The sequence below is a fragment of the Gracilinanus agilis genome, chromosome 1 (assembly GCF_016433145.1).
Source record: "Gracilinanus agilis isolate LMUSP501 chromosome 1, AgileGrace, whole genome shotgun sequence".
Lineage (NCBI taxonomy): Eukaryota > Metazoa > Chordata > Mammalia > Didelphimorphia > Didelphidae > Gracilinanus > Gracilinanus agilis.
In genome coordinates, this window is record NC_058130.1 from 335,331,435 (window position 1) to 335,403,523 (window position 72,089).

Sequence of the window (72,089 nt, forward strand, 5' to 3'; positions counted from 1 at the left end):
ACTGGAGAGTGGAGAAGGGATTAAAAAGAGGGAAATAATTTGGAACCAAAATTAAAAATGAGGTGTTTTTTTTTTAAAGAAAGATTGTGGAAAATAAGAGAAAGGTACGGTACTAAAGGACTGGAGTAGGACAAATGTGCTCATTTTTTAAAGGGAATAGCCTCACCTGTAAGCTATAAACCATTGAACATGCTTTCTATACTTGACAAAATACTAGAACAAAAATGCAAAGAAATGTAATTGTAAAATTAAAGGGATGGTTGGCAAACAGTTAGATAGTGAAGTAGTAATCACCAAAAGCCAGTGCCACACTAACCTGATCTCCCTTTTTGACAAAGGAATAAGACTGGCAGATGAAGGAAATGTTGATATACTGTGTTTCTACTTCAGCAAAGAACTTTAATGAAGTCTCTCATGTTTTGCTTGACAACAAAGTGGAGAACTCTCTGTTTTCCCTTATATCTCCCAACCAGCAACCATTAAGGTTCTTGGTTTTGCCTTAGGGCAGAAACAAATAGGAGCTTCATTTGTTCGCCTATAGTTTTCTTGTCTGCTTGGCCCAGAAGGAGAATTCTTGAGAGAAAGACTTTCACAGACTATTTTAGTAAAATCTTTTCTAGTGAGGGTTATTGCACTCCCTGTATTTTAGCCCCGTGTTTAGCACAGTGTCTGGCATATATTATATGCTTAATAAATATTTGTTGATTGACTGATTGGTTGATCAAAAATGGCAGTAACCAGGGAAATGATGGAGCAGGTTTTATTACAGAGGGATATATAGGAAAAAAGTTACCTCACATCCATCATAGTAACAAAGATGAAAAAAGATGAAAATAGCAAATGGAGGAGTTTTTTTTGGGAAATCAGACATTTTTTAGAGCTTTGAATTAGTCCAGTTTCTATGGAAATTTGTGCTGCATTAGAAAAATCCCTAAACTGCACATATTCTTAGACCAAGTAGATACTGTTTCGAGGCTTATAACCCAAGGAGGTCAAAGGCCCTCAATAAAATGGAGGTCAAATATACAAAAACATTTATAGTAACACTTTTCTGTGCTAGCAAAAAACTGTAAACAAGCACATTGAAAACAAGCTCAGCAAAGAGAGGTCAAATATACAAGAATATTTATAGCAGCACTTTTGTGGTAGCAACAAATTAGAAACAAAGAGCATGTCCATCAGTTGGAAAATGGATAAAACAAGTTGTGGTTTCTTAAAGTAATGAAATATTTTTGGGCCATAAGACATGATAAATATGAAGAATTTGGGGATATTATATTATTAGGATTTATATGAACTACTACAGAGCAACAATTAAGAGAATAATTTATATGATGATCACAATAATATGAAAGATGACAGATAATATTGGAAGCTATAAGAACTTTGATTAATTCAGTGACTAATTGTGACTTTCATGAACTAGCTTTGATGAAACATGGCTCCCTCCCCAGTAGAGTGATGGTGGACTAGAGAGTGGAAATGATGCATATGATGCCAGACCTACTCAATATGACTATTGGTTTTCCTTTGTTGAATTTTATTGTGACAGAAGTGTCTGTTGTAGGTGTGTGTGTGTGTGGTAGGGGAAGGCATTAGGAACTGATAATCCTGTGAAAGCACATCAATGAAGCATTTGAATTTGTGATGAGTTTTTCTTAAAACATATATGTTTTTTGTCCATGTGGCCTGTGGTAGGGAGAGTCCATAGAGAATGTCTGAACTTTAGCCTTCTCTGTGGAAGAAGTGGAATTAAAATTTTTCTTGTCAATGTGTCTTCAAAACTTGATCTTCTACCAAGATATGGGAAATTTGGGGAACAGCACCAAGCATGGGTATTGCCTAAAAAGTAACCCCAAGTTTGGAAGTTTGGGTATCTTATTTGCTAGAAGCAGCTAGTAGGGACCAGTTTCAGAAACAGCTGAGTTTATGTCTGGTCTCAGACACTTACTAATTGTGATTCTGGTCAAGTCATTTAACCTCTTGGATCTGCTTCAGTTTCCTCAGTTGTGAAATGGGGATAATAATAATATTTATCTTCCTAATGGTAAAGCACTTAACCATAGTACCTGGCATATAGTATAACTTTAAAAATCCCTTCTTGCTTCCTTCTAGGGTGATAAGTAGAATTCTTGAGCAGCATTATCTTTTGGAGAGAGAAGAGAATTGTCTATAGTAGTAGTGTCAAAATCCAACAGGAAAATCCTCAAAGGCCACATATTAACTTAGAAAACTACAAAATAACATTATCTGTGTTATATTGTATTTTTATTTATTTGGTTTAATATTTCCCAATTAAGTGTGACACCTCTGATCCACAGGAACCATCAAGTTAGAAGAAAGATAATAGATTATGACATAGAGGTACAGAATGTCTATATTTTGCTCTATACTATTGATTGGAATGATTCAGATAGTGCAGGTCCAAAAGGAACCAGAAACCTCTAAATGTGTTTTCCTTCTAGAGAAATCTCAAACCATAAGGCATGGGTGAGGGATGTTTGAAAGAGGGGCATAACATTTGGGAGGGTCTATACAGGATCCTGGGTTGACTTAGGAATTTGTAGTCCTGGAAAGGTACTGTTTTATTAGCAGATTTAATTTTAGTACCTTTCTGAGGGAAGTCCAAGGACTCTAAGATCTTGGTAGAAAACTGAGACCCAATGGAGGAGAATCCTATTGATTGACTAGAGAAAAGAATCCTATTAATTATTCATGGGCTATTCTGAGTGTTTTCTGTATCTATTTATGGTCTCCTTTGAGTACTTTGAACCATCTGAATTGTCTATATGGAAAAATAATAGCTATAATGGTAGCATATTTTAAATGTAAGGTAAATGTATTGGATTTGAGAATCTTGTCACCCAGATTAGGTGACAAGAAATTTAGGTATGAGTTGTACATAAACTATATTTGGAGATTTCCCAGTGTAAACTCTCAAAAAGGGGCAAAATAAGCTAAAAAAGATTTAAGTCTTTTGGACCATTCCTAAGTTAAGACCCAATTCATGTGAGCCAAGAGTCTTGGAGGCTGGGGAGAATAACTGGACCAAAGTTTCCACATAGAGAGCATGCGTTTCAAGATTACAGGTGACAAAATGCTTGAAAGGATTACTAACTCATTCCCTTCCATTTAAAAGAGGTAAAACAAAGCCGAAAGTTATATGCAGCTATTACTACATATCAGAGGAAACATGAGGCATATGGGGATGTTCACAGGAGTGGAGAGTTAGAAGGAAAAAGAACTGAGACATGGACTAAGGTTGCAATAACATTCAATGGAGCTCATGTTAATGGGCATCTTGTTCCCCAGGCAAGGAAAAATATTTCATTCCAGTGTTTCAGAAGTATAATTGATTCAGTTGCACATTTCCATTAACAGTCATCTTTAAAACGTTCAACAAACATTTATCAAACACTAATTATATACAAAATATTGTGCCAGTTCTGGAGAAGAAACAAAGACAAATGATACCCACATTAAAAATAGTCTCAATAAAGAAGAGGCTATACATACATGGTATGTACTCAATAAATGTCATTAGCTGATTTAAAAAATTAATCATAAAAAGGATAGCTAAAATATTAGATAACAAGTGTGAATCCAAAAAAGACCTTGACAGGCTAGAATAAAGGGCCAAATATTCATCTGAAATCTAATAGGCACAAATGTAAATTTCTACACTTTGGTTCAAAAAATCAACTTTGCAAGTTCAGGATGGGCAAGACTTGATCAGAAAATATTTACTTACTGTGAAAAAGATATGGCTGAGGAGGGGACAGGAAGGTTAAGTAGATTATATTTTTAATTAGAATCAACACTGTGCCACACATCCCTAAAAGATGATGTTATCTTATTTTCATTAAGAGAAGCATAAATAGTGCCATTCTACCCTGCCTTACTTAGACTTTATATGAAGTAACTTGTTCAATTATTCATTTTGGTCTCATAGGTAAACTCCAACACATCCAGAAGAAGATAGCCAGGATTATGGGCCAATTTATTATGAGAACATACCATCCGAAGACAGTTTGAAGGAAGTAGAGATAAAAGAAAACAGGGTGGATGAGAGAGTTGACTTTAAGCATTTGAAGAAATGCCAGAAGGAATAAAAATTAGAATTATTTAGTTTGACCCTGGAAAGCAGAACTATGTGGAAGTAACGGTCTTGGATTTAGACTTGATAGATAGGAAAACTTTCTTGTTAGAGCCTGTCCCTAAGAAGAATGAGTTGCCTTGATAGGTTCTGCTGGGTTTTGCCTCATTGACAGTCTTGAAGTGAAAGCTGGATGTCTCTTCTTGAGAGTGCTAGATATTCTCAATCAGGTGGAAGTTAGACCAGATGGCCTCTGAGGTTCCTTCTGACTCTGAGAAAATAAAAGCGCTTGGGAGTAGTTTTCCCTTTTTACTCAGAAGCTAAGTTTATGACAATGAGTATTTCAGAGTTCTGTTTCCTACTTCCAGCTCTGAACAGCTAGTCCATGAAGTGTTTTATTACTTTTTATTTGATTCACTCACTAAAGAAATATTTATGGAGTACCTGTAATGTTCATAGCTATTATTATTTTTTTAATGTAGTGGGGTGGAAACTGAGACCAATAGATTTTGTGTAAACTGAGATTATGGGGTAACTAGGTGGCACAGTAGACTAATCTTCCTGAATTCAAATCTGGCCACAGACACTTACTAGTTTGTGCTCCCCAGGCAAGTCACCTCACCCTGTCTGCCTTCAACTGTAAAATGAGTTAGAGAAGGAAATGGCAAATCAATCCAGTATATTCACCAAGATAACCCCAAATGGGGTCACAAAGAGTTAGATACAACTAAATCAATAAAACAGCAACAACAAAGATATATAAAAATCATTGATTTTTTTAAACCCTTACCTTCCTACTTGTAGTCAATACTGTGTATTGAGGTTAAGTGACTTGCCCAGGGTCACACAGCTAGGGAGTGGCTGAGGTCAGACTTGAACCTAGGACTTCCTGTCTTGGATGAGTTGTGAACTGGTCTAACCATTCTGGAAAACAATTTATAACTATGCCCAAAGGACTATAAAACTGTGCATACTTATTTGAACCATCAATACCACTACTAATTCCAAAGAAGTAAAAGAAAAAGATCTATTTGTTAAAAAACATAGCACTTCCTTTTGTGGTGGCAAAGAATTGGAAATTGAGGGGATGCTCATCATTTGGAGAATGGATAAACAAGCTGTGGCACATGATTATGATAGAATAAAATTATGATATAAAAACTGTTGGGGGATGGTTCAGAAAAACATGGCAAGACCTATATGAATTGATGCAAAGTGAAATGAGAAGAAGCAGGAAATGATGATGCACAATAACAGCAATGCTAGAATGATGATCAACTCTGAAAGACTTGGCTACTCTGATGAATACAAGAATCTAAGACAATTTGAAAAGACTCATGATGAAAAATTCTGATGATCTCTGCATGCAAATTGAAGTATAATTTTCTCACTTTATTTTTCTTGGGTTTTTTTTGGTGACATGGCTAATGTGGAGACATGTTTTGCATGATTTCATGCATATAATGGGTATCACATTGCTTGTCTTAGTGAGTAGGGGAGGGCCAGAAGGGAAAGAGAGAATATAGAACTCAAAAAATTTTTTTAATTTAAAAAATAGATAATGAATTGAAAAAAGGAACCCCTAAACTAAGAGAAAACAACAGGTACTCAGATTCTCAAATACAAAGTATAAGCAACAAAAAAAAAAGTAAGCTTGGAAATGGATGGATCCAGAGGGCAGGAACATACAGGTCTTTTCCTTGCAGAAGTTTTCCTTAAAACAAAAACCAAACTGGTTTTTTTAACAAGTCTTTTTATTCATTTAAGTTAACAAAATACAGGCTGCATGTTATTTTCAGATAAAACTGCTTTAGCAGTGAAGCAGAAAGTTAAGTATCCACAACTTGGGTTGCTGTACACTTGGCTTCTTCCTTTTAAATAACAAACTAGCTGTACATTCACATTTGGTGTGTTTTCCAAATGTGTTCTAAAAGTTAGCTCTGTTATGTCCTATTCCTGCTTAGCAAAGATTGAAATCCTAAACATCGTGTTAATATCTCATTAAATACCTTCTTAGCTTAATAGGGTATGTGCATAGCACCTTCTATAGACAAACACACTTAAATCTCTTACCTCCATGCCCTGTGGAGGATGCAACTGGTGATGTATTTCAACCTCATGTTTTTGGCTGGGGAAGAATACAATTTTAAAGGGGCAGAGTAAGAGAGGGATGAAAGGGCAGAAGTAGAGAGTAGAATGGATAAAAGAGATGAATTACAGCTGTGTAAATCATCTGACTAATATTGGCTCCCACCTATGTAACAGAGATGGAAAATTTATACCTACCTTTGGAATGTTATTAAATAACAATATGTTGGCATATTCCTGGAGCCTATACTGGAAACTCTAGAGCAGTAGCATCAAACTCAAGGGCAGCTAGATGGCACAGTGGATAAAGTGATGGTTCTGGGGTCAGGAACGTTTGAGTTCAAATCTAGTCTCAGACTGGAAATATTTAACAAAATGTTTTACTTATTAGTTGTGAGACCCATGGCAAATCATTTACCTCCTGTTTGCCTCGGTTTTCTCATCTGTAAAGTAGGGATGATAATAATAGCACCCATTTCCCAGGATTGTGGTGAGGATCAAATGAGATGACTAAAGCACTCAACAAAATGTAAGCACTATATATTATTATTCTTATTAAATAGAAATGGAGCCACTAAACTATACAAAAGGATCACTTCAGGTAACATTGATTTAGGAAACCACATTTTATTATCTATGTTTTATCATTTTTTCATTCATTTTCTTAAATAGTTCCCTGTTACATTTTAATCTGGTTCTATCTGCCCAGGCTACAATGTTTGACATTTCTGCTCTAGGGCATTATTTATCATCTAAAATGATTGCTCAGAACTGATGTTAAGTTCCCTTAATTGAGAACTGATTAAATTCTTTTAGTACCTAAAAATAGTTTTCCTGATGAACTTTCCTAAATGTTCATCCAGAAGTTGAGTGGCCCATTGGAATGAGATGGCCAACACAAAGGCCAGGAGAAAAGCATATTCCAAGACACTCTGAGGAACCTTTATCATGGACATAAATGTACAGCATGTGGTGGTCCAAAATCTGATCTGACAAGGATTTTTCAAAAGTAACATTTTTAAAAGGAACCACTGAGTTTATTGTCCTACTTCCAACCTCTAAAACTTTTCAGATGAAAGTATGATGGTTGGGAAGGAGGGGTTCATTTGGAAGTGAGATGCTCACTTAAGCTTGATCACTGTTGTAAGATTTTTAGATCTAACTTGATAATTAGTGCCATGGAGACTATAATAGGGATAAGCTTGTGGGTCAAGTTTATGACATTTTCCCATTGAAGGCATTTAAGCCTATGCCCAATGCCTTCACATTTGTAGGTTGGAAATAATGGAAAAGCATTTTTTGCTCTGACACTACTACCAATGATTTTGGTTGATGTGATCAACAAAGTGTGACCTAAAGGAAGGGAAAGGGAGGAAATGAAATATTACATGAACTAGTTAGATCATTTAGAGCTAGGTTCTGCTTCCTGGATCAGGGAGAAATTTGCCCATTTGGGAGTTGGACTTTTGTTATAAAGTGGTTCATCAAAGGAAGAATACCATATCTGGTCAAATAGCTTTTCTCATTCCTTTTTGTGAAGAGTTTTCATAATGATGTGCCATCTCAATGAAGTACTTCTTTTCCTGTGTTTTGGAATCCTTAGGAATACTCAGTGGGATGAGCTGTGGAGCAATGGGAATCCCAAAGAGAATTGTGGAAGACATGGAATGCTGAATATAGTTGACTCTTACCTTAGTATCTGAATATAGAAGGCACTTATTTAGATGTAGAAAATGCCCTGGTATTACAGAACCCTGAACTAATCTCTAGGAAGATCAGCAAAGAAGAGATAAATTTTCAAGTATTTGGCATTAACATATAAAGGTAAGTGCAACAAAGGTGTCTTGAGACCATCATATTGCCTAGTGGCTTCCAGTGGAATTATAGGCATAGTGTCATCCAGTTAGAAATCATCAGCCTCATTAAGGTGGATATTGCATTTTTTCAAAGAAATGAAATGAAAACAGATACCACAAGCATCTTCATACCAAAAAATGTGCACGTATGCACACACCTCTACATGTTTGTCAATATATAGATGTTTTATGTATGTACATATTCTATCAATGATTAAAGCAAAGCAGAGTCGGAAGTTGGAAATCTGTAGTTTTCTTACTGAGAGTGAGCCAAGTCAGTCATGCTGATGACTTGGCTGTTTAGAAGTCAGGGGACAAGTGTTTGTTGTCCTACAGGGAAAAGATTCCAAAGGCAGGTGAATAATGCTATAATAACTCATTTATGTTAGGCTTCCGGTCATTGTTGTAAAATCCCAGAGAGTCAAAGTTAAAATTTTGAGAGAGAATTTCTTTCCCAGCTCCAGGCCTGAGATGACTGAAGAATGAATAAATTAATTCTCCCTTATCAAAATGCATTTTTTCCCTCATTGCTTTTGTTGGCATAAAGCTTAGGTGAGGTGTCAGTCAGATTTCTCAAGATCCTCTGAACACAGGCTAGAAAGGGTCTTAGAGATCATCCAGTCCAACACCCTTCCTTTATGGGAGAGAAAACTAAGTCCCAGAGAAGGAAAAGGAATTGTCTAGGTCACCCAGGTACCAAATGACCAAGACTGGGACTGGAACCTAGGATTGTTGGACTCCACAGCTGGTGCTCTTTCCTGATGTTCATGTTGCAGGTTTGGCTGAAGATCTAGAACACACGGCCTGTTATCAGACGACCATGAAGATTTTGTCTCTAGTCTTTCCCCAACAAAAGTGAGCAAGGACAGAACACTGGTACATGTAGTTAGGAGCTTGTTGTTTTGTTTTTTGTTCTCTAAGTCCAACTTTTCAGGCACTTGATGGCATAGAAACTTATCTTAGATCTCATCTTAGACTTCCAGCAACCTTTTGGGAACATCCAGGTTCCATAGCTACCTCTTGAGTTATTAGAGTCTTTTAGGGTATGTGTGGAAAATTTCTTTTAAAAGAACTATTAAATGCTATCATCATAAATGCACTTCATGATATTTTAGTTTATTTGGGAAAAAATATTTTCTTGAGATCTATCATATCTATTTGTTACTAAATCATCATTAGTGAGTTAATACCTGAAGTATTGTTTCTATTTGGCAACAAGCAAGAAAGGGGACGGATGTGATGCATATGAGTATTATTAGAAAGAGGAAAACAAAATCCCTGTAACCAACTGAGAGTCCATTTGCAATTAAATATCCAAGGTGATATTACATCATTCTAATAGTAAGGACTATAATAACACTGAAGAGAAGATGCCAAACTGTGCTATTGACATTAAAGGGCCAACAGACCACCTGCAAGGCATTTACTTTGCTTTAAATTGTTCTTACTGATTTGGTTCGATCATCTTTAAAGAGCTGCCCAAATGGGCAGTCCCCTGCAAATTATAGCTCCTACTGAAAGCTGCATTTGAGCCGCCGGCTTCTCATTTTCCAAAGGTAATTTTGAAGCTGTCCATTTAGATACCTAAAAGCATCGCTTGTTTTTCCATTTTCCTCTCCAATAATTCTTTTAAACTCTCATTCCTGTGCTTAAAGTAAAGATAATCAGAAAAAGAAGGCTCAAGCCTGCCACTCTGGAAAGCCCTGAAGCTCCGGAGCTCATCTTTGCATGCAAAGTCTCTCTCTTGGCCTCCTTCCACACTGATGCTGTCTTTCCCTTTCTCCTCCAAGGCTTCATTCAGAGTCCCTTCCTTCTCTTCACCATAGGATTCTTGGAGGCTTTTCATCACTTGCTCAGTTTTTCTAGATAGGTCTTGGGGCGGGTACAGGGGCTTGTCCTGCTGGTACACGCCAGGGCTGTACGGCTCAGGCTCAAAGCAATTGTCTTCCTCCTCCTCCTCAAGGCAAGAACTGCCCTTGGCACTCTCTCCATCAGAGTGAAAGGGGGTGCCCTTCTCCCGAGTTTTCTGGGAAAGGTCAAAAGGTTCTTCTTGTTCCAAGCTCCTCAACACCCCTACTGTCTGGGATAGGGCCATCCTTCCTCTTCCAAAACCTAATGAAAACAAGAAAGAATTTAGGTATGATGTAACACGCCCAGCAGAAAGAGCAATTGAAAATTGGATATTTTCCTGAGTGGTTGTAATGACTGAGTTGGGACCCAGAGATGGGACAAATAATTGTGTCTTCCTCCCTTTCTTGGAGAAGTGGGAGGACTATAGGTGTGGAACATTGTACCTACTGACAAGACTTTAGGTTAGTTTTGCTGAATTGAGTTTTTTTTGTTTTGTTTTGTTTTTGCTTTATTACAAGGGATATGGAGGAGGGAAGAAAGATATATTTTTAAATGGAGAGGATTAAAAAGAGAGAAGATAGTAACGAAAAAAATCTTAAAAGAAACTGAGGCATTCTTTCTAAGACTTCAGAGTCACCTAAGGAGGCATGTTATTTGATTAACCCTTGCCAGTCTGTTCTAATGCCCCCAAATAAGTCTTTTGGAGACCTTTGGTTTTTATTTAAGGGTAAGACACTGGCTAGCTAAAATATCATACTATTTAGCAGCAAATAATTCCATCTGATCTGTTAGGAACAATCAGTTCCCTATATTCCTGGTCACATCTTTTCCCTGTCAGAGCTTTGATGAAGGACATTTTCCTTTGAGTTTTAATTTGGACCATTTTGGAAAGAAGAATGGAGAAATGCCATCAACTTTAGCAGACCAGAGCACTGCAATCCCTTTAAAATAAATTGACAAAGCTTGACAAAGCCCAGTTTGTACAAAACTGACATTCCTCACTTCTCTAGACATAATACCAAATTACTTCATTCTGCTTTGTGTTAGAGCATAAACTTTGAGTGAATTTTATAATTAAATTATTTTTTTAGAGAGCAGACAGTTAAGCTTCTCCTAGTTGCCATGGTAGGCTTCATCACGAGTTCACTTTTTGTAGATACCTTTTCAAAATCTTAATGTAGCCTAGAAAATTGTTGCTGGGACTAGACATGCAAACTTTCTAAAAACACTGAAATTATTAAGGAAAACATGATTCTGTAGTTGTCTTTTCATTAACTGTAACACCGGTTTCAAAAGCCTCTCATACTGATGTTACAGTTAACTCTTACTGTAGCTTTAAGAGACAAATGGAAATGTTTAGAATTTGGCAGTAAAACCTAGCAGTTTTTGAGAAATTGAGAAGAGTTAGTGTAGATGATTAGAGAGAAACTATGGAGAAGACAAACAGAAAGAGGATGTGGAAAACTTCTTTGGGAGAATTGTTAACTTATGAAGAAACAAAAAATATTATGAGAAGTGAATCTGGACAAAAAATTATGTTAAGAGTAATAGCTTCAGAGAAGCTGAAAATGCATTTTTCTGTCATGGTTGGAGATAAACTGGAGAAGACATAAAGAAAAAAGATAAATCTTTTTAATAAACTTCTAAAACCTTTATCTTATAAAGAAGATAAAGAAGAATTATATGAAAAAACTGTGACACTGAAGAAACTGAATGGTGTTCGTACTGTATTTTTTAAAGTAAAGTTGTCTGGTGGGCAGCTGGGTAGCTCAGTGAATTGAGAGCCAGGCCTAGAGACGAGAGGTCCTAGGTTCAAATCTGGCCTCAGATACTTCCTAGCTGTGTGACCCTGGGCAAGTCACTTGACTCCCATTGTCTAGCCCTTATCACTCTTCTGCCTTTGAGCCAATACTCAGTATTGACTCCAAGATGGAAGGTAAGGCCCTTAAAATAAATAAATAAAAATACAAATGAATAAATAAATAATGAATAAATAAAGTCAAGTTGTCTGTAATAACAGGGATGGTTTGAGGTGTGGCTGACTATGATCTTTCTCATTGTTAAACTATTATAAATAATAATTTATTTCTTTGTTATTAGTAAATTTATTGTAAATAAATTGTACACTATATTCAGTAACTTTAGTAGGTATTTAATCCCAGGAAACTAGTACTTTTATTACATAGAGAAATATAAGTAATTATATGAGAAAGAATATTTTTCCAGTTTATTAAATTAATACCTGTTGAAATGAGGAGGGGGCTCAGAGCTTAGTTGAATGAGATATATGTTGAACTTTTACTAATTAATAAGGAACATACAAACATATGTTTGCATGGATTATACCAGATCTCAGAATAATGAAATGAAATGTGAGACTAAGTCAAATAAGGGTGATCTAAAGGTGAGGCTAAAGCTCTATGTAGATCATATAAGTAAAGCTGAAATGAAATTAGGATTGGTAGCATGGTAGGGGGTGGGATGAGGAAGGTATCTTACTGGTAAATCTGCTACATTAAAAAAGCTGAAATTTTAGAGGACATTTAAAATATGACGTATTTTTCCCTCTTGAATTTTTCTAATTATTTCACCATGGGCCTTCATATTTATGCCAGAAGTTATTCCTTATATTTCTAAAAGTCTATTTACTGATGAGAGAAATTTTCAGACCTGACTTTCTTTCTGTAGAGAGTAAGGTTTGACATCAACTGATCCTTAATGTATTTTTAACAACTTTGACTTGATAAAGTTCTTTGGTTTAAGTGTGATTTGAATACATAAAAAGTTATATAGCACAAAAAGAAAGTCCTAGGTGAAGTTCCCTTTCTCTAATAGAAAAGGTTTTTGGAGTTTATAGGAAAGTGCTAAAGAAAATATGGAAAGAAAGAAACAGAGAAGTTCCTTGCAGTCTTGAGGCTAAATAGAATCCTGAAAATAAACGTTCCAGAATCATAGTCATGCACCTAGGGATTCATGAGGCAAGAGAGTCAAGAATTTTATATTAGATCTGTTCTTAAATTTTTACCATGGAGGGCAGCTGGGTATCTCAGTGGGTTGAGAGACAGGTCTAGAGATGGGAGGTCCTAGGTTCAAATCTGGCCTCAGATACTTCCTAGCTGTGTGACCCTGGGCAAGTCACCTAACTCCCATTGCTTAGCCCTTACCGCTCTTCTGTCTTGGAACCAATACACAATATTGATTCCAAGATGGAAGGTAAGGTTTTAAAAACAATTAAACATGGAGAAGTGATCATTCTATAAATGGGTAGTATTCCTCTTGCCCAAGAATGGAGACTCTCATTTTTGGATGGGTCTCCTTTTGGCTATGTTTAGGTATAAAATTAGGCCAAGGAGACCCATCCAAAAATGAGAATCAGATGTCTCCTGGTCCACGTTGTAGAGGATGAAAGAAATAACTAAAATTTTTTGTTTTCTTTTCATAAAATTTTATATCTTATTTTTAACATTGGCAGGAGAAAGGACAAAGGTAAAAAAGAACATAACTTTTGCACATTTAGTATTTTTTTCTTTCGTAGACAAAGGCTTTCTGTTTGTTTGTTTAGGTACATGGGGTTGCAAGAGAATGATAGAGGGAGTGAAGGAAGAGCATATGACCAAAAGATTTCCCTGAAGTGCAAGTGATCAAGTCATACTGATTCAGTGGGTAAATGAGGTTATTTTTGATTCAATATTCATTAGTGATATTGACCTATAGTTTTCTTTCTTTCCTGAATTAAGTTTTAGGACTATACTTGTTGCATAAGAGAAGGTTGATAGAATGTTTTGTTTTTCATGAGGGATAATTTGAATCTAATATTTAAAAGGAGTTTATTTTTTATTCCTATGGCCTAGGATGCCCTAAGTCAAAACCGCCCCTCCTCTTTACTCCCTAATATTCTTAAAATGGAGATGTGATAGGAAAAAAAATGTCTCTATCTCTGTTTTGTTCCCTTACTTTACATGAAGAAGGTAATAGAGAAGTGGTAATATATAGTGGGGATCAAATGGAGGTAAAATCTGCCCCAAAATGTGGTTTTGGAATATGTTTAGTCAATGGATCTGGGCTCAAATCCAAGCTCTGCTACTTACCATCTATATGACCTTGTCAAAGTTCTTTTCAACTTTACTTCCTGGGGCTTCATTTCTTCATTGTTAAATGAAGAAGTTAAATTAGAGGATCTCCAACATTTCTAAATCCTATACACTCCAGGCAGTGTCTACCTCATTTTTCCTCCTTCTCTCTTCCATTCCCTTTCCCTCAATACAGTTTAGCTAAAATTAGAATTGTACTGGTATTTGGAAAAAACCCAACTCAAGCACTTTCATAATCAGATTCGATGGACATTTCTTTACTAACCTCCTGAAGTTTGGGTCCCTCCTTGGAAGGAGATTGGAGAATACTACAGTGTTTTACTGACAAATATTGGTAGACTGTCTTTTCAGCTCATTATCAAAAGCCACTGGATTACTTAGAATTGTCTCTTTCCTGGGCTATTAAAGACCTTCTTTTTGTGGGAGTGTGAGACATATTCCTTATTTTCATTTTAGACTTTGTAAGCTTGCTCACTTGGATCTTTCCCCAAAATAACACCCCTCTTTTGACACATATGGCGATTTGGAAAGGACCTTAGAGCTCCCCTAGTTCAATCTCCTCATTTTTCAAAGAGGGAAATCAAATAACCCAAAGAGAAAGAGTAGGTGACTTGTTCAAGGTTACATAGCTAGTAAATGGCAGTTTGGGGAATTTGAATTGAGGTCTGCTGACTCCAGGTTCAATGTTCTTTTCACTGCCTCCCCATGAAGAAAGTCTCCAAAAAGAAATTGTCAGTTGAAAAAATAATAAAGAAGAGCGAGGATCTGTTATCTTTCTTGCTCTCGATTCCAGCTCAGTTATGGGATTCACAAAAGCCTTGAATAAGCAGCGACAGCTCACCTTGGGAGTGAAATCCTCTCTCCATGACTCCATGTTTGACCTTCATGTGGCGAGTCAGATTCCCTTTCAACGTGAATTTGCTGGGACAATAGAGGCACTTGAAGGGTTTGCTGTCTGAGTGCAGGTGCATATGGCCCATGAGATTGTGCATTCGGTTAAACTCCTTCCCACACAGCTGTCGGAAATCAGAAGAGACAAAGGGCACACAAGTTATTCACAAGGGTTCTAGACAAGGAAAGCATCACTGGCTGCATGGATGCAGCATTTGGGGCCCCATAGAAGGTTGTGTTGCAGCCCCTATTGCTGCTGCTGATTTGTTTTGAATCTTTCAACTCTGAACTGCTTCCAAGGAAAACTATATTGTGGAAGTCCAGGGTGGGGTCAGATTCTGCCCACCTTCAGAGATGGAGCAGATAGGGACACTGCGGTCATATGCTCTTGGGGTGTTAGGTTTTGATTTGTTTTATTTTGTTTGGGGATGGGGAGGGGGAGGTAGCCATATGGTAAAAATCAAAGGACACTCAAATGTCTTTCTGAATCAACAACAATCTTTGGAAAAGAAGTCATTCTGACTCAGGGAGCTCTGGCTAGAAGTATGTTTCACTTTCTAAAATCACAGGTGTTAAAGGCCAGCAAAGCCAGTCATCCTGATTTTTCCATTCAGTACTTAATCAAGATCCGTTCTAGATTTGAAATATGGAGAGAGAACCAAGAATGCCTGAAGGTGTTGGTGAATTTTTCTTTGATTACAGACTTCAGAGCTTAGGAATGTTGTCCCAAATATGTCAAATATCCACCCGTGCTACAATCAGGATTTTTGTCTTTTATTGTCTTTGAATACAACTGATCGGTGGACTTGGACCCAGAAGACATGGGATCTAATCCTGCTAACCCTGAAACTTAGGATATATCTGTTAATCTCTCTGGCCATCTATTTCCTCATTTTAAGACTAGATCAATAATGTCAAACTCAAATAAAAATGGGGAGGGGGGGGGCTGGGCAGCTAGGTGGTACAGTGTAGAGAGGGCTTGACCTGAAAAGTCAGGAAGACTTGTCTTAGACCCTGACTAGCTGTATAATCTCAAGCAAGTCACTTAACCCTGCTTGCTTCAGTTTCCTCATCTTCAAAATAAGCTGGAGAAGAAACAACATACACAAACATATATACACATCTCTTTTTCTCTTTTTCTCTTTCTTTGTAAATGGAATAAAAGATAGGGGCCACTGTACCACCTCATATTGATTTAGAAAACCACATAACATCATTTATATGCTCACGGATTTTTTTTTTTGATAAATATTTAACAATTACATTTTAACTTGATTCAGGAATATTCGGTTGAGGGCTGATTGCTTGTTCAACACCTCTGAACCAGATTACCTCTGGTTTAAATCCCAAGATGCTCTAATTGAGTGTTAAGTGGGAAATAATTTGGTGAGACTTCTCGAAGACATTGTTTCCTAGCTGCAGACTTACTGTATCCAAACTTGATCACATGATGGCTGCCCAATAAAAACTTACTGAATTGACTTCTATCAGACCCTATCGTAGAAATAACAAGATTCTCCTTAACTTAGAATTCAATTTTCATTTTTACTTCTGGACCCACATATTCTGAAAGCTAGAAAGGGGTTGGACAATGACATACGAGTTTTCCAGTAACCAATTTTAACTTGGAGAATGGACACATATGCCTCCTGGGGTTAAGAACAATGGAAACACTCATGAATTATCCTCAGTTTCTACTTCAAACAAAAAGTCTTGTTGTTGTTTTTTCTTTAGTTAAAAGGCTGTCCCTTGACTTCAGACTACAATGGTAATTAGTAAATAAAAGTATAATCTTGTTCTTTGTACCAGGAAGTCAAGCTCAGTCAACACTTTCTTATGGAAATGCCTGGGCCCAAGGGATAAAACATTACTGAAATAATGAATGACAGCTTTTGGAGTTAAAATATAAACAAAAAGAAGACATCACAAATTTGCTAGCTGTTGTTTCCACCTTCAAAGTTATTTAGCCTGTCTTGAGAAGCAACATCTGTACTCCAACTATCTTTCCAGGATAATTATACATAATTCCCCGTCATAGTCCAATCAAACCCGCCAACTTGCTATTGTCCATATGGGACATTTCATCTCCCACCTGGGTCTTTGCAGAAACTGCCCACTATGTTTGGAATGCACTTCTGCCTCTCAGAATCCCTTCTTCCTTTCAAGGCTACAGGGGCTCAAGAGCCATTTCTTACATGAATCCTCTTCTGATTCCCCCAGTTGTTAATGCCTTCTCCCCCAAAACATGTATACATTTTGTACTGATTTATCAATCTGTATGTTGTATTACTCCTCGCCATAGCCCTCTGGCTCACGGGAGAGATTTTTGTTTCTGGTCTTTGAATACCCAGTGCCTCACACAACACCTGGCACAGAGTAGGAGATTAATGTTTGTTGAATGAATGGATGTCGCAACCTTGATATTAAATTTGGCCTGTTTGCAGACCAGCATGCCTGTCTTCTTACTAGCACCATCAGCCCTGCCAAAGTGAGGGGAAAGTATTAAAGCTATTCATAACTTGGAGGACAATTCAGTTGTTGTTCAATCACAAAGAATTATCAATTTACAGCTAGACAGGACATCAATAGACAAATAATCAACTTCCTTGGGCTAATCCAACCATCCATCCATCCATTCTTCCTTTTTTTCTTCTTCTATTTTTTAATTAATTAAAATTTAATTAAAAATTTTTTTAAATCAATTGATTCCAAGGCAGTATGGACTATGCAATTGAGGTTAAATGACTTGACCAAGGTCACACAGCTAGGACTTGTCTGAGGCCATATTTGAACCAAGGTCCACCTAAATCTAGGCTTGGAGTTCTATCCACTGAGCCACCTAGCTGTCCCAGGGCTAACACACTTTTAATGATCATGGCAAACTAGAATGGAATTAATCTGATAAAATGAAATTGAATAGGGATATATATAAAATCTTACTCCTGAGTTAAGAAACTCAAATGTATCAGGGAAGAATGGAGGAATATAGCTAGACAATAGTTCACATGACAAAGAAATATAGGGTTCGTTGAACTATAAGTTCAAAATGAGTCCAAACCATGACAGAGGCTATTTTTAAAAAGCTAATTTGATCTTAGGCTACATTAATAGAAATGCAATATATGATGCAAGGGAGAAGAAGACCTTTACTCTACTTTGTCCAGGTCAGACCACAGCAGGAAGATTGTATTCAATTCTGGATGCCACATTTTAGGAAAGACATGGCAAGCATCTAGAGCAGTGGTTCCCAAACTTTTTTGGCCTACCACCCCCTTTCCAGAAAAAATATAACTTTTTTTTTTTTTTATCCTGGGACTCCATTCTAGGAGCATAGGGCCACAACCAGTAGGCAATGGGTCACGCAGTCGCTCAGGGTCACCCAGCTGGGAAGTGTCTGAGCCCGGATTTGAACCTAGGACCTTTCGTCTCTAGGCCTGGCTCTCAATCCACTGCAGTTTCTTTAGCAAATGTAGTTTTTTACAGGGTGGGGTTGCTAGCCCCACGCCCAACCCTCCTCCTTTTTCATCCGGGCTAGGGACCGTCCTTGGCCCAGGAGTGGTAAGGGTGGGCAGTAGGGGTCAAGTGACTTGCCCAAGGTCACACAGCTGGAAGTGTCCGAGGCCGGACTTGAACCTAGGACCTCCAGTCTCTAGGCCTGGCTCTCAATCCACTGAGCCACCCAGCTGCCCAAAAATATTACTTAGCCCCCTGGAAATTAATTTTTTTAAATTTTAATAGCAATTAATTGGAAATATAAATGCACCTGTGGCCATCACCACTCCCCTGGATCACTGCAGCACCCACTTTGGGAATCACTGATCTAGACAATGATGACCACAATGACAAAGGATTATAATTTTATGTTGTACAAGGATTATCTCAATTAGAAGTTATCATTTTTTTTGTATCATGGAGCCCTTGGATAGTCTGATGAAGCTTATACACTCCTCAGAATAATATTTTTAAATATTGAAGGAAATGTTCATTTCTAGTTAAAGACTGTAATAAAAAATAATTATTTAGTTTTTTTACCTTCCAAGTTCATGGATGTCCTGATATTTAACCATGGACTCTAGGTGAAGCATTTCTGACTTAAATATAGGGAGATGAGGAGGGTTAGTCTAGAGAAGATTTATAGGGGGATGGGGCAGGCTGGAATGATAGCTGTCTTATGGAAGAGAAATTACATTTTTACTAGAGGCTGCTGGGTGGTATAGTGAATAGATTACTGGATCAGAAGCCAAGAAGATGAATTCAAATCTAGCTGTGTGATCCTTGAGTAAAACCCTTAACAACTCTCTGCCTCAGTTTTCTCCTCTGTATAATAAATTGGAGAAAGGAAATGACAACCCACTCCAGGATCTTTGCCAAGAAAATCCTAAATGGATTCGCAAAAAGTCAGATACAACTGAAATGGCTGAACAACAACAAATATGGGGATAATAATAGCACCTACCTGCCAGGGTTGTTGTGAGGATAAAAATAAATGCTTTATAAGTGTTGTGCAAACATTAAAGCACTATACAAATTATTTTTATATCTTCTCTTCCCAAAGATTTAGGAATAATTAGAGAGTAGCAGAGGGGAAGAATTACAGAAAGGTACATTTCAGAATAATAAAAGAAAAACAAAAACCTTCCTATCAAGGAGGATTACCAAAAAGGAGAATAGGCTGCCTTAGAATGGATAGAGTTCCCCTACCGGCAGAACTCATCCATCAGGGGCTGGATCATTGCAGAATGCTACTGAGCTCTATGTTAGCCTCAATGGCCTTTGAGAGCCCTTCTAGCTCTGAGATTCTAATTCTGATTGATTTTCCTTCTGACAAGCACTGAAATGTCAATACACTCAGAAAAGGGTAGATTCGTGATCCAAACCTGAAGTTACTGTGTGGGTGGACACAGAAACAGCAAATACAATGAACAAAGGTATTTGTGAGATATTCATTCTCTGAGAACACGATTTTGATGAGCTGGAGATGCTGAGAAAGACTAGAAAACTAGTTTCTATTTGGGAGGAGAAGGATATTCTGATTTTCTGTCATCCAAGTAAAAAATCTTAGTGGTTTTTAAATGTTCATAAATTTTCCTACATATCACATAGCACTTAGCATATTTTCAAACAGACATTTCGATCATATGGAAGTGGAAAAAATGTCCAAATTTCAGTTATGCCAATATAAAAGAATAAAGCAAAGCAATAAACCCAAAATTGCAGGGGGCAGGCAGACAAATAATTTACACAAAGACATTCATTTCAACACTATTTATAATCAGGAAAAAATGAAACATGTCTAATGTCCAACTGTGGGATTAGGACAACTATGTGCTATTGACAATATAGGATACCAGGCAGCTACTAAAATGATAAGAGATCGACACCTGGGAAGGTAGGGTAGTAAATACTGTTAAGTGAAAGAACAAAAAAAGAAAGTATTTATTGCAGTAACTGTAACTTTACAAAAACCATAAGCACCAGGCCATCAGTGATATAAAGAAAGTTGAAATGCTACAAATAGCTGGAACTGAAAGTTCACTAGACCTTCTGGTGGGACTGATACACTAACTCCTCAATCCTATGTCAATTAGGCTAGCTTTTTTCCTTATGAAATCACTGATGCCATATTAAATGCTCTGGCTATTGCCATTGCATCCTGGATATTCCTCGTACAAGTGAAGACTAGGAACTTCCATGTCTTTCCTTGATGCTTGGCTGGTAGTCAACGACAGACAACTCAGAAGCAGGGGTGATTCAATCAACAGAAATCAACCTTTTCATGTTGGGTAGCTTTTCCTTGCTATGGGTAAGTATACCTTATTTTGTTGACTGTTGAATGGCTTCTCATTTTGCTCAGTATCAGACTTAAACTACCCAGGGGACTGGCCTGAGTTAAACAATGGCCCAAAACAGGACTTTTCTTTTCTTTCCTTTTTTTATTTTAAATAATGATGCTTAAAGTGATATTCCTAAAAATGAAGAAGGCATGACTAAACTAGCTAAGCCAATGTACCAATCAAAAATTCTCCTAGAATTTGTGAAATATTGAACACAAAAAATCCAACAAAAGTTATTCTACTGGTGCTGGCAGAGAAGGATAGATATTTTAAGAATTCAACTTGTATCTTCATTTTCTTTCAAGTAGGACTCTTCCCTCCCTCCTTTTATGATAGGAGATGAAATAGCCATGCTAATGTTCCCTCAATCATTTAAGCTTCTCTGTTGGGTCGTGCTAAGTATTGTAATAATGTGTTAGCATCCAGGATGTTCAGGCCCAATTTTAGGTCCTGTGGATAGGCAGATTTTGTAATTTGCTAGGCACTTCTAGTTTTTTCAGTGTTCCTGAAATGAATGTCAAATGACTTGGAATAAATGATTGCTGACCAAAGAGAGCCATTAACCTAGGGAAACCTTTATTATTTCCATGAGTGTTACACTTAGAATAGAGAGTTTAGTGCAATTTGTGGGGATCCTTTTCCACCTGGATTGCTAAACGGAACACTTAGAATATAGGTGTTAGGTCCTTTTGAGGTGAGAAACCTCAAGTGGAAATGGCCAAATAATTTGGAGAAAAAAACTAAGGTACAAATGAATTCCTAAGAGCTACAGCTTCCAAACCTATACACTCAGAAATCTATAGCAAAATTCTGCGAGCAATTGATTTTTGCTAACTCCATTCTTCATATTTTCCATTATGCTCATTCTCCACCCCTCACCCACAAGCATGGTTCTCACATTAATTTTTTTCTTTTTCATGGCATTATGCTATTCTTTACAGTGTAAATCAATCAGTGTGCTCTATCAGAGATTCATGAACCTGCAATTGCTAGCATAAATCACAAACAATTCTTGGTACCCAGTGAAACTTTGAATCTGCCATTTTCATTAGAGCATATGCATCTAGAAGCCAGGAACCAACCTGCATTTTTCTCCTGTTCTTTCTCACAGTGAAAATTTGGTTGATTGGTTGTTTTTCTTCATACTAGAAGAGGATCAAAATGACATCACCGAGGGGCAGCTAAGTGTCTCAGTGGGTCTCAGTCAGACCTAGAGATGGGAGGACCTAGTTTCAAATCTGACCTCAGACACTTCCTAGCTGTGTGACCCTGGGCAAGTCACTTAATCTCCATTGCCTGACCCTTACTGCTCTTCTGACTTGGAACCAATACACCATATTGATTCTAAAATGGAATAAAATAAAATAAAAATTTGAAAAATGGCATCACTGGGTGATGTCTTTTAACTGGAGCATAAATTACATTTAAGTGAGGTAGGGTTGTACAAAGTCTTTGGTCTCACTCTCTTCCAGGTATTCAGTCCAGAAGCAAAACGAAAGTCAGATGTACTAGTGATGACCAGGGATGCAGTGGACAATCTTGGCGTCTTTGATGTCTGACCATGCTCTAAATTCCCCACAGTGTCTGCTTCAGCAGTCTTCATGGCCATTGGAAAAAAGTGTTCTCATCTACCCATTCTGCTAGGGGCAGTCTTCATATGCTTACTCACCAATGGGTTTGAGCCCTATAGGATGATTTCAGCCTGCTTTATCCTGTCTGCAGAGATGGTTTTGCCAACGTGCTCGTGGATGAGCAGCTCTGTAAAGGATGCACCAGATAGGCTAGTCTTGCCTGAATATCCCAGATACTCCAGCCTAAGAAATGTTGAATGACTCCAGGGGACCTTTTCTTTCATTAGGACAAAAATTGTGTACTAGAACTATTAAGGTATCTGAGGATTAAAGTTTACAGTCAGAGGGAACTTCGGAAGACATTCATTCTAAAGTTCTCAATGTACAGATGGGGCAACCGAGACAGAGATGAAGTGGTTTGTCCCAGGTCCCACAGATAAGCCCCAGAGGCAGAATTTGAACTCAGGTCCTCCAACTCCAATGTCAGTGCTCTTTCTACTATGCTATGGCATCAAGCAGATAGTAGGTGCTTTATATTTGTTGACTGATTAAGCACAGTGGGTTCATAAGACACATTTGCTAATTAATGGGCAATAATCATTGTTTTTATTTCTGCTTTACAATCTAAGAGCTGTAAAGGACCTCCGGAGGCATTCAGGCTCACCTCTACCTGACAGTGAAACTCCTAATTGAGGTCTCTTTCTGACCAGAAAATCATCCAGAGTCTGCTTGGAATACCTTTCAAGAGCAGTATTTTTGCTTTGGCTTATACCTCCAGCCAGAAATTGGGGAAGATCTCACCCCTAAAGTAGATGCCTCCTCTTCCACTTGCAGATATGCTAGCCACAGGGTTTTAGAGGAAATTTATCTAGATTTGGCACTTGTCTAGCAGAGTCCAGATGCAAATATCAAAAGCCCCTTTGTAACTGGAGCTTTTTTTCTATGTATTTCTCCCCAGGAGAGTTTATTATGGCTGTCATTCATTCCCTTTCCCCCTATCCTATTTTGTGGTTGTTCAGTCATTTTCATTTGTGTCTGCCTCTTCATGATCCGATTTGGGGTTTTCTTAGCAAAAATACTGGAGTGTTTTATCATTTCCTTTTGCAGCTCATTTTATGAAAGAGGAAACAAAAAAGTGACTCACCCAGGGTCACACAGTTAGCAAGTGTTTAAGGCTGTATTTGAACTCAGGAAGATGAATCTTCTACCGTGTCACTTAACTGCTCTTTCTCCTATCCTAACCAATATCCTCATTCAGGCCTTTCTTTCCCTCTAGCCAACTGCATTTGCTTTTTTTAATTGATCTTGCTATTTGTGGTCTCTCCCCCTCTGATCCATCTCCTACTCAAATGCCAGGTAGCTCCAGGGGCTCCCTCTTGCCTTCTAGAGCAAATAAAAACTCCCATTTGGTATATGTATACGCCAAATATACATATACATATATCAAATGGAGGTTTAATTTTTATATATTATACATATCATTATTATATAATATAATCTTATTGTATAATAGCATATAATATAATCACGTTATATATATCATATAAGATGTTAAATGTTATATATGCATTTAAAGTGTATTTATTTAAACCTTTAGCTTCTGACTTAGAATCAGTTCTAAGGCAGAAGAGCAGCAAGGGCCAAGCAATTGGGGTTATGTGACTTGTCCAGGGTCACATAGCTTAGAAGTAATCACAGCCAGATTTGAACCTAGGACCCCCTGTACCTGCCTCTCTATCCACTGAACCACTTAGCTGCCCCCCATTGGCTCCCAATTTGACTCCGGCCTACCCTTCAAGGCATATTCTCCATCGCTCCCCTTCACAACCTCTTTGGTTGCACCATACTAGCCTTCTTGGCTATTTTTCACACAAAACATTCCATGCCCTGTTTCTACTGTCTATTTTTGCAAGGGCCATCCCCCAGGCCTCGAATGCATTCCTGTTTGAGTTCTCACCTCTTAGAATCCTTGGCTTCCTTCAAAGATCAGCCCAAGAACCATCTCCAACATGAAACCTTTCTTCTTCCGCTCCTTCCCTCCTGTCCTCAGTTTCTAGTACCACCCACTAGAACTTATATTTTTCTTGTTTTATAGAAAGTTATAGTTGAACACATTATCTCCCCAGCTAGAATGTCAATTCCTTAAGGACAGGGACTGTTTCATTTTTGCACATTGACTAGTTAAATATTCAAAATGCTTATTAAGCATGGTAGCACATGTATGATCCATATCAGATTATTTGTCTCAGGGAGGAGGAAGGGGAGAGGTAGAAAAGGAGAAAATGTGGACCTCAAAATATCAGAAGACAGCTAAAAGTTATTTCTATATGTAATTAGGAATTTAAATTTTTTTAATGTTAAGTGGTAGATTCTGATCCCTCATTCAAAAAAATTTCAGAAAATGTATTTCTATAAAAATCTGTGGAAATTTTTTTTCGTGGAAATGTCAAATCTAAATAGCTGGGTCCCTTTAACACCTCTGCATAGGCACCTCTGACCCCTGCCACAAAGCCCTTTGATTCCCTCCTTCCCCAGAAAGACTTGGCTTCTCTGCCTTTCCTGAATGACTATTCAAAGCCTACTGTCCCTGACAGTGATGATGCGTTTGAAGATATATGCTGTCTACAGGGAAATGATGCCTGCCACTGTAAGGAATCAGGAGAAGAGACCAATTCTTCTTAGGAACCATTAGTGAAGAGGAGGCAGAAGAAGATGATGGTGCCTATTACTGAGACAGTGTGGGGGTTGAGAGGTGAGCTGAAGGGAGAATAATAGCAGATGGGGAAGGAAGAGTGAGAGTGGGAGGAGTAGCAATGAAAATCTATTCAACTGGGGAAAGTAGTCATGTGTGACAGACTTCTTTAAGATGAGTGAGGCTGAGAGGTACATGGCCCATGAATCACTAAGTCATCTGTAGCCAGGCCTGATGAGATATTAAAACCAGGCTGCCTGATGGAGGAGAGCTGGAGATTTCCTTCCTACAGAGTCAAGCTAATAGCTCACCAGCTTGATGTTTTTGGCTCCGGCTTTGTGGCCCAAAAGGCAGGTGGATTAGAACTTCAGTCTCTTCACCCATACATTCTCTGTTGACATTTTTTGAATGGGGGCAGACAATCTGGTTGTATTATACCTGGCTCTTTAGCTCTCTAAAGCATCCTGGTGAACTGAGATGATAGAATGGGCTGCTAGGGCTAGTGCTTTACTGGGAGGTTACTATGAAATCCCCGGGGATGTCCCCAAAAGAAGGGATAGAAATCATAGACCTCAATTTAATTCAGGTCCTCAAGATAACAACTACTGACTGTCTGATAGACAGAAGGATCTGAACAAGGTGCTGGAGCAGGGGCAGAAGAGAAGAGAGAACACATAGCCTTCCTGCAAATGACAAAACATGGATTTCTTTATAGATAATAGCCCCTATCAATCGACCAATAGGTGTTGTTGTTGTTTAGTCATATCTGATTCCCATGTGAGATTTTCCTGTCAAAGATACTGATGTGGTCTGCCATTTCCTTCTCCAGCTCATTTTACAGATGAGGAAACTGAGGCAAGCAGGGTTAAGGAACTTGGCCATGGTCACACAGCTAGGAAGGATCTGATGTCAAATTTGAACTGACTACAGGTCTGGGGCTCAATCCATTGTGCCACCCAGCTGTTCCATCAACAAGTATATTATAGGCGAAAGAATATTGGATTTGAAGTCAAAAGACGGAGTTCAGAGGCTGGCTCTGCCACTTAGATGCTACTAAGATAAGATGTCCTCTATGGACTTTTGTAGCTCCAAATACATGTTCCCGTGTATGGAGAATTACTGGAATATTTATTAAGTGGTATTCAAGATACTAAGACAAAAGCTCCTGCCTTTAAAGAGCTTCCATTTCGATTATAAACCACTAAAATCTGAAAGGATCTTTGCCTCTTCTTCCAGGTTCCTTTTGGATAACTGTCCAATTGGGTTCACCTTCTAGTTACTCTCAATCCATGTGTGAGCATTTCTCAGAGTGAAAGACTGCTGGGTGCAAATTCAAAATTCATGTGAGTGTGCCTGGGATTGGCCCAGGGAAATGGTGGGAATTTTGGGTTATATCCCAGACTTCTAAGGGATCTAATATGTATCTCTCTCAAAAGAGACTTTACAACTTTCCTTGGTAATACATCCTGGTTCCAACACAATAACTGTAGGACTGTGGGCTAGTTACTGAATTTCCTTAAGCTTGGGTCTCATCATGAAAATGAGAATAAAAACAGGTAACCTAATCAGATCATGAGATTCTTCCAGTAAACATTTTGTGAACTACATTATTATATATTATTTGGTTAGTATTACGGTCACTCAGCTCTTCCTCATCTTTGAGTTTTTCCCTATATCTAACCTATGCCCCTTTTTCTCCCTCCATGTGCCCTAAAACATCATGACCCTTGACATGTCTCCCTCTCTACAGAATACAGAAGACCTAGGTCCCTTTTGAGCCTTCTGTCCCCTGTTTCCTGCCTCATTCCTTTCTTTTGGGCCTCCCTTTCTCTATCCCTCCCTCCTGAATGATGTAGCATCTAAAAGGATCCCCAGTGGGATTTATCCCCAATTATCAAACAGACTCCAAAGGAAAAGACTGTTTCTTTGAGGGACAGGGTACAGAGGGGTTATTTGCAAGTATAGAAAATACTTCATGGAGTCAGGAAGATCTGATTTCAAATCCCTTCTCAGATACTTCCTAGCTGTGTGACCTTGAATAAGTCACTTCACCTCAGTTTCCTCATCGATAAAATGGGAATCAGAATAATATATACCTCCCCGGGTTGTTGCGAGGATCAAATGTGGTGATCTTTGAAAAGAGCTTTGCAAATCTTAAAGACTTAGAAATGCTAGCTATTATTGCTGTTGTCTAGAATATTATTATATTGTTGTTATCATTATTATCAGGAGCTAGGTGGTGTGGTGGATAGAGAGCCAGGCCTGGAGTCAGAAAGACAGGAGCTCACATCCAGCCCTAGATCCTTCCTAGCTATATGACCCTGGGCAAGTCACTTAACCCTGGTTGCCTCAGTTTCCTCATCTGTCCAATGAACTGGAGAAGCAAATGGCAAACTATTCCAGTATCTTTGCCAAGAAAACCCCAAATTGGATCACAAAGAGTTGGACATGACAGAAATAATTGAAATATTACTATTATTATTATTATTATTAAAATGGGAAAGCTGAAATTTCAGGGCCAGAAGGAAAACCAAAGGTCCAAGACAGACTGCCCGCCAGATAGTTAGTTAGTCCTTAACCTCCACTGGGATTGGATATACATGGAAGCCCCGTGTTTCCCTTCTCTGAGGGAAAAGGTCAAAGGGAGCTTCAGTGGCCTGCAGGGCTGGAGAAAGGCCCCTGCTGAGCTGACCTTCCCTTGCATTCTTCTCCCCCCCTCTCCTTTTTAATAAGAAGGGTGTTCCTTTCCTCAAAGGGAGAGGGAGGGAGGGAGGGAGAGAGAGAGACTGTAAACTGTCCAAAAGGACCGTGAGAAAACAGGAAGCTTTGAAAAGTACAGAGAAAGCAAGATGAAATCTATTTGCAGGCGGGTCCCTCGGGACATGCGAGCCATTGTTAGGCAGGCAGTTCATACAGCTATATCCTTCCTTCTGCTGAGGAGGAATTTGGTGCCAAAAGGCTGCTATCTGGTCATTGCCTTTAACCCCCTGACTACCAGCCTGAATCCTTGACAGTCTCAAGTCCCCTTCAGGGACAGGGTCACCGCCTGGAATGAGACCTTCCCAAAGTCCCCTGGCTGTTTTCTCCTCGAATAGTACCCTGTCACAGATACCAAAAGCTCTAACCACTCCATGCCGCCCATTACAAGAAATGAAGCCAAACCCTAGAACCTCATTGATCAGCTGGGCCTGAACCTTGAGTTTACATGCACTCAGATCCTCATGCCTTCATCCTCTAGTCTGGGGCTCTGCAGAGGCTGCAGATGACTCGATGATTCATGACTTAGGCAGCTCTCTTCTGGCTTCACCCATCTCAAAGGAGACTTTGTCCCGGAAATTCTGGATGGCTGCTTTTCCTGGACAGGTTTCCCAAAGACAGCAGCTGGTTCTTTGCTATTATGGAACGAAACAGCTCCGAAGATAGCATCCAAATCAACCCCAGCATGCTTACGCAGAATCTGGGAAGCATATTCCTGAAACATGGCTCAAGACGACAGGCTCGTGTCCCTGGCAAAATTCCAACCGACTCCAACTAATAAGGTCCAGAGAAGTAAAGCCAATGGCAAAAGAACCCAAAGGGGCAATAATCTGGTTTCAGAAATAGAAAACAACAGCAATCCCATCGAAGCTATTCCTTTCCATAATTTTCCATCCCATTGTTAATGCTGGATCCCTCTGTGAGTGAGCTCCACTGTGCGTCCTGAACAGCTGTTTCCACTGAGGGCAGTACGAAATCAAGAGGCTCACAGGATCATCATTTAGAAGTGGAAAGGACCTTAGACATCAGTAACTCCTACCCCCTTATTTACAGAGGAAGAAACTGAGGCTCAGGGTTCATAGAATCATAGATTTTGAGCTAGAAGGGACATTAGAAGTGATTGACTTCTACCCCCTCCCTCATTTGCAGATAAAGAAACTGAGACTCGGAGCTCATAAGATCACAGACTGAGAGCTAGAGGGTTCTTAGAAGTCATGAACTCCTACTCCCTTCAGTCAAAGATGAGGAAACTGAAATCCAAAGAAGTTAATTAACCTGCTCAAAATAAAATGGCTAACTACTGGATTCAAACACAGTTCCTCTGACTCCAAATCCTGGGTTCTTTCTATTGTAATAAGCATTTAGAGGCAGAAGGATGGTTTTAGGCCAGTCACAAAGAAGCACTTGATAGTGAAGGGGTTTTAAGAGACTATTAAAATGATCATTCACATTTATCTAGTGTCTTGAGGTTATTGACAAAGTGCTTATCTCACAAGAATCTGATGAGATAAGTAGGTCAAATATGATCATAACCATTTTAATGATGAAGAAACAAAGGCTCACAAGAGAGTCAATGACTTGCCTATGGTCATATTGCTATCGTCTTCAAATCAAGGGAGGCTATGGGGTCTTCTTCTTTGGGAGCTTATAGGTAAAAGTAGCAGCACAGCTAATTTTCTGGGGGATGCCTGAAGATAAGTTTCTTTTCCAGTTCTGATTCAACAGCTCCTCTACAGTATCACAGCAATACTAGGTTCAGTGGCCTGAGTGGTACTCTTGTATGCTCTTTACAATTCAATTCTTCTCTTTTGCTGCTGGGTCTAAATCCCCCATTCTCCCACAAATTCCTGTCTTCCACCTACTGGCAGATTTCCAAGACTATAGTGGAAGAGGTTTGATTATATTATTAAGAAAATGTATTATTATGCTGTTTAAATATAACTTTATTTGACAGGATTATTTGAACCTAGAATATCACCTTGACCTCAGTAACTCTCCAGGAATGTTGGAAAGATAGAGAAGGAATTTTGGGTTCCCCAAGGTTCTAGATTCACCCAAAACATAACTCATCCAGGTTTTTGGGTTTCTCTCATTTCAACTTTGTTCAAATTTTGTGGATTTTTTTTATTTCTTGCTATTCATCTTAATCTACCTTGCTTTCAAGCTACCCTCCTGGTAAAATTGCTCAACTATGTATGGGTAGGTTGTGTATTTAAATTCTTTATAATGTAAACCTTTTCAGGGCCTGGAGGAGAGGAAGCTACCTTCTTTCTCACTCAGTCTCCAGCAAATGATCTAATAAATTTCTTTCTAAAACTCTTTCAGATTTGGGTATTCATTCTTGTGAATGCCGCTATCCAACTTGGATGGAGTAAATTGTTTGCAGGAAGTCTCAGATGTGACCATTCTTGTGCCTCCATGTTATGATTTGGAGACAGTTTCTCAAGGAGATTGAAGAGGTTCCTTAAGTAATCTGACATTTTGGCAGGATGGTGGGAAAAGTATTAGAGATCTAGGTCCAAATGCTGCCTTGGACACATACTAAGCATGCAACTGCACAATTTTACCTTGGTAATCCTCAGTTGCCTTAGCTTCAAAATATAGACAATAATACCTTTTTATACTTGCCTGAGAGGCAGTATGGCAACAGAGCTGGCCTTACAATCAGGAAGACTTGGGTTGAGGTGACTCACTGATCAGCTGGGCCTGAACCCTGAACTCACATGCATTCAGATCCTCATGCTTCCATCCTCTAGATTGGGGCTCTGCAGAGGCTGCAGAAGGCTTGATGATTCATGACTTAAGCTGCTCTTTTCTGGCTTTACCCATCTTGAAGTCACTTATAACTTCTCAGTGCTTTAGGCAGCTCTTTAAGACTCTAAGTGGCCAAGAAGTTTCCAACCTGTGTTGGAAGACAGAATGTTTCCACATATGGGAATTCTCTCTCTCTCAATGAAATCACAGGTCTAGTTCCTATTCCTTATTTACCTTATGGGATGGTTTCAAGAATCACATGAAAGACTTTATACAAAGCACAGAATAAACTTTAAGGAATTATAGAAATGTCAGCTATAAATATTATTGTGAAGTGTTTTCTAATAGAATGATGGTGTAAGGAGAAGTTGCAGACTTCAAAGCAGAAATGATTTGTTTTTTATCTATGTATTCCCAATCTCCCCCAAACCTATCTCTAAGTCCATAAAGGCTATTAAGCATAGTTTGTTGTTGTTCAGCCATTTTTCAATTGTCTCTGATTCTTCGTGATCCCATTTGGAGTTTTCTTGGCAAAGATACTGGATTAGTTTGTCATTTCCTTCACCAGTTCATTTAATAGATAAGGAAACTAAGATAAACAAGGTTAAATGACTTGTCCAGGGTCACACAGCTAATAATAGGCCAGATTTGAATTCAGGAAGACTTGAGTTTGCTTTACTCTAGGCTTGGCACTCTTTCCACTGAGCCACTTAGGTGCCTATAAAGCATGTGGGTAGTACTTAATAAATATTTGTTGAATATAGGCATGCAGAATAGTGCCAAGAAACAAACTAGAAACTGCAATTTTAAAAAATATATCTTTTGGGGGGGGCAGCTGGGTGGCTCAGTGGATTGAGAACCAGGCCTAGAGATGGGAGGTCCTGGGTTCAAATCTGGCCTCAGACACTGCCTAGCTGTATGACCCTGGGCAAATCACTTAATCCCCATTGCCTAGCCCTTACGGCTCTTGTAACTTGGAACCAATACACTATATTGATTCTAAGATGGAAGGTAAGGATTTTATATATATATATATATACTTGCTGGCAGGTCTCTAGCACTGCCCAGGAAAGAAACTGCTCAGATTCTAAATGTCTGGTCTTTCCTTTTGAGACTAATTATACTCAATTCAATCCATTTCCTAAAATGAAGAAAAGAAGGCCCACAGAGCCTGATTCCTCAGTCATTAAATCTGCAAAACCTATGAACCAATCTCTTTTGACCCCACCAATGTACAGTGATATCTGGCTTTGAGTAGCCAGCTGACTTTCCCTATAAGACTTTTAAGTCTACTCTCCACTGACAAAATGTTGCTGAGCCACATTAATGCACATTAATAACCCAGGGGTTCCTTTTGGCTACCACCATGGCACTCTTGGATTATAGCATTGCTCCACTACCACCACAACTCTCCTCTGCACTTTGCTTTGGGTTTCCCATGACTCAACTAAACAGAAACTTCCTGCCAGATCTAGAAGCCCTTTCTGTCCAGCTTTACCTCATCTCTTGGACTGAGGAGGAGGAAGGTGAGCATCTGACTAGGGATGCACGTACAGTATTCTTAATGAATTACGAGTTGTGATGAGTCCCCAGTCAATCATTCAGTGGGGTCTATCCACTTCTAACAACTTCATAGTTAAAGGCAGAACCATGATGGGGAACCCATCATTTGTATCAGAGCCCAAATGCGAGTCTAGTTTAGGCTCTAGTACAAAACATCCATGCCTGAGGAAAAGGAGCAGAGAATCCTGGTGCTGTTCCATCACTGCAGATGGCTCAGCCCAAATGGGTGCATTTGTGTTGGAGGAACATTTCTTTTGTAGACATAGCAAGGCCTATCAGGAGGAAAGTACTTGACTATTTATGGAAAGCCTAGGGGAAATGGTTCAGTAGGAATTAATATATCATAATAATAACACCATCTTAATGCTGATATTTATATTAAATATTTAAATTTTACCCCAAAATGCTTTAGACATACAGATTAAATTCTTACAGTAGTGTGAGTTGGCAATGCAAAAGTTATTTTTGCCTTTGTATTCACAGGGCCAAACACAGCTTTGGGGAACATAATAGATGCTTAATAAATGCTTGTTGAATTGGATTTCCCTTTTACTAACACAAAAATTGAGGCATGTTTGAAGTGAATGCACCCGTTAACCAACAGAGATAGGATAAATCTCACTGCACACCCCATGTGAAAAGGAATGGTTAAAATGAAGATGGATTATGCTCTCCACAGGACTTTCAGACCATTGGGAACATGAGATAAGGCTAGTGAGAGAGCAGGTAGAGTCAACTCCCGCTTTCTCCACCTTCTCCTCAGATCCCATGTCCCATACACATGAGAGCCATCCCTCCTAATCCCATCTCAGGCATGGCCAGGACAGGAGAGGAGGGGCCTTGAGAAGTGTTCTTTCTATAGCTCAGCACGAACTTCACCTTCACATAGAGATTAAAACCAGTTGCCCACAGAAGTCATACTTTCACAATATAGGTTTGTACAAAGTACAATGTTTCTTAGCATATGGCAACTATCAGTAATGTACTAACAGAGAGAAACATTTCCACCTTCAAAGAGTATTTAAATCCTCCAAGAAAAGAATTACTGGAAAACAAATTAGGTGATGCCATTGTCTTCCTTTTCTCCACATTCATCTCCTCCTCTTCCTCTTCCTGACAGTGATTATGCCTGAGAATTCTTAGAATTAAGACCCCTCTGTCCCTAGTTGTTCTCTCTAGTTTTGTTTTGAAGCTGTGAGTGGACAAGCAGGCAAATGGAATCAGGAAGACAGGATATCTGTGAATGGGGTTTCATGGTGTAAGTAAATAAAACCTACATCCAAGTTAACTTGGAAACATTTAATAAGTATAATAATTGTACTGCTTGATGACTATTGAGTTTTAGTTGTGTTCAACTCTTCATGAATCCATTTGGAGTTTTCTTGGCAAAGATACTAGGATGATTTGCCATTTCCTTCTCCACCTCATTTTAGAGATGAGGAAACTGAGGCAAGCAGAGTTGTTAAGTGACTTGCCCAGGATCACACAGCTAGTAAGTGTCTGAGACCAGATTTGAACTCAGGAAGATGTCTAAGCCTGGCACTCTTTCTAATTCTAATTCTAAGACAGAAGGTCAAGGTTAAAAAAAAAAAGCATTATCTTATTTCTCAACTGGTTGCCCTAATTTGGGACTTCTTTGCTTTCTTGACATACCTCCTTATTGGGTTCCTTCTCAACCTCTTCTCCTTTCAGCTTCTGTTTGTGTACTGTCTTTATTAGATTATAAACAACTTGAAAGCAGGAACTGTTTTTCTTTTCTTCATATTTGTATCCCTAACACTTAGAATAGTAACCTGGCACATAGTAGGCACTAAATAAATGTTTATTGACTGAATGACTAGATCCCTGAATCACTTTGCTTATACTGGGAATAACCATATCCCAATACTAATTGTGACTGGTCTTTGAGTCTTCCTTCCAGAGAAGGAAAAAAAGAAATATAGTGGAGGAGAAAGAGCACTGCACGCCCTGACTCTATAACTTACTACCTACAAATCGTTTTACTTTTCTGGGCCTCAATTCCTCATTTGTCAAATGATGGGGTAGGACTAGAACTCTTTAAGTCCCTTCCATAAGAACCTTCATCCTTACTAAAACCCATATGGCTAGTATGAGGGATAAGACAAATTCTCCCTTTCACATTTGCCAGTAGTGTGACCATCGACAAGTCATTTAATCTCTAACTATTTTTTATGAGATCAATCCAAGACTCAAATAAGATCATGTATATAAAATGTCTGTAAACTTTGGGGTGCTACTTTTTTATTACTGTTATGTTCATTTTATCGAAAACCCAACTCTCCCTTGAATGGATCACACTATAGCCAACTCTTTCCACTAGTGCAGGGGTCAGCAACCTTTTTGGCCGTGAGAGCCATAAACGCCACATTTTTTAAAATGTAATTTCGTGAGAGCCATACAGTGCTCACAGTGTGAGCTCCTGTAACAGTGCCTGAAAAAAAAATCGGACTTTAAGGCTTGCAGAAAGAGCCATACATTGCCGACCCCTGCACCAGAGTCTACTCCTTTTGCTCTTTCCATCTCAAAATAGGAAGGCTAGCTATTCTTCTTGCTCTCAGTTTCCCCTTCCAAGCCACATCTCTACTGCAACCCTTCAGTGCCCTTTTATATTTTGACGTCCACACACTGCACATTCGCCAGTGGCACAGTGGAAGGACTGCTAGATTTTGAGACACAGAACTTGGATTCCAATCCAATCAGTGCTGCTCCCTACCAGTCTGACTTTAAGCAAGTCATCTAATCTTTATGGAAGTTCCTCATTTATAAAATGAGGGGCCTCTAAAGCTTGAAATCCTATAGTCCTGTGGCCACATTCTCTCTCCCAACCTTGTTGTCAGCATCTCCTTTCAGCAGAACAATGAAAAACTTGTTCTATTTGTTCATGTAATTTTTGAGAATCCCATTATCCATTAATGTTTTATCTTTTAAGTGAATAGTGTGGAGGCATCCACACACAGAGATTTCTAGACCTCAACAGTTCTTTAAATATGTCCATAATTTTGCGAATAATTCTATAGCTATGATGATCTGTACCATGTCCTCCCTATGCTGCTCTTTCCATCCTTTACTTCTTTTACCCCAGGAAGTTTTGATTAAGCATTTTGAGAGATTCTTGCTGTTCAGCTCTTGGAGCTTCTTCAGTGAATCTCTTCAGTATGGCCATGTGTGTCAACAAAAGAAATATTCCTTGGGCTTGCATTTAGTAGAGTACTAGTGGCTACTCCTTCTATGTTCCTCCATCAAGCTTTTCCTCTTCCCCAGATGTTAGCATTTTATCCCTCTTCAAATTTACTTATTTATATGTTTGTATCCTCCAGGGGAATAGAGACTCCTTAAAGACAAGAAATATTTGTGTCTTTGTATCCCTTATCTAGCACATTTTTATGCACATGGTAGGCACTTAATAAGTGTTTCTTGTTATTGTATTACCTCAGAATCCCCTTCCTGCTACCATTTCCCATATTCGTATCCTCAGTCTGGGCTAACCCCCATCATCTGATCTCTCTGCTCCTCTACTAGGTCTTCTGAACACAGATGAATGAAATCTTGAAACTGAACTGAATTCACATACTTCTATGTTTATGTTTCCTAACCTTGGCTGGGAACTCACATCTTCTTAACAATACTTTTTTTCTAACCTTCTTCATTTATTCACTTTTCCTCTTCTCACAAATGTTTGTTCCAAATGTTCCTTTCTTCTCTAGACAATTCACTGATTTCCCTAGGCTCCCCCTACTTACAGAAAGATACTTACCACTTTTCTGAGAAGACTGAGGGCACCCAATATGAGCACTCACAATTCTTCCCTTCATAATTTCCTTAAAATTCAGCATTGTCACCTAATTAAGAATCTCTTCTCATTAACACTAATCCTCTGTGTCATTGATCCTAATCCCTTCCACTTGAAGAAATAATGAAAAAGGATTTCTGAAGTATTTACTGTGTGCTAAGAACTGCTAAACTGAGGAAACAAACTGAAAAAATGGAGAAGTCTTTGCATTGAAAGGGCTCACACTATAATTGGGGGAGGTAATTAGGTAACATAGTGGATGGAGCACAGGGTTTGAAGTCAGAAAGACTCATCTTCCTGATGAGCTCCTGAGTTCAAATCTGACATTCACTAGCTGTGTAACCTTGGACAAGTCACTTAACTCTCTTGACCTCAGTTTCCTCACCAGTCTGTGAAAGGAACTGGAGAAGGAATGGCAAATAGGGACATGAAGAATCAGACCTGACTGAAACAACAACAGTTCTTAAAAGAGGTTACCTGCAGGATAGATGGCAAGGCTCAGAAGTCTTAAGGGTACATGGGAAAAAACCACAGGAATCTTTAGAGTGCATTACCTCCCCCAAAACCTTGCAGCTTACATTCTCTCTTTACTGACTACTTGCTACCTGCCTACAACACACTAGATGTCTCCAAGCCATTTTTTTAAAAAGCCTTCATTTGGGCCCATCGAGCTAACATCCTAATTTTCTTGTCTTCTTCAGTGCCTCTACTTCCTCACTACTCATTCCTCAACATTTTACAATCCGGTTCCTGCTCTTATCATTCCAGAAAATCTTTCCCCCCCCTCTCAAAAGTCACCAGTGAGAACCCCTAATGAAAATATAAGGACAGTCAGGTGACACAGTGGATAGAGTGCCAGGTCTGGAATCAGGAAGACTCATCTTCCTGAGTCAAATCTAGCCTCAGACACTGGGCAAGTCACTTAACAATGCTTGACTCAATTTACTCATTTGTAAAATGAGATGGAGAGGAAAATGGCAAATCACTTTAGTTTCTTTGTCATAAAAACCCCAAATGGGGTCTCAAAGAGTTGGAGATGACTAAATAATATCAATAATAACTAAAAAAAAATAGCCCCTTTCCCTCTTCATCTTCCTTGACTTCTCTGTAGCTTTTGACACCACTATTTCTTCCTGTTCAATACTTTCTCTTCCTTTTACTTCAAATACATCGTCTTCTCTATTTCTGTTTTCTGTGCCAATTCTTCAGCTTCTTTCTGACTCTTTAATGAGGGTGTTCCTCAAGGTTCTCTCCTTGAACTTTTTTCTTTAGACTCTCTTAGTAATCTCATTTTATTCTCATGGCCTCAGCTACCATGACTAGGAAGAAGACTTCCAAATCTGTCCTTACAAACTGGATTGCTTTCTCTGACCTTTAGTTCTACACCTCCATTTATATAGATATCCCAACACCAACTCAAACAGCTATTAACTCCCCCCAAATATACACATACATGTAAACATACATACACACACATGCTATAACTACTGCTAGAATATTTCTTCTTATGTTATGCCTTGTCAGGCAACATTTTCAATAGTACAGCCTAGACTTTCAATGTCTTTCTTGTACTTAAAAAAAGCCACTTTCAGTGGCTTTCTATTGGTCCTAAAATATAATTCAAACTCTTCTATGATCAATCATCTTTCCAAACTTATCAAATATTATTCCATTTTTCATATTCTATACCAGAGGTGTGCGTGTATATATGTATACACATATACATACATACATATTCACCCAGAACTCCCTAGTATGATCAGAACCGGATTAAAAATATAATTGAGAAATGTTTAACAAAATAAATAAAAATACAACATAATGTTAATCTGTGGTTTTCTAAATCAATATGTAGCCCACAAGGATCTGTTTCTATTTGAGTCTGATACTACTGGTCCACGAGCTAATCAAGTAAGAACTCTCTGCCCTCTCCTAGCTCTCTGGCTTTGCTTACACTTTTCCCTAGGTCAAGAACTGCCTCATTCCCTCTCTTTTTAATTTTGAATTACTATCCACCCATAAGAGTCCAACCATATCATGAAGCTTTCTCTGATCCCTCAGTTGGTCACCACCTTCCCATTCAAAAAATTTTTGTAGCACCCAGTTTTATAGCTTTCTATTAAATCTATTATATTATGTGGGGTATTGCAATTATCTGTGTATGGGCCTTACCCCTTCACTAGAATGGAAACGCCATGAGGGCAGACGATGTGCCATATCTAAACTTTTTCTCTTCCACCAATATTCAGCATACACTTGCCCTGCCCATAGTAGGCTTAATAAATCCTTGCTGAATACATGAATACCAGTCCTATCTCACTGCCCTCATCTCCCTTGCAAGGGGCATAGCACCTTAGACTGATGAAAGTTTCACCTAATAGATAGTAATTTGTGATAAAAAAAAAAAAGTAAAGACCCTGAGGTCATTAGAATAATGAGGGTTTGGGGGGTGGGGGTGGTAGTGGTGGGAGGTCATTAGAGAGCAAGTGCTGCCATGCCAGAAGACAGGGCTGAGGAGGGTGTTCAAGTCTAAGACCTGGAGCAGTTAGAGGGAACTAAGCATTAGGGGTGAGGGAAGATCAACACAGCTGTCATTTAGGAACCCGCCCCCCCAGCCCCATTCAGTGGAACGAGCTTTTCAGAGACTCAGCTAGGTGGGTAGTCAGATGGCACAGTGGCTAGAGTGCCTGGCCCAGAGTCAGGAACATTCTTCTACTCATCAGCCATGCCAGTATCTTTGCCAAGAAAACCCCAGATGAGATGACAAAGAATTGGACGTAACAGAAACCACCGAACAACAAAATTCAGTAGAACATAAAAGGGGTCAATCCAGTTTTTCTAATCCCTAACAAGAGTCTTCCACCCTGCTGTCTTCATCCTTTTCAATCCCACATTTTGATAAAAACCTTCTTCTTTCCCCTCAGATCTAGTGCTTAATCCTCCTTAAGCTCTGGGACCCCTTTCTCTAGCTCACATGTACTGTGATCTGCTGCTGCGTTGAAATAAGAATACGTTTTATTATCATCATTAAAATTAACTTTTCAATGCTTTGTAATAACTTCCTCATATTGCAAATGTATGTACATGGCACTTAATCATGTTATATATAAATATGCTCATACACACACATATACTATGTGCTATTTGTTTTTATATAGCATATAGTTATGTACAATATATATGACAATGTATACATGTGTCCATATATAAACTTAAGGAGTTTACATTCTATTATGAGAGGTAACATATATACAACCAACTGAGAGAGAGAAAAAAAATAGAGCTAGAGATAGAATTCCTTAAGGGAAGAACAGCCTTCATTTTGGACCTTTGTGTCCCTAGCACCTAACATAGTATCTGAACATAGAGATTTTTATTCAGTTATTTTCCAGTTGTGTTTGATTCTTTGTGATCCCTTTCCGGGTTTTCTTGACAGAAATACTGGAATGGTTTCCCATTCCCTTTTCCAGCACATTTTCCAAATGAGGAAACTGAGGCCCACAGAGTTAAGCGACTTGCCCAGGGTTATGCAGCTAGTAAATGTCTAAGGCAAGATTTGAACTCAGGAAGATGAGTTTTCCTGGCTGCAGGCCCAGTACTCTATCCACTATAACTAAATATAGATATATACATTTATTTTTAGATAAACTTATTTTATATAATTATATATTATTTGTATTATTTGTATATTTATGTTAAAATATATTTAAAGATTATATTTATTATATTTATAGACCATGTATTCTTATATAGATACATTCATATATTTATTATATACAGATATAGTTTGTTATATGTAAATATATTTATATTGTTACATATATGCATATATATTGCATATGCATACACATATTAAAATAAATGTATCATATATAAATATATTTATCTTATATTTATATGTATTTCATGATAACTTATTTTTATATTATAAGTAGAAAAAATCATATTTATATATTATATAGTTAAGTTATAAGAATGTATTTATATATTTATGCTAGCCATATATAAATATACAGTAATTCCTCACTGTATCTCAGTTCACTTATTGTGACTTCACTGTATTGCAAGTTTAAATATATATATATAAAATTCTGTATTGTGGAATTTTTGCTCTATTTCAGGATTTTGTGGATGAATACTGTACTGTAACAATGGAAATGCAGTGTGCCACTACCACTTGCACAAGTTTGCCAAGTTGTACACAGCACGCTATTGGCTGATGGAATGAAAGGCAACCAACCATAGCACTGTGTTCTGTATCCTAGGCGCTAATTGGCTCAGTGTTTATAACAGTGTGAGAAAGGTTAATAAGAGTGTAGAAAAGGTTTATAGGAGAGTGGGAAGGATTTATAAAGCCTTAAAATATATATAAAAAACAAAAGAAATATAACTGCTACTTTGTGGATTTTCACCTATTGCAGGGAGTTTTCCAAAGGTAACTCCCATGATAGGCGAGGGATCACTGTATATTTATTACATATATTATTTACATATATTACATATATAAAATACGTTTATATTTTATTTATTTTATATTATTTATATTTGTTTTATAACAATTCATTTTTATATTGCAAATATAAAAATCATGTTTATATTTTATATGGTTATACTATAAACATATATTTATGCATTTGTATATTTAAATCAATTATATAGAAAAATATTTATATATTTTGCAAGTAATATATTTCTATTTTATATTGTTTCTATTTGTTTTATTTGTTTTTATATATTTAAAATATAATAAATTATATTTGCATATTGTAAATATGTATTTACATTTTATGTACTTATAAATATGTATTTATGTTATAAAAATATGTTATTTTTACACAAAAATATAAATATCTAAGTGTCCTAAATATAGAAAAGGTGCCTAACCTTGCTGATTGATTAGTTTGTGATTTCCAGCATCCTTTCTTCACAACAATCCTCTGAGGTAATCAAGGCAAGTATTATGGTCCCCATTTTGCAAAGTCCCTTGGACCCTAACTGACCTGGGACAACCTTGTGCTTGAGATTACACAGGGAAGATGATGCAGGGCTGTTACTGCTTGCATATTCACACCTCAAAGGGAAAGATGGTTCCAGCTTTGCCCCTAATTTTGTAAGAGATTTGGCGCGAGACGTTTAAATGCTTCCGGGCTGTGCCATGAAGAAATGGTTGGCCACACTTTTAAGGTCTATCATTCCCCCCCACCACCCCCCTAGCGCCCAACTGCTCTTCCTAATTCCATGCTTCCTCTTCTAGTACCCCCAAGGCTGAGGAAGGCCTCTTTTTCCTTAGGTACAAGACTCCACGACCCCTTTGCTTCCTCCCACAGAAAGCGATGCTCTCAGCCTCCCTTCGCCCTCTGCCTCCCCCAGGTGCGCCTGACCTTGCATTTAAAAGGCTTGACGTCGGAGTGCACAATCATGTGCGCCTTCAGTGTCTGCTTCTGCACGAAACTCTTGAAGCACAGGTGACACTGGTAAGCCCTGATGTTGGTGTGGATCAGCACGTGCCTCTTCATGTTGGCCAGCAGGGTGAACTCCCGCCCGCAGATGCCACATTTGTGCTCCTTTACGCCCTACAAGGAGACAAGGGGCAGGAAATAGGGCGGTTAGCAGGTGCCGCTTGTTCCGGGACTTAGTAGGTAAATTGCCTTGTCTGTTACCCCGACCGCTCCACCCTTTTCCTGCTAAAGGAGCACAGATTGTAGTAGACGACTTTTTTTCTGGGAAATCTCAGTGAGAAAGACTATCAGAGGAGAAGAAAAGCCATTGATTTTGTTGTCGTTTTTCAAACCAGTCTGATTTCACTGGGATTTATTTTGTAAACCTTTCTCTTCTGACTTGGAATCAATATTCTCTATTGGTTCCAAGGCAGAGAAGAGCCCTAAAGCAAGGAGGGTTAAGTGACTTGCCCAGGATCACACTTCAGAAGTATTTGAGGCCAGAATTAAATCCAGCACACCTTCCTTCTCTAATTCTGGCTCTCACTGCACTGAGCCACCTAGCTGCCCCCCCCCCCCAGGATTTATATTTTAAACATCTCTAAACTTGAGCTGCTCACTGGAGGTGGAGGGAGTTACCCAAATTAATGAAACCACAGTTCCTTCCTTATTTAACTCTACTTCTAGACTGTTCAGATTATAAACTCCTTGAGGGTGACTCTAGTGCCTTATTTATCTCTACAGATCCGTCATTGATCAGGCTGATGCTTTGTGAACAGCTTTCATTTAATAAATATTTCTTTTCTTTTTTTTTTTAATTTTAAACCCTTATCTTCTGTGTATTGGCTCCTAGGTGGAAGAATGGTAAGGGTGGGCAATGGGGTCAAGTGACTTGCCCAGGGTCACACAGCTGGGAAGTGTCTGAGGCCAGATTTGAACCTAGGACCTCCTACCTCTAAGCCCTACTCTCAATCCACTGAGCTACCCAGCTGCCCCCTAATAAATGGACAGTCGCCTTGCCTTTTGAACTTTCAGACCTCAGTCACTGTATGTAGTGTGGGACATGACTCCAAAGCTCCCAAGGAGACAGGCTGCTCATTTCTAAAGAGAATTGGCAAGGAGGGGGATCACCCTCTGGGATTAGAAAAAAGTACAGAAGGAGTTGTTCTTGTTTCATTGTTTTTTGAGAAGTGCTTGAATGCTTAAGTAATGATGCTCTCAACTGAGAACATTTCCTGGGATTCATAACTGGGGTTTGGCCATTAGCTAACCCCAGCTAGTCATCAGTCTCAGAAAAAAAAAAAAGGATTTTTAGAGAGACCTTGACCCATTATAAATCTTGGAAACTAAAACTGAGAGGAAAAGCTTTTTTTAAAACGACAGAATTTCAAATGTTTGTAAGCCCTATGAATGTAAGCTCTTTGAAGGCAATTTTTTTTTTCATTTTTCTCTTTGTAGCATAGCATCTGCTCCATAGTAGGTGCTTAATAAAAACTCATTGGTTGGTTAATTGATTGGTGAATTATAGGTCCATTCTTTAAGTCCTAATATTGCAACAATATATTGTTAATTGTAATGAATTACTTATGCAGGACCAGGGTAGTTTGAAAGATTTAAATTCCAAACTCATGTCTATCATTTACTTATTTTTTAAACCCTTATCTTCTATCCTAGAATCCATACCAAGAATCAGTTCCAAGGCAGAAGAACAATAAGGAATAGGCAATTGGGGTTAAGTGACTTGCCCAGGGTCACATTACTAGGCAGTGTCTGAGAACAGATTTGAACCCAGGTCCTCCCATCTCCAGGCCTGGTTCTCTACACCCTGAATCACCTACCTGACCCTTGCCATTTACTTTCTATAGAGGCTTATAGAAAGTATATAACTGGCTGGATGGGGAAATGGCTATAGCAAAGGACTTGGAGTTCAAATAATGTCTCAGATGTTCCCTAGGTGTGCGACCCCTAGGCAAATCACTTAATCTCTCTGTTCCTCAGTTTCTTTTACCTATTCCTCAAATTCTTCATTTATCTATAAAACGGACATAGTAATAGCACCTACCTCAAGGGATTGTTGTGGGAAATAAATCAGTTAATATATGTAGTGATTTTCAAACCTTAAATTTTTAAATTAAAATTAAAATTAAAATTTTTAAACCTATTTAAATGTGTGTTGCTGTTAGTATTATTACTATTACTATTATTACTACCAATGACTGCATTTCCTCTTTAGGATGGCTAAGATAAGAAAATACCACTGCTCAGGATGACTAAGAGAAATAATCCAGGAAAACAATAAGGGGGTGGATAGATATCTGTTAAAACCAAATGCAGAAGCCAATTCATCTACAAAAACCATGCTTACAGTGTCATAAGAACTTAGAGCTGTAAGAAATATAAAAAAGTAACCCTTTCCATTTTGTTAATAAAAATACAATTTTAGTAACAAATCTAATTTGGAGTGGAAAGTCTTTTATCGAATATTCAGAAAATGGGTTTTAAAAATTACATAACAAATATAAGTACATTTCTGTTTTACCAGGGGGTGCCAGAGCCAGCTGGCACTAGAGCTGATATTAAATTTTCAGTGCGAACATTTAAAACCTTAGAAATAAGCAAAGGCTACAAATTAGGGCTTTATTTAATGTTTTCTTAAATTCTAAGATTTAAGAAAGTGAAGAGGAAAATGTTAATAATGCAGATTAAACTTAAAAGTCAGTTGTGGGCTATAGATAAATATAGATATAGCTATATATTTTCTTTATATTCTTGAACAATTTCTTTTCTCTTTATTTATTGAGAGCCCTACCTATGTACCTACTTACCTATATCTATCTATCTATCTATCTATCTATCTATCTATCTATCTATCTATCTATTTTAGTTGGAAAGCTAGTTGTTAATCATTTACCAGCACATTCTGGCTTCAACTCACTGAAAGTAATTTAAAGCGTTAGGTTTTAAAATTCATTTTCATTTTTAAACTCCAATTTAAAAGGAAATAAAGGTGAAAATAACCTTAAAGATCATGTGGCCAATCCCCTTATTTATATATTAAAACCCAACTTCGTTTTAGATTTTCTGTATAGTTATATACTAAAATTCCAACCCCTCATGTTTACACAATCTTTTAAGTTTGCAAATAATTTTATATATGAGATCACCTATGAATTTCACAACAACCCTGTGAAGTAGGAGTTATCATTATCTCCTTTTTACAGATAAGAAAACTGAGGTTCAGAGAGGTGTAGCTATAGGTGACTTGCCCAAGGTGACCCTTGGTCTCTGAAGCAAAACTTAAAGACAGCTCTTCCTGCATTTGCTAAGAATGGCCCAGTAGAAAGAGGACTGGCAAGTGGGAATCTGAAAATCTAGGTTCTCAACCAAGCTCTGCTATTTAAAACCTTCCCTGGGTGACCTTGGACAAATCACTTCCCTCATTCTAGGCTTGTTTTCTCATCTATAAAATGAGCAGATTAATCTAGATTTCTAACAAACTGTATCCTGGACCTCGAAATCCTATGACAATCTCTAGATGAGCCGCCCTATTCATAAATGGCCTCCTTTCTGCCTATGTTGAAGATTAAGGCCTAAGCAGAAACTCTCAGTTCTGAGCTTTTTCCAGCAAGGCAGAGTTGAGACACTGTTCATAGGCCCCAGGCATGCAAGTGTGAGCCCCAGGGACTCGCTAGATCATCCTGGCACCAGAGGGGTCTATCTGTTGATCTTAGAGGTATATATTGTTGCTTATTTTTAGGATTAACCAATAAAATATATCAATATTTTGGTTCTGAAATGAAAATCACATGTGAACCTTCCTACACAAGAATACACAATTTTGGAAACAAGGAGTAAAGGAGATTGATTGCTGTGTCCCCTTTAGGCCCAAAATGATTGCTGGGAGTGGAAGCCTTCAGAGACTGCCAGGGGCATCTGAGGCAGGTACAAAGTGGGAAGGAGGGAAGCTTTTTATTGAGTATTCAGACAGTTCTGAAACAAGCATGGAAAAGTAGATTTTATTCAATTAAAATTTTTTTCATCATTTAAATGCATTTAGATTCCTAAATCAAATGAGATTTTTACTATGGCTATGGCCAGTTTGTCCCATCTGGTCTTTTTTGTTGTTGTTGTTCCTCCTTTCTCCTCCTCCCAGATATCTTGAACTCCTTTTTAAAAGGATTTTAGAAACTCCCCATCAGCTCCTTTTCAGACCGTTTTGGGTCTCCTGAAATGAGCTATTCATCTCGTCTCTCAGTCTTAATTTAGGCCCTTTGTCTCCAGTTCCTGGATTTGGCAAGACCCTGTCTCCCTGGAAGATATCCACAGGTGCTTTTTGTTAATAGACTCTAGGGCAGAAACTGTTTGTACAAAACTCACAAAGCGGCTACTCCTTGAGGACCCAGAAAGGGAGTTGGATTTTGTGCAGGCCTTTCAAATGGAACCCATTCTAGTAGGGCAGAAATTTTATCTTGGTCAGGCAGGGGCCTCCCTTGACCCTGTAGTATTAAAGGATGTTTTTGAGATTCTGGCTTAGGAGAGGAGGCTGGCTTCAAAAAAGTCAGCTGAGGTCAAAAGGGTGGGAGGAGGCTAAACTGCCCTCTCGAGAGCTCAAAACAGAACAAAGTCACCCAGTTCAGGTGAGATTTCAGTTGGGCCATTTGGGCCGGGGTTTAGTTCAACCCAAATGGATTTAGAGTTTGGGGTCAAACTCAACTATGATGGCAATCGTTTCTCTTTCCGTGCCTCTGTTTGCTATGAGACTGAGGATAAGAAAAAAACAAAAGCAAACCAAAGACTGAGAAAAAAAAGTTCTCAAGCACCTTCTCTGCCCTGAAACTTCCAGGTCACCTGTTGTGAGAAGACAGCGTTGAGTTAGTATTGAATATAGGACCGAGAGTGGACAGAGCTTAAGTCTGGGGAACCACAGGCGGTTTTCAGTGGGGCTTCAAGGGGATTCAGCCCTCTCCTACAAAAGAGAAGGAAGGGGAGTCTACTTCACTCCAGAGAGAAGTGAGAAAGTGCCTGGGGACCTAGCAATAAGGAATTACCCAGACCAAGACTCTTGTTTGGTGTTCTTGTCTTTTGCACCAGAAAACAGGCATCCAGAGAAGTGGATCAGGGTCAGGGAGGTTCAGTCCAGGAGATGAGGAGTTAGGAGACATAGGTTCTAGTCCCAGACTGTTCACTTGCCAGTGCTATGACCTTGGGCATGCTGTTTGCCTCTCTGGGACTTTCTTTCCTCATCTGTAAAATGGATGGGTTAGACTAATTGAAGTCTAAGGACATTTCCAGCTCTGAGGTCCAGTTTCTGTCATAGTACCTATTTGAGGAACTTTGGGCAAGTCACTCACCTCATTGGGTCTCAATTTCCCCATCTATAAATGAACAAGAGCAGCTAGGGAGATTGAGGACAGTGAATAGCTTGAGCTAGGGAGTGCTGAGCTATAGTGGGGCTAAGCTATTTGCTTTTACAACTGCTATGTTGAGACCTCAACAAGAGAAGAGCATCTAACTGCCTGAGGAGGAGCGAACCAGCCCACATCTGATATGGAGCAGATCAAAGCCTTCTGAATTGATCAGTGGTGGGATTTGACTTAAGAATGGATGCTCCACAATGCAAGGATCCAGAGCAAGGCTGAGGGACTTATGAGAAAGAAAACTAGCCACACTCAGAGGAAGAACTATGGGAGGAGAGACACAGAAGAAAAACAACTGCTTGAACACATGGGCTGATGGGCATATTATTGGGGATGTAGACACTATATGATAACTCTAGTCCAAATATCAATAATATGGAATTACGTCCTGATCTCTGATACATGTAAAACCCAGTGGAATTGTGCATCAGCTAAGGGGAGATTAGGGGGAGAGGGAAAGAACATGAAATATGTAACTAGGGGGAAATATTCAAAATTTAAAAAAAAAGAATGGATGCTCCATTTCCAGCGTGGGCAAAATGGGGAGACCTAGTCAAAAATAAAAGAATAAAAGGAATGTTTATGTTGACTAGATGGCTTCAGAGTAGCATTTAGCTCTCTCTCTGGTATCCTATATCTTTTCTAATTTCTGTGGACGGGTGATGTATACAGCAAGGACTATGCTATAGGTAAGGAAGAAACAGAGCTCTCTGCCCTTATCTCAAGATCCTTGAATTTAATACAAATCTGGACTTCTTATTTCCTTGGCTGCCAGGCCAAGGTTGGACTATGCTATTGTTAAGATTAAAAATAATAAAGACTGATATAAATATAGAAATTAGTATTTTAATTAAAGCTGATAGCGATAAATCATTAGACCACGCGCATGTAAGAATTCAAAACTGCCGCTTCAGCCATAATTACCTCCCCTCTAATCCTGCGCCCAGTAGCTAAAGAGGAAGTTCAAAGTCACTACAGGAGTCTATATCCCTTCTCTTACATCATCCCACTTCCTGTCTACCATGAGGAATCATGGGAAATGTAGTTTCAAAGTCTCCCACATGTCCATAGAAAATATATATATACTTTTAGATGGCATTTCCCAAATTTCACTTTTACACTATCCATCTCTTGAAAAAGAGGTGCAATGGTGCAATGAAATGACTGACAAAAGAAAAGAAAGAAAAAAAGATGCAAAAGGGAACATGTATTAATTTTTTTTTGTTTGGACAAAGCAATAATTTGTTTTATATGCATATTTGTTTTACTTTCTTAAGTAGGTGAAGCAGGAAGAGGAGAAAACAAATTTTTCTTCATTGAAAAAACAGATTTTTTTTTATCCATGATACTACGTGTAAAACACAGTGGAATTGTTTGCTGGCTATGGGAAGTGGGAGGGAGGAGGGGAGGGAAAGAATATGAATCATGTAGCCATGGGAAAAAAATAATTTAAATTAAATAAATAAATAAGTAAATTTTTTAAAAAACAGATTTAAAAAAAAAAGCCTTTCTTTGCTCAAATTTTCCCTAGCTCCCTGCCCTGCCTCGCTTACCTTGTGGGTTAGGGAATGCTGCTTGAGGTGATGGGGCTGCACAAACTCCATGCCACACTCAGAGCAGATGTAGGGCCGGATGTCCTGGTGCTTCATCATGTGGTTCTGGAGCTGACTGGGGTACTGGAAAGTCTTGTCACACTCGGTGCAATTGTACTGGATGGGGCCCCGGTGAGTGGTGAGGTGCCTCTTCAGCTGGGCCAGGGTGGGGAAATCAAGGCCGCACTCCACACAGATATTCTCTCTCCCGCTCTCGTGCTTGGACTCGTGGGCCTTGAGTTCGCTGGGATAGGCGAAGCCGCGGCCGCAGATCCTGCAGTTGTAAGGCTTCACGTCACTGTGCTGCATCATGTGCCTCTTCAGGTGGCTGGTCTGCGTGAAGGCCTTGTGGCACACCTGGCACTTGTGGGGGCGGGTCCCCTGGTGGGTCAGCATGTGGGTGTGCAGGTGGCTGAGCTGCTTGAAGAGTTTCCCACAGCGGGTGCAGGCGTGGGGCTTGATGCCACTGTGGCCCAGGATGTGAGTGACCAGGTTGTACTTGGAGGTGTAGGACTTCTCACACATGGGGCACTGCCAGCGCTTCTGCTCTCCTCCCACATCCACGTAGTAGCTGTCATCGATCTGGATGTTGACATCCACCCGCTCCACCTTCTGCTTGCTCTCCTCACCGTCCTGCATCTCGGCTTTGGGGGGCATCGGTGGCTGTGCCGGACGTTTGGCCTGGAAGGGATGCCGGCCGTAGGGGAAGCCCGGGGGAGGCATGAAGAAAGGGAACACCAGGCCTGGGTGGACTTTGGGGTAGTAGGGGTAAGGTGTCGATAGGAATGGGGGGGGAGGAGGATGGGACCACATGGTGCTGGGTTTGATGGGCTCTTGCTTGATAGGTTTGGCCCCCAAGTGTTCTAGGGTTCGATAGAACTGGAAACCTATGTTACAGAGGTCGATCATCTGGGCGTCGTATTTGGGCGGTGGGGGCTGCTGGAAGAGCAACGGTAGGCTGGGTGACCCGGGTCTTTTATCCTTGTCGGATTGATGGGAAGTTGTGGCATTGGCTGGAGGGTGGCTATATGGCATCTTGGTGGGCATGCTCTTCCGTTTCCGAGACCCGCCTCCTTCTAAGATTCCTGGGAATCCATCCAGGTCTCCTGACGGAGGTTCGTACCGAAACTGGGAAAAGGGCCCCCTGTATTCTTCTGGGAAGAGTTGTCTCTGGTGAGATTTCATCCTCGGTGCTCCCAACTGTAGGCAATGGGGGAAGTGGGGAGCTCTCTTCATGCTCATGCTAAAACATACATCTTCGTCTTTGATCATCCTCGAGTCGCTCTGCATTGTTGGTGGCTTCCTTCAAAAAGAAAGAAAAGTTATTTGAAAACTCTTCACCTTCCGGTCTCAGGTGGATAAGCTCAGCATTGATTTATGGGGAGTAATACTTGCTTAATATTGACCTTAATTTCTTCTTCCCAGGGTCATTTTGGATACCATTTAACTTTCTCCATGCAAACAAGGTCCCCGGAGTTACAAAGCATTGACTATACCCTGGAAGCTCAATTCTAAATCACCTTCAAGTCCAGTGTGAAATCTGACATTCTCTTGAGCTCCCTTAAATCAAATCCTGAAATAGTTATTAAGCCTCTACTATGTGTAAGGAACCATGCTAGGCATATTTTTTTTAGTGACTGAACCTACATCATAGCATTTTGGGGTAAATCATATTAAATGCTCCAATTCTGTAATAACTATTCATGTAATTTATAAGCACCAAGTTCCAATCTGTAGTCATGGAAGGGTTGAAATAATAAAGATTAACTCATTTCTATAGCACTTTGAAGGTCTACAAAGCATGTTCCTTGCTATATCACATGGAGGTGAGTAAGAAAAACTTCAGCCCTTCACCTACTAGCTTTGCAACCTGGACCAAGTCACCTTTCTGGGCTTTAGTTTTTATTGTTCAGTCATTTCACTTATGCCCAACTCTTCATGACCCCAATGGGATTTTCTTGGCAAAGTTACTGACTGGAGTGGTTTGCCATATCCTTCTCTGGCTCATTTTACAGATGAGGAAACTGAGGCAAACAAGGTTGAGTGACTTGCCCAGGGTGATACAGATAGTATGTGCCTGAGGACAGATTCAAACTCAAGACAAGTCTAACTCTCTTTAGGCCTGATACTCTATCCACTGCACTACTGGGCCTCAGTTTACTCTTTTATAAAGTGAAGAGATTGGACTAAATGGCCTCTCAGGTTCCTTCCAGTGCTAAAGCTCTGATTTTACAAATATAGAAATGGAGGCTATAAGAGATTAGGGGACTTGCCCATGAATTAACAGGTAGGGAGTAGCTAAGGCTAAAAGTGTCTCCTGCCTTCTGCTCCCTTTACCCACTGTACCATGGTGTCTGAAACAAAATGTCCAAGTTGGGAAACTTCTCTAGGTATGACTTGGTCCCTCCCTATCCTTGACTCCAGGTATCCCTGTGACCTACCTGGGCCCTGTCTCTTGTGACAAGTTTGCATGGGTCATACCAACCCTTTCCTTTATCCAAAATATGAAATTTCCATTTTCCTCAACCAAGAAAGTTTTGAGTACCAATAAACTGGTTATATATGAGAGGTGGAGTGACTTTGAGATCTCAGCTAAGAGCATGGAAATGTTTTCTCCTCTAAACCATTCGAAAAGTCTTTCTCACCTTTATCTATTTATTAGCCAGTAATGAACAATCTCCTCAAGTCACATGACTCTCATTCACCTCATTCCCCATATTAGTGAAGCTGCCAATTCGGTTCTCCATGGTGCCCTACCTACAGCTGGGTCGGGTTATGATGGATTCTTGCCATTCTTGGCAAATCATTTCAGTACTTGATTCAAGACAGTGGTGTCAAATTAAAATAGAAGCTGAGGCTACTCCTAAACTATACTTAAGGATCCCCTTGGATTCGTATTGACTTAGAAAACTACATACTAACATTATCTATGTTCTACTGGATATGTACTTATTTTCTTAAATATTTCCTAAAATTTGGTTTGGACCTTTTGTGTTTGACACTTCTGGAACAGAATGTTGCAAAGAGAAGACATTTAATAAATGTCATTGAATGAATAATAAGAGCTAACATTTAGATAGGCCATCCTAATGCACCAGGCACTATGCTAAGCATTTTATGATTATTCTCATTTGATCTCACAACCCTGAGGGTAAGTGCTATTATGATCCACATTTTACAGTTGAGAAAACTGAGACAAACAGATGTTAAATGATTTGCCCAGAAATTACAAGTCTAGTTTTTGAGGCTTGGAATCAGGAAGACCCAAATTTCAAATCCAGCCTCAGACACTTAGTAGCTATGTGACCCATTGAGGTCACTTAATCTTCTTTACCTTAGTTCTTCATCTGTAAAATTTGCTAGAGAGAGAAGGACACAACTGAAACAACTCAACACCAACTTCCTGACTCCACACCCATTTCTCTATCCACTAGGATAACTGCCCTTACCTGAATGAAGTGGTCAAGGCATGAATAGAGTCCATCTTAGCTTTGTGTTCCTCTTGGGCCTGAGAGTGAATAGGACCCTGCTTATTTGATGGGACTAAGGTAGATTCCTAGACAACCTCAGGCTCTAGAGTCTAGGGTTCTCTACACAGTAGCTGAAATGTTGGTTGCATAAAACTGGGAAATTTGCAAGAATCAGGAAGGCTCACTTCATGCTGGAGTCTAGCTATAGTCCTTCATTAAATAGTGTTTATCTCCACTCTAGGCAGGGTTTGAAAGCACACTGATTATCCCTCATTAGTACATAAATGTCCTAATAAGATGTTTGTGGATTTTTTGTACAATGAAAGCTAATTTCCTTAACTATAAAGCACGCTTTGTGTGTGTGTTGGAATGAAACACACATACATACACAACGGCCCCAAATGGCCAACAATTCAGTTCTTTTTAACTTGAGAAAACAATTGGGAGTTTCTTCAAACCTCTGAAATAAAATCATGAGAGGATTAAACACAAAGAAAGGAAAAATGTTTTCCATGTGATCTTTAGGCAAGTTCCTTTCCAGCCTCAGTTTCTTCATCTATAAAACAGAGATAATGATATTTGCCAAGTTGGGAGGATCAAATAAGATTATGGAGTAGATAACTTTGCCCATACTACTTTAGGTTGAAAACATTACATTACTGAAATGATGTCACTATGGCTGTTATTATTAAGATGTAATCTGACTTGGGAAAAGTTGGAGTGATCTGGGCTTAGTTCAGCCACATCAAGCTGAGTCTGGGCAAGTCACTTAATTTCTCCCTGTCCCCAGATATGCATTGACCATAAAGTTCAGGACAATTATGGATCTGCTGCAAAGAGAAGAGATTCCTTACTTTAAGTTCCTTATACTGAAATCTCGGGTCTAGAATGTCCCCAAATCATTGTTGTTATCCTTGTATTTGTCCTTTTTTTTTCCCCAGTAGGGATGGGAAAACCACACTGGTTTATCTTCCTGGGAAACTGAAGCCTAGCGAGGGAAGAGAGGCATTGCAGAAATAGTCCTGCCAGGAATGCTCAAGAATCGTATTTCCTGTTTTTCTTCTGTTTTCCAAAATACCTCTGATTTATATAGTATTTTAGTACTTTATAGTCTACAAAACCTTTTACATGCACTATAACAACAATCCTATGGAATGTACAGGGAGGTTGTTTTTATTACTACCATCTTAGAGATGATGAAACTGAGGCCAAGGAGGTTCAAAATCTAAGGTAACAGTAAATGACAGTTAAGAAGGAAAACCAGGGATGGAAATATGAGAAAGGCTTTTGAGAAGATCCACAGAGAAACTAGAAGAATCTTTTCCTTAAGAAGCAAATCTGGGGCAACTAGGTGTATCAGTGGATTGAATGCCAGGCCTAGAGAAGAGAGGTCCTAGGTTCAAATGTGGCCTCAGACACTTCCTAGCTGTGTGACCCTGGGACAGAAGGGTAAGAGCTAGGCAGTGGGAATTAGAACATTGGTTTTAAGAACCAATACGTTGTATTGGTTCTAAGATAGAAGGTAAAGGTTTTAAAAGATAATAATTGAAAACATTAAAAAGAAGAAAATCCTAAATAGAACTTGTAGAGCATAAATCAGATTGAGGCTGGATCCCTCAGACCTTCTCTTGTCCACAGTGGATTTGATCATGTCTATCTCTATTTGCCCAAGGAAAGAGAAAGCTGATCAAAAGACCTAGCACTCCTGCAAGCAGGGGCATAAAAGCCCCTTCTCAAAACAATGTTTTTAAATGAATAAAACAAAATATATAGGATTACACAGGAAACCAAATTGTGATGAAACCTTTCGAAATATATTTGACAGTCTGTTGAAACATATACCAGTTATCAAGATATTTTTAAAAACAAGTTCATGGACCCCAGATAAAGAACTCTGGCTATAGTACAATGGTAAGTATATGTAAAATAAGGATATGTGTAAAATCTATATAAGATAAAAATTCAAGGTAATTTAAGGGGAATGCACATGCAGCTGGGATGAACAAAAAAGGCCTCATGTAGGAGGTGAAGCTGGCATGAAGCCAGCCTTATCATCTGCCCTAAATTTACACCCTACAATACAACACTCCCACCAACACTGACACCCAGCCTACGAGCATAGTGTAAAGACCCCTGGGTCCTAACATCTGATGCTCTGCCACTCCTGTAGGCCTTTCTTTGGACCCTACTATTGAACTTAGTTCTTAGCCATCTCCCTCAGTTACAGTGTGAACTTCTTTAGAACAGGGATTGTCCCTCTTTGTCTATTTGAAGGCCCAGTGATTAACACAGTGCCTGGCACATAGCAGTGATTCCAAGAGTCAGAAGTGAGGGAGAACTACCGTCAATGTGTGGGGGACAGCCAGGGCAAGGACACAGAAATGGAAGATGGAAGATCATGTAAAGAACAGTGAGAAGACCAGTTTTTATACTCAAGAGTATAGGAAAATGTAGAGGCAATAGAATGGATAGAGCACTGGACCTAGGAAGACCTGAATTCAATTCTAGGTTCAGGCCCTTACTAGCTGTGTGGCCCCAGGCAGGTCACTTAACTTCTATATACCTCATTTTTCTTATCAACAAAATGGGAATGATAATAATGGCATCTACCTTCCAGGGCTGTCATGAGAATAAAATGAGATATTATTTGTAAAGTGTTTTGTAAACCTTAAAGTGCTATATAAATGCTAGATGTTATGATAATATATCTACTCTTAGACTATTTTAAAAAATAAAACATAAAAAATGTATCAGTGTCTGGGGTAGCTGGTGGTTCAGTGGCCCAGAGATGGGAGGTCCTAGGTTCAAATTTGACCTCAGACACTTCTTAGTTGTGTGACCTTGGGCAAATCATTTCACCCTCACTGTCTATCTAGCCCTTACCACTCTTCTGCCTTAGAACCAATACATAGAATTGATTCTAAGACAGGAAGTAAGGGTTTTATTTTTTTTTTAATTTATCGGCATCCTAAAAAGCAAAAATGGCAGATACATTTAACCCACATAGTATATCTTACATAGAAACATAGAGTTACAAAATTAGAAAGGAATATTTGACATTCTATTTACACTGAAGGTTTTTATAAGAAGTGTATATATGAGATTTCTTTGTCTAGAAAACAATTTGCTGGTTTTAAAAGAAACAAGTGATCCAGTGGCTTCCCAAAGCCATTTAGATTCATCTATCAGAACCTATACGGTATGGAGTCTCATTCCTCGTAAAGGGTTTGGAGCATTTACCATCTGTCTCTCTAGGGGTTAAAAGGAACAGGATCCTTTTGGCTTTTTGTACCCATGACAGGATAAGTCAAGCATAAGCTGCTGACAGTTATTAATATCCCTGTCCTAGAACACAGTTGGAAGGTGTGGATATATGGACACCAAGTGCTAAAGAAAGAAAAGGCCCTGGCAGAGATATGCAGAACTCCCACTTCCAAAACTAGCCCCTACATTTTGAGGAAAACATTCCTTTCTTTATGAAAAACTGTTTTTATTGTTATTGTGAGTCCTTTATGAACTTTTTTGCTTGGAGTCCTAAAATTTTAGCTTAATCCTAGGAAACCTTAATGTAGAATTCTTCTAACTTTAAACTTGAGACCATTTATTTGCCCTTTGGTCTAATTAGGTCAGAGTGGAGCCAGGGAAGAATTTAGCTTCCTGAATTCCACGAGGAACTGGCTAATGGAGATCCCTTCATGGAAAGTTCTCTTTAGAGGAGATGGGCCTGACTGCCACCAGAGAATACCAGTTCATTTCAGCTAGGGCAGCTGTGTGGCCTCTGTCTTGGGAAGGAGCACAAGCCCAGGAATTCTGTTACTGGAGAGACCAAGGTTGGTGGATCACTTGAGCTCAGTTCCCAAACCAATATGGTGAGTCATTCTGGGAGTTTGGAGCCTCCAAAAGAAGAACAAAATGGGCCAGGTTAGAAATGAGACATACTAAAACTCCTGTGTTAATTAGTAGTGAGACCAGACCCATGAGTGTCTACAATGCTTCTAGCCTGGGCAAGATAGAGAGGACACAAACAAAGAAACTTTCATGTTTCCAACTAAGTCAATTGGGCTGTCATATCAAAGGCACAGTTCTATAACCACACATCCACACACACACAACTCCTAGTCATTTCTTAGCTTTTATAATCCCTGCCCCATACCACCCTAGTTTCTTGAGAACAAGGTACCAGTGTGAAATTCTTGGAGATGCTGCCCAGCTTGGGTACTGCCAGACAAAACATTCTGGATGTTTTTCATCAACTTCATAATTTTCTTAATTAACATAAATTTCACAGAGATAAATCTAATCAAACAGATGACCATGTGCTGGCTCTGTTGGGGTTCCATCAAATCAATGGGCAAAGGATTTGCCAACTGGGACCAAGAGGAAGAAGAGGGAAGAAGACATACAACCTTCAGAAGAACTCTGGATACTTGGGATGTGTGAATACCTGTGGTGTACTAAGGATCACAGGAGCCTGGATTTTGATCTGAAGGGAAAATTAGAGGCCATCTAATATAATCCTTTCATTTTCAGATGAAGAAACTGAGGTCCAGAGAAATTAAATGATTTGCTCAAAGTCACACGGGGGAATGCAGTGTTCATCTAAATGTATGCTCTGTTTTGGGGAGCATCTGGATATGTGTAAGTCATTTGTCCCAATAGTCTTATCCCAATTCCATTGGGTCTTATCTTCTCCACCCTCCTTCCTATACAAATTGCTCATCAATGACAATGGCAATCCTTGGATTTTACTTAATCCTTTGTTTTACATCTTTCTCATACACTTATATTGATGTGTGATAGTGATGTATGTGTTAAACTAAACAAAGGCAGGAATGGTGTCTTATAATTATATACTACTTTATGGTTTACTTGGCATTTTTCTTACAGCATTCTCATAAAGAGTTATAATTTGGCATATCAGGACATGGAAGAAGAGAGAAATCAAGAAGCTTCTCTACATCAGACAAGTAGGAAGTGGTAAAATCAGGATTCAAATTCAGAATCTGAAATTATCACCTTTACTCCACAGTTGCTTTTGAGTCATCTTCCCCCAGCACAGTGCTCTGGAATAATGGACCTTTAATAACTACCTATTTCCTTGTGGCTATGGCCTTTTGGATCATATATCCCCAAAGCCCTGATCTCTGCCCTCCCCTGTGCAACTCCATCTTCCATGTAAATCTTGTAACTTGCCTAAAAGAGTTCAGAGGAAATGCAAAAGTGAGAGTGAAACGGCTTTATGTAATTCCTTTTGCAGAGTTCTGATGGGTTAGTAAGGCACAAGCAGGATGCCAGCTCAACAATGAGAGGGCCAGTATAGAAGACAAGTTGACCATGGGGTCATGCTCGGGTCAGTAGTCTGAGGGAATTCATGCTAAATCAGAAGAAGAGCACGGGGACTGTGTCTGAAAATGTTGTCATGTTCAGGGATCACCAGTGTTTCATTGATTTACTATAGAAGGGGGAGAAGGGCACAAGCATTTATTAAGCATCCACAGTGAACCAAGTACTATGTTAAGAGCTTTACAAAGACTATCATTTGAATCTCTTTGATTTCTACCCCTTAAGTTAGGTGCCTTTGATATCCCTATTTTATAGTGAAGGAAACGGAGGCAGACTGAGGTAAAGAGACTTGTTCAGGATCACACAGTAAGTTGTTTGAGGTTGGACTTGAACTTGTCACATTCTAATTGGGGAAAAATGCAAATAAACCACATACAGACAAGACACATATAGTATAAATAGAAATAATATCATAGAGAAAGAGCACTGTATAGGAAAGTGAAAGTCTTAGGTTTTAGTCCTGACTAAGCCACAAACTTGGGGTGTGATTGGTTTGGGGCATATCACTACTTTTGGAGGCTTTGGTTTCCTCGTTTGCCAAATAAAAAGGTTGGACCAGTTGATATCTACAGCACAGATGACACAGTGGACACAGCACAGGACTTGGAGTCAGGAAGACTTGAATTCAAATCCTGTTTCAGACATTTACTGTGTGACCCTTCCTTCCTCTGTGAACTTTTTCCAAATTTGAATGCCCAGAAGGTAAATTCAAGCTGTCTGTGAGCCCTCAGATTACCAGAGAGAGTTGAAGGACAAAGTGCCTGTTTTGGACGGCTAAACAGAGGGGTGGGACATAAGAAAAATGTCCTCAGGTGCTAGGAAGAGAGGGACAGGGGGATGGAGCAGCTCCCAGAGTGCCAGCTCTGCAAGCATGTCATGTCTTCACCAACACTGCCCTAGGCAAAAGTTTCTTAAGCTTTTTGTATTTCAATATCTTTATCTGCAAAATGGACATAGTAAACCGCCTCCTGAGGTTGTTGTCAGGACCTAATGAGTTAACATATGGAAAGTGCCACATAAATACTAGCTAGTTCTTTCCTTCCTTCCTTCCTTCCTTCCTTCCTTCCTTCCTTTTATTCTAATGTTCTAAATGCTTTATTTAGAAAACTTTTACCTTTGCCCATAGATCTGAAGCAAATGACCCTCTTTTATTTGGGGGTCATTTTATCATTTCCATATCACTGTTCAGGTTAGACTGAATGGTCTCCGAGGTTCCTTCAAGCACCAGGTCTATAATCTAGTGGTCTTTAGTGACATATTTCTCAGAAAATAGAAGACGGGAAAGTCTTCTGGCTCATTAAGGTGGTATTGATCAGTCAATTTTCAGCTATGACTGACTCTTTTTTACTCCATTTAAGGTTTTCTTGGCAAAGATAATGTGGTTTGCCATTTCCTTCTCCAGCTCATTTTACAGATGAGGAAACTGAGGTTAATAGGATGAAGCAAGGATCACACAGCTAGTTAGTATTTGAGACCAGATTTGAACTCATGAAAATGGGTTTTATGTAAATTGAAAAAAGGGTATTCCCACCCAGAGCTAGCCAGCAGAGGGGATTGTATTGGGTCTGAAAGAAAATGCTTCTAATGATACCCTTTTAGTGGGGATTCACCAAAATGTAAATGCTCCCCAGATAAATTTTCTGAAATTTTGTGGTTCTTATTTGAATGCAAGGTCATTCTGGGAAATGTTATTAGAAAAACCACAATGAGTCAGCAAGCTAGGAGCAGGTTTATTTGCCTCTAGTAATACTTCTGATTAATTCTCAGCTTGAATTACAAGAGAGAACATATTATTCATTCCTTGAGGCCTCTCCACAGGAGGATGTGGGCATTCCTTTAATACCTCAATTCACACTTTCATCTTCAGATAAAAAGGGGGAAAATATTTTTTTCTTTTTTTAATTAATATTTTTTGCTCTATTATATGTAAAAACCATTTTTAACATTTTTTTAAAAATTTTGAGTTTTGGAAGGCAGCCAGGTGGCTCAATGGATAGAGAGCCAGGACTAGAGATGATTTGGGTTCAAATGTGGACTCAGACATTTCCTAGGTGTGTGATCCTAAGCAAGTTACTCTACTTCTACTGTGTAGCCCTTATTGCTCTTTGCGCTGATTCTAAGGCAGAAGGTAAGGGTTTTAAAAAACATAAAATAAAAATTCAAGTTGTAAATTCTCTCCCTCCCTTTTTTCACCCTCCTTGAGAAGGCAAGTAATTTGATGTAGATTATACATGTGCAGTCATGCAAAATATATTTCCATATTAACCATGCTGTAAAGGAAAACAGACCAAAAAACAAACAGGAAAAATAAAGGAACTTTTACAAAGTGTGCCTCGATCAGCATTCAGACTCCATTGGTTTTTTTCTGAAGGTCAGTAGCATTGGGAAAATACATTTTCTAGAATTCTATTAAATCAGTATATTTCTCTCTTTCTTTCCTTTGTGAGCTGGAGAAGTAGTAGCTTGGTTAGGCCTGGCTCAGCACTGCCCACAGCCAAGAAATCCCACTCTAAAGGAAGAGATTCAAGGGGGCCCTAATGGGTCAGCAAATAAGGGAAAGAGGAAAAGCATTAGAAAAAGAAATACCTTAGGAGGGCAATTCTGGGGAGGAACTCAAGAATGAGAGGGAGGAGAAGGAAGAGATCCAGGGTTCAGACCCTCATTTAGGGAAAGAGATCTATGATGGGGGCAGCTAGGTGGCAAAGCGAATAGAATTGCTGAGCCTGGAGTTAGGAGGACTCATCTTTCTGAGTTCAAATCTGACCTCAGAGATTTCCTAGGTATGTGACTGTGGGCAAGTCACTTAACCCCTATTGCCTAGCCCTTACTTCTCTTCTGACTTAGAACCAATATGCAGTATTGATTCTAAGATAGAAAGTAAGGGTTTAGAAAAAAAAATTTAATCATATATATCAAGAGTTCCCCTAAAGGGTGTCCATGGATAAGTCACTTAACCCTGTTTGCCTCAGTTCCTTATTTGACAAATGAGTCAGAGAAGGAAATGCAAAACACTCCAATATCTTTGCCAAGAAAACCCCAAATGGGGTCATGAGGACTTGGGCATGACTGAAACAACTCAACAACAAAAACAATGGGCTTGCTTACTTTTCTGCATTTATGTGAACTGCTGACCCTTTAGGTGTGCATCAAGGGAACTTTCCATTGGTTCTAGGTCCCTAAGAGGTTGTTCTCATCTTACATAAAAACATTGCTGAGTCTCTTCCCACCTGAAAGCATTTGCTAAGTGATGCTCAATCTCATCAGGCCCCTGCAAGGGATGGGGAGGGACTCCTTAGGCCTTCACAGAGGAATCCATAGAGACCTCCAAGAACTAAGCCATTTGCCCTGAATAACTTTGTCCTGAATAATTAAATGTTGCGGAGTCATGAAGACAAGTAGAGAACCCTGATTGTGGTTAGGTCATTCTCTCTCTGGGCTCTTTTAATGCATCAGCCTACAGTGCTGGTTCTGATTTAATTCCCAGACCCAACTTCCTCCTTTCCATTACAAATGAGCTCCCTTTGTTCACAGTGCCTGGTTAGGTGCCCTGGATTCCAAAGGTCATTGTTCCCAACCTTGATTCTCAGTTGTTTCCCACCTTTAAATTTCTTCCTCTGTAAAATGAGGGGGTGGCATTAACTTCTTTACCCTTCTGGTGTTAACTCTTTGATCCTCTGAGCCTGCAGGAAAAGTGGTTCACTGGAGTTTGTCAACTGAAAAAGATTCAGTAAACCTTCCTGTACCCCCTTATTCCATATGGAAGAAAATTAATACTATTAGTCAACAAGCATTTATAAAGCCTTTTGCTATGTGCTAGGCACTTTTCAAAGCATTAGAGATGCAAAGAAAGACAAAAACCGGGCACCTGCTGTCAGGGAGCTTCCAGTCTAATAGATAATATGTAAATCATTACATGCCTACAAGCTATATCCAGTAATCTGGGGGAGGGGGGGAAGTGGGAGGTTTAGGAAGGGATGGGGAGGTATTCAATCATGTACCACTCTTCATGACCCTATTTGGGGTTTTCTTGGCAAAGAACCTGGAGTGGTTTGCCATTTCCTTTTCTGGCTTATTTTATAGGTGAGGAAACTGAAGCAAACAGGGCTAAGTGACTTGCCCAGGATCATACATCTAGTAAGTGTCTGAGGCTGGGCTTGAACTCAGGAAGAGGAATCTTCTTATTCCAAGTCCAGTGAGCTATCTCCTGAGAGCTGCCCCTAAGGAATGGGGAGAGTGCCAGGAAAGACCTTCTATAGAAGAAAGGAAAGAAAGGAGAGTATTCCATGCATGGGGGAGAAACGGAGATATTTATGAAACAGTGAATTGTGATTTTGGAAAGAACTGGAAAGATCTATATAAACTGATGCAGAGTAAAATAAGTAGAACCAAGAGAATACTGTACACAGTAACTGAAATATTTTGGAACAATCAAATGTGATAGACTTTGCTATTAACAGCAGTATGGTGATCCAGGAAAATTTTGAGAGACTTTTGAAAAAGAATGTTATCCACATCTAGAGAAAAAACTGTTGGAATAGAAATGCAGATGAAAACTTATGATTTATTACTTGTCTATTTGGGTATATGATTTGGGATTTTGGTTTTATAAGATTGTTCGTCTACAAAAATGAATAATGTGGAAATATGTTTTTGTAATAATACATGTATAACTCAGAAAAATAAAAATAAAATAAAAAGGAAAAATAAAAAAATTTTAAAAAAGAAATTGAACTGGTCAGTCTACAATGGATCAGAGCATGTGGAGAGGAGTAAAGGGGAAGATGAGTGGAAAGATAGAAAGGAGAATGATAATGCCAAACAGAGTTTTATATTTAATCCTGGAGGCAATAGGGAGTCACTGAAATTTCTTGAGAGGGTGACATGGTCAGAGCTACACCTCAGGAAAATCACCTTGTCAGCTGAGGGGAGGATGGGTTGCAGTGGGGAAAAATTTGAGACGGGAAAATGAACCAGAAAGTTACTGGAATGGACTAGGCCCATAATGGTAAACCTGTGGCATATGTGCCAAAGAGAGCACTCAGAGACCTCTCTGTGGGCACCTGAGCTGTCACCTGCCAGAGCTGTTCCACTTCCCCTCTCTACCGTGCCTCCTCACCTCCTCTGCCCAGCAGCCCAATGGAAGTACTTACTCCCTCCCCAGAGCAGAGTTCCCAGCTTCCTTTCTCCCTCTCTTGTTTGGGGTAAAGTGGAAGGGGGGACTTAGGGTGGGGCAGAGCATGGCACACAGTGTCTAAAAGGTTCTAAAAGGTTCAACATCACTGGACTAGGCAATAGGTGATAAGATTTATCAAATATTTCCCATATACCCTTAAGCTTCTCATTCAGTCATTTCAGTTGTATCAGACTCTTCATGACCCCATTTGAAGTTTTTCTTGGCAGAACCTGAAGTATTTTGCCATTTTCTTCTCTAGCTCATTTATCAGATGAGAAACATAAGCAAACAATTAAGTGACTTACCCAGAGTGATACACACTTTGGGGGAACTCCTAATGTAGAGAATTCATTTATTTTTAAAATCCTTACCTTCCATTTTAGAATCAATCAATACCTTGGTTCCAAGGCAGAAGAGTAGTAAGGGCCAGGCAATGAGTGTTAAGTGACTTATCTAGAGTCACACAGAAAGTATCTGAGGTCAGATTTGAACCCAGGACTTTCTGTCTCTAGACATGGCTATCAATAATTAGTTGATATTTTAATTGATGCTGATATCTAATTGCATGTGAATTAGTTGACTGAAACAGTTATATTTGGTAGATTTGGAAAGATATATCTCATTATCATAAGAGAACTTTTTTGGGGGGTAAGGAGAAGTTCCAGGATAGGTAAAAATTATCACTGATTTGGGCTCAGAAAAGTTACATTTCCTATTTAAATGTTTTTAAGACATGGATCTGATTTCTTAAAAGCAGGAGTGAAGCTACCCATTTGCACCTTGAAACATCTCTTCCTGTGAAAATACCACTCTGGTAGATCATGGAAGAGCATGGCTAGAATATTCCCTAAATAGGGACAAGACTCATCTCCACCATGATGTTTTCCCTGGTCACCTCTTCCAGAAATGACCTCTCCCTTCCATATCTCATGTTATGTTATGTTGCATTACAATCTGTTATATTATGTTAGTTTGTTGTCTTATGTATCTTGTGTTATATGGTGTTATGTCCTATTGTATTTATTGTATTGAGTTTACTGTTCTTCATTTTACATTTACTAGCTTTTGTTAGCTTTTCATGTGACTATGGTTTGTCTCCCTAGCTAGATTGTGAACTCTTTGAGAAAAGTGTTTCATCCATTTTTAGTCTCCTTTCCCTCACTAAAAATATGTAACAGTGCTTTGTACATGTTTAGGACCCAATGAAAGTTGATTGATTGACAGGCACCATGTTCAGGGTACATTTGGGCTACTGAACTCAAACAGTATTTTGATGTCCCTTGGAGGACTTCTCTGCTCATCTGGGGCCCATGCCAACCTGACTTTACACGATCTGCCTGCCAGTCTATTCCCAGGGTGCTAAGTAGGTTATTATGTCAAACTATTGCTCCAAAGTCTTGACTTCAATTGTGTGGCCTTCCCCTGGCACTAATATGGGGGTTTGGGGTAAGTATGATAGACTTCTGTGGCCTAAATTGGGAGAAATGCTTATTTTAATGAAATGGTGGAGATTTGGAAATGAAGGCAGATTGAATACAAAGATGTAAAGAGTTTTGAAAATGTTCATGATGATATAGGATGTATGAACAATGGAATGGCACAAATAGCACAAGGCCAGCTGCTCATTTTACAGTGATTCCAGGACATTCAGCATCATTTCAGATGGGCTGAGACTGGTAAAAGAAAGAAGGAAGGAAGGTAAGGAATAAAAGGAGCTTTAGAAAGGGGATTTCTTGGGGTGATTGGGGCAATGATGATCTGCAACAAATGATTACTGGCACAACTGCTCCATTCTTTTATTTCTTTTTCTCTACAAGGAAGAATGACCTTTTATGCTAGAAATAACAGAACAAAAGTCTAACAGGGAGATGATACTCAAGATGAGTAAGGAGATAAGTTGTGTGCACTTACTTTTTTTTTAAGCCTTTACCTTCCATCTTAGAATCAGTACTGTGGATTGGTTACAAGGCAGAACAGTAAGGGCTAAGCAATGGGGGTTAAGTGACTTGGCCAGAGTTACACAGCTAGGAAGTATCTGAGGCCAGATTTGAATCTGAGACCTCCTGTCTCTAGGTTGTAGAGAGTATGCATAGATATTCTTTGCTTCCAGTCCACTTTGATATAGAAACTTTGGGGTTCTACTTCTAGCCATGTATGACTGAAGAGTCCTCCTTGACCCAGAATAGCTGATAACTTAGTAGATGTACTGGAACTTCTGTGTATCTCTTGGTTTCTGGTTGTGAAGCATGAGGATTATTTCTAGCTGCATCCCAGCAGGTCTTGCTCCTCTATCCAACCTTCATGTGGCTATGAACACATGGTCAGGCCACCTCAACTTCTTTTGTTTTAAATTTTTTCCGATCTTAGGTAAAACACCTGAAGGCTCCAAAAAAATGGTCTTTAAAAGTTAGATTACATCTAAAATCATCACTCTTTCAGAAAAACAGGTTTGTGGGTTTTTTCCATTTATTATTCTTGATTCAAGTGGAGCTTTTTGTTTCCAAAGGTATAGTCCAGAGAGATTTCTTTCAGTAACTGCTATTAGTACATCATAGAATACCATAGCTAGAGCACATTTTAGAATTCATAGTATAGCCTCCTTATTTTATAAACTAAAATACTGAGGCTCAAAGTGAACTGAAGTTACATAATAGAAAGAGCTCCTAATAAGAATTCAGGAGATGAGGGGGTTCTAATATCTTTATGCCCTAGTTTCCTGCTGTGTAAAGACTAGATGACCTTTAAGGTGATTTTTAGTTCTAAGATTTTGTGATTCTCAATTAACTTGACAAAAGTCACAGCTACATTTTTCTTGGCGAACATGACATGAAAGGGCTCAAATCCTTTTCCCAAAAGATAGTCAATTCATAGTGAAATTTCTTCATTCTTATCCTCTATACTTTTGACTTTGACTACAACCAATTAAGTGAAAGAGGGAATTCAGCCAATGTCATTGTCTCAAAATATCTTTTATATTGCTTCTTTTGATTAATTTTTTCCTCCTTTCATACCATTGAGCATCGTTATCATCATTCTGAGTTCAAATTGTGGCTTAGACACTTATTAGCTATGGGACTCTGAGTAAATCACTTCACCCTGTTTGACTCAGTTTCCTCACCCATCAAATGAGCTGGAGAAGGAAATGGCAAACCACTCTGGTATCTTTGCCAAGAAAACTCCAAATGGGGTCACAAAGAGTCAGACACAACTGAAAAGAACTGAACAACAGATGACTTCTGCTTAAGTATATTCTCTCTTCCTCAAAGACTAATGCTATCACTCAGATCATTTATACTTCCTGGAGCATATTTCTCTAATTATTTCTTACCTCTTTATGTTTTCACTGCCACAATCATGTTCATACCCTGGTCACCACACTTGGATCACTGCAAAAACCACCCTACTTCTCTTCTTGGTTCTAATTTATTCTTCATAGTTCTGACAAACCAATCTTCCTTAAACACCATTTTAATATCTTTCTTCCCCTTCTCAAGATCCTACAAAGATTCCATTTTCCCACTGAACTCAAAGCTCCCTTATTTTGTTATAAGACCTTCCACAGTTGGGCCCTGCATCTTCTAGTCAACCTTATTTCCCTTGACTTTTGAAACAGACAGCACAACCTGCAGGCTAACTGGACCAATCTCCTCACTATTCTCCAAATGTAAGATACTAATTTTTATCTGAGCCTTTACAAGCTTACCTCATTTTATTGTACTTTGCAAATACTGTTGTTTTTTTTTTACAAATTAAAGGTTTGTGGCTACCCTGCCTTGAGCAAATCTGGTAGTGCCCCTTTTCCAATAGCGTGTGTTTCAAATTGGGTCTCTGTGTTATGTTTTTGTAATTCTCACAATATTTCAAATTTTTTCATTATTTTTAGATCTGTTATGGTGACCTGTGATCAGTGATATATAATGTTACTATTGTAATTATTTTGGGGTACCACAAACTGCACCTATCTAAGATGTCACTTAATCAATAAATGTCATGTGTATATCAACTACCAACCAGTTGTTCTCTTGGCTCACTCTCTCCTCAAGCCTCTCTATTCCCTGAGATACAACAATATTGAAATTAGACCAATTAATAACCCCACAATGGCTTCTAAGTGTTCAAGTGAAAGGAAGAATCAATCAATGTGTCAAACTTTATTGTTATCTTATTTTGAGAAATTGCCACAGCCAGCTCAGCCTTCAGCAAACATCTCCCTGATCAGCTACCAAGGCAAGACCCTCCATCAGCAAAAAGGTTACAATTTGGATGATGATTAGCATTTTTAGTAATAAATTATTTTAAATTAGGTGTGTATGTTATTTTTTTAGATATAAGTATCCATTCCATAAACAGATACTCATGAACCTCCATTCTCTCCTTTTTCCTCTTCTCATCTCTCTCAACTCCTTCCTTTTCCTGCTTAAATTCAGGCAACCAAAATATAAGGAAGGTAGAGCTAAGTAAATCCAGCTTTAGAGGACAGTAGACAATTGTAATGGGGGGTATAGGAAGTCCCCTTTCCTAATTAATTATTCAGAAGTGTTCAAGAGAAATAACTATTACCTACACTAGCCAAAGGGAAACAGTACTAGATTCAGAGTCCCAGCTCTGATATTTACTAGCTGTGTAAGTTCTGCATATTTAATAGACTACAGTATAGTGTAAACATAACTTTTATACCCACTAAGAAACCAAAATATTTGTGTGACTTTCTTTATTGTGATATTTACTTCAATGTGGTGATCTGGAACCAAACCTGCAATATCTCTAAGGTATGCCTGAATTCAGTGACTCTCCCAACCAGGAATATCTTTCTTCCTTTTTTTCTATTGATGAAATTATATTCATCTTTCCAGATTCACCTTGAATTAGATTGAATAATTGAATTTGCTCCAATTAATTTCTTCATGAAGTCTTCCAAAACTACTCCAACCGTCAGTCTTAGCTCCCTCCTCCTACTATCATTACTGCTAATAATTATCCTTGTCATATTATTACTGATATTTATATAGGACTTGGAGGTTTGCTAAGTTTGAGTCACATTTATCTTATTCCTCCCTTACAATTGTATTCACAATCTTTACTTCAAGGATGAGGAAACTAAAATTCAGGTACAGAAGTGATGCAACCAATGGTTCTCACGTCACAGATACCTTTGAAACTGAGTTCTCTCCTGGCTTTAAATTCAGCAAATTTTCTCAGGAAAATTGAACTCTGAACCTCTAGAATACTTATGCTCTGCTCTATACCACTTTACTGTCTATAGTATTTCTTTTTTTTCTCTATTTCACCAGCTAGTCTTATCTTGTCTTCCCAAGAAGATTTCAAGTTCCTCGAGGACCAGAAACATATTTCTCTTGCATTTTTCCCCCTGCTGATACAATAAGATAAGAGAGTGGATAGATTGAGGATTGTTTCATTGAGATCACATTGACAGACTGTTGTGTTTGTTTTAAAAACCAGAATTATTTTTAGCATTAATATAATATGTGAATTCATGCAGACTCTCCATCTGGGGAAATATTGCCTGCTTCTGCCAATTCAGAATCAACTTCAATTAATTTGACATGGAGGCATTAGCAACCACTTAGAGGTTGTGTCAATTATTCATTACCATCATTATTATGCAGCCGGCATTTAGATTAGTGTTTTCCTTATAGTCCTTATAATAGACTTGCCAGTGGTATGTATCAGCCCATACCTCTTAAACCTGGGTCTAGATGTACAGCAGTAATAAATGTATGTGAATGAGATGGATCATGCATGATTTTTGCTCCCCTCTGACCATCACCAAATTCTTGAAGACACTCCCCCCAAAAAAGCTGAAGGAGATTGCTGAAGAAAGGACCAAGCAATATCTGGAATGGGGGGGGGGTGCCTAGAGAGCTGTTCTAATCTCATTGGCTGAGCTTGACTGGGGAAAGGGGGCAGCTACAATGCTTCAAACCAATGAGTGTCCTTCTAGCAAAGAACTCATCCTCTGAGCCAATAGGAAAGAGTGGGTAAAGGAAAAATGCCTATCACCAGGTAATAAAGATTCCCAATTTTTTATTTTTATTTTTTTTATTTTTTCTTAAAACCCTTACCTTCCATCTTAGAGTCAATACTGTGTATTGACTCCAAGGCAGAGGAGTGGTAAGGGTAGGCAATGGGGGTCAAGTGACTTGCCCAGGAAGATTCCCAATTTTAACTACTTTTCTGTGAAATTGAAATGGTTCTAGGATTTATATCTTCTCACTTTTATATTATACCTTCTAGCTGTAGAGACTGAAAAAGTAAAGAAGGGGCAGAAAGGGGGCTCCATTCCTCCCCCCCAAAGTGACTTATTTCTACACCTCTAGTTTCCCTGTTTTGAACTTCATTCTTACAGAGGTCATTAAATTCACACTATCTTTTTGCATTTCCTGGTTCCCAGACCAGAACTAGTCTTTTCCTCTAGTCTCAAGTTGCTTTTATCTCCCATCTAATACAAAGAATGAGCGTTGGTTTTTAGGGATATCACAGGAACTGCTTCCTTTCCAGCTGTCCCCAACTCCTCATTCTTTTGGGGTCCTGGGTTTAAGGATAGTGAGATCATAGCTTTATAGCTGGAAAGAACTTTAAAGACTGTCTTATTCAACTTCGTTTTATAATTAAGGAAACTGAGACCCAAAGATGCTAAGTAATTCACCTAAGGTCACATAGGTAGTAAGTAGTAGAGAATAGCTATGATTTGAACCTTAGGGTCTCTAATAACAAAAGCAGGACTTTCTTTTTTCTCCTAAATCAGGCTATATCTTCCTTTATATGTAAGAATCCTTAGCTACAGATGGAAACCGCTTTTGTTGTTCCATGTTTTATTTAATGTTACCTCTTGGGTTTGATTAAATGAAAGAATGGAAAAAGAAACATTTCTATCATGAGATTTTTCTCTCCCTTGAGGTAAATGTATAAATACCAAGTCAGTGCCATTTCTGCATATCTGGAGTGGTAATAGTTTATTCGTTTTTCAGTCTTGTCCGACTCTCTGTGACTCCACTTGGAGTTTTCTTGGCAAAGACACTGGAATGGTTTGTCCTTTCCTTCTCCAGCTCATTTGACATAAAGAAACTGAAATCTATAGGGAGAAATGACTTATAGAGGGTCCCACAACTGGGAAGTGTCTGAGGCTAGATTTGAACTCAAGAACATGACCTAGTTCTCTAATCCATTGTGTCACCTAGTTGCCACAAATCTAAAGGTACTCTAAGGATTCCCCAAAATGAAGACCACATTGTCACATCGCTGCCCACACAGTGAACTCCTAACCCAGGATCTGATGAATGAGAAAATGGGTTACTTGCTACAAATTAGAATTTAGCCACAATCATGAGTTTTTTTCTTGTATGCTGATGGAAGATATCTCTCCTTTCTGCCTCCATTCCCTCCTTGTTCTTTTTTGTCATCTCTCTCAACTCCTTTTTCCCTCTTAAATTCAGGCAGTCAAAACATAAGGAAGGCAGAGCCAAGTAATCTAGCTTTGGAAGACAGTAGACAATTGTAATGGGGGCATAGGAAGTCCTCTTTCCTAATTAATTATTCAAAAGTGTTCAAGGGAAATAGCTATTATCTACACTAGCCAAAGGGAGACAGTACTGAATTCAGAGGCCCAGCTCCAATATTTACTAGCTTATGACTTCATAAGCAAATTATGTTACCTGCAAAAACCCATTTCCTCATTTGTAACACTGCAATAATACCTGGACTAGTTACCTCACAGGACTTTTGAGAGGCTGTGGTGGAAAGACAGTATAAATAAAGAACACTATTTAAAAATCAGCTCTTTTTTCTTATCACTGTGATATTTTGCCAGTCCCATAAATTTGAGGTCTTATCTATGTGGCTGGTTACTTTCTCCCTTTCTTTCTCTGATGCATTTATCCATGTCCTTCATAAGTCCTCCACAGAAATACCCCCCAATATCCTAGGGGTCTCTAGATGGCTTGAGATTTATAGAGATGACTTGAAGGCAATGCTAGAGATTCTAGCGATTACCAGTATGTTGGAAAGACTGTTAAGTATAGTACCAGCAACTATTATGTTTGCTTTCTGAGAATCAGCCTACAGAAAGGCTCATCACCAATAGGCTAGCCATTTAGTTTGGTAATGAATTTCCTCTCATTCTCTAACTCTCTCCAATCAGGCTTCCAAAGTTCAGCTAAAACTTCTCTCTTCAAAATTAGCAGTGGTCTCTTAATTGCCAAATCTAATGGAAGGACCACTAACACCCATGGAATTCATAAGTCTTTTGAAGAAGCCTTCTGTAATAATACCCTTTGAAAAGTTAAATTAATTCTGCAGAATCCCCGATCCTTTTTTCAAACTAGGAAATAACTTATCAGGTCATTTTCAGGCTTCTTTCTTTTCAAACTTTACATGAAATCATACTAACAAATATTTATTGACTGCCTCCTTAGGCATTTTGCTAAGTGAATCATTTTTTAAATCAAAAATTTGGTTTCCCATAGAATTCTGAGTGAATTTCCTTCAGACCTTCAGCTTTTGGTCAATAGTTCTTTGCTACTCAAAGGCCATCTGGTGATGTTATCTTTTATGAGAAATTAGGACAACTTTATGCTCCAGCAAGTTACCTCAAAAACAATTATTTAATTATTCTGTCCTTTCCAAGTCAAATACGGGTTTTTGTTTGTTTTTTGTTTTATCTAATTAAGTTCTAATGTTGCATACTACGCAGTAGGAACTCAAATTTTTAAAACTCCAAGAGCAATCAACATTTTTATAGGATTTTAAAGTTTTTGACATACTTTCCTTATAGCAACTTTTGCATAGTTTGGGTAATAGTATTCTAATTTTACAAATAAGGAAACTGAGGCTCAGAGAGGTTAAAATAATTTGTCTATAAATGTCAGAGTCAAAACTTAAAATAGTTCCAATGCATTTTTACTAAGCTACAAGTATTCATTTAAATGTTTTTAAAGCAATGGACTACTTTAGCTTGTTCTTCAGTTGCCTTGTTCAAACCAGCAAAGGCTTTGCTCAAATTGTGATGACAGAGGTGGGGTAGAGAATTATCCTGAGGATACTCAGAATAGCCTGCCCAACCCTTACACCCACCTTTCATTTTATAGCTGAAGAAATGGAGATTCCTAAAAGTGAAATGATTTAGTAAATGGCAAAGCCTGTGCTGAAGTCTGGTTCCTCAGCACGTTGGCCATGCTTCCATTCTGTGTAAAACCTCTCTCATCTGTAGCTTACTTCTCTCTCCACATTCTATAGAGGAAATAACACCAAGGATTGGATCCAAGCGACCCAGGCTTCCCATCTGATATATTTGTTGCCGATGATATAGTACATTTTCTCTTTACTCACACAGCCACCACTACCCTTCCAGGTCTCAGTCATATTACTGGTCTAGTCTCCTGAATGGACTGTCTTTCAGCTTCCAGTATCTCCATTTTAAATCCATTCTCCATACCACTGCAGAAATCCTCATCCTCTTCCTAAGGCATATATCTTACTATAGCTTTCCTTTGCTCAAGAATCTTCAATGACTCTTTATTGCCTCCATGATGAAGAACAAACCGCTGAGACTGAATCTTGAGGCTTTTCATAATCTGGCTCCAACAAACTTTTTGAAGCCTTCTTTCATATCACTTTCCTTGGCTCTACCACCCAGCCAAATTAGACTTGAGTTATTGTATTTAAGTCCTTCAGTCCTGTCTGATTCTCTATGACTCCAAAAACCATAGATATTCGTGGGGTTTTCTTGGCAAGGATATCAGAGGGGTTTGCCATTTTCTTCTCCAGAAGAAGATGCTTTTGTCA

At 38.9% G+C, this 72,089-nt stretch overlaps 1 protein-coding gene across 1 annotated transcript; it reads right to left on the minus strand.

Moving 5' to 3' along the window:
* Positions 1-9,477: 9,477 nt before the first annotated feature.
* On the minus strand, positions 9,478-49,598 carry ZNF366 (zinc finger protein 366). Its single transcript, XM_044663008.1, has 4 exons — positions 48,264-49,598; positions 41,237-41,428; positions 14,824-14,998; positions 9,478-10,152 (listed from the first exon to the last, which is right to left on the minus strand). Exons 1-4 carry the CDS (start codon positions 49,590-49,592, stop codon positions 9,617-9,619), a joined length of 2,232 nt encoding a protein of 743 aa, XP_044518943.1. The 5' UTR covers positions 49,593-49,598; the 3' UTR covers positions 9,478-9,616.
* Positions 49,599-72,089: the final 22,491 nt, after the last annotated feature.

Bases quoted from the DNA above. Each gene is read 5' to 3' on its own strand.
- ZNF366 (XM_044663008.1), bottom strand. From the start codon at position 49,592: ATGCAGAGCGACTCGAGGATGATCAAAGACGAAGATGTATGTTTTAGC. The intron at 14,999-41,236 runs GTCAGGCGCACC...GATTTCCGACAG, and splicing joins TCAAGCCTTTTAAATGCAAG to CTGTGTGGGAAGGAGTTTAA. The intron at 10,153-14,823 runs GTGAGCTGTCGC...TGTTTTCATTAG, and splicing joins GAGAGGATTTCACTCCCAAG to GTTTTGGAAGAGGAAGGATG.